Raw genomic sequence first — 72,089 nt, forward strand, 5'->3', positions numbered from 1 at the left:
ACAGTCAAACCTCCATGAGTCGATGTTCTATGACTCGATATCGACTCATGGAAGCAAATTATTCCATACTTAAAAATATTTTCTGGGTTACTGTGATGGTCCTTCCAAAGAGCTTTCCAAGGATTTTCTATTCTACATCTCAATGTTTCTATGAGTCGATGGTCCCTTTAATATCGACTCATGGAGGTTTGACTGTAGAACAACTCTGTCTCGATCTATACAAGTTTTATTCATTTCCAAATTCAACAATCTATTTTATCTCTAACAGAACTATTTAGATATTCATAATATTGTTTCATAGTAATTACTCCTTCTTTGAAAATTGCTCATTCTTCAACTTTGATTAATGAAATAAGTGTGTTATTTCTGCTTGAAGTTAAACGCATTTCTCAAATTCCTTTGGAATACACAAAACTTGTTATTAACTTGTTCTTGATCAACCTTTTATCACTTTCGACCTTTTGTCCTTTTCGACCTTTTGTCCCTTTCGACCTTCTGTCCTTTTCGACCTTCTATGCCTTTCGACCTTTTGTCCTTTCGACCTTTTGTCCCTTTCGACGTTTTGTCTTTTCGACCTTTTGTCCTTTCGACCTTTTGTCCTTTCGACCTTTTGTCTTTTCGACCTTTTGTCTTTCGACCTTTTGTCCTTTCGACCTTTTGTCTTTCGACCTTTTGTCATAGATTCGTTTAGACTAATTATAAGAGATGAACTTTGGAAAAAAATATTCTCAGAGAATTTTACAAACTTTTCAAAAATGTTACTAAATGCTTAAAAACTTTTAACAACATTTGTATTATGTCAGCCTTTTAAGGAACTCATGGAGGAGAAATTATTCTTACCAAGCGAGTTTTGAAAATCACATTGATCCAAGAACTTGATCCGACACAGTATAAGAAAACATTGAGATAACATACGCATATAGTTAAAGTTGCTTTTTATAACTCAAGACAAAATTTTCAAAACGCTTTTGTAAACAAAGATTAAAACGACGATTTGACGAGTCTGATAGCTCTCACACGCAAACCAACACCACCAACAGGTAGCGGAAACCATCACCTACCTATTGGTGGTGTTTGTTTGCGTGGGAGAGCTATCAGATTCATCAAATCGTCGTTTTAATCTTTGTTTACAAAAGCAGATAAGTCGTTTTGAAAATTTTGTCTTGAACTATAAAACCTTCGAAACCCGGGTAGACGATAATAGCTCATTAACAGTAAAACGTGGTATTAATAACATAATATGAACATGTTTGAAATAAGAGTAAAAATAACAAGCGAGAATAATAATTATATGTTTATGACATTTGGGTGTAATTTTTGGTTATTTTTGCTTACTCTTATTTCAAACAAGTTCTCATGTTTTGTTATAAATATCACGACTTCTACCCGGGAACCCCCTTCGGAATCCCCCTCTTATGGACGTCACTGCAAAAATGATCCGCCTGATACATCCGATATTGGATCGAAGCTGTCGGTACAGCAGAAATATGCCACTTCCATAATCATCAAAATAAACACGTGATGTCCGGCGGCGATTGGCCAATCTGGATGTGTTTTGCATGCAGGTTCGTTAAAGCAAATAGTTAGTAGGAAACGAAACCAACCAGATCCGATTGGTTCTCTCCGTCACCGACAACTAACTGGTGGCAGTTATCGCGATTTTTTTATCGCTGTGGTTTTTTTTTCACAAATCCAGACAGTAATCGGAACTACGGTGGAGCGAGTGTTTCAGTCTCTATCGAACTGGTGTAATTGCAATGGTACATTAAAATAAATAAAGTGCTTGTTGGTAACACGGAAGTAGCTTCCGAAAAGTGCAACTACATTGACCCAAATCTTGCTGGAACAGCAACGAAATAAGCATTCTGTTTTGAGATTTCGTCTCATTTGATACCTGACAATGGCATATTTATTGAATATCATGTCTAATAGCCTCTGCAGGGAAAAACTATCTTGCGACTTACATGAGTAGCAAACTTGTTATAGACGAGTTCCTGGGACGACTGAATCAAGTCTCATATAAATTGCAATCATTTTCACTTACAATATACAATATCCATAATCTGTAAATAAAATGCGTTTGTCAGAATCTGAGAAATTGTCAGAATAAATTGTTCATGAATGAAACCAAAACCTTAGTTGTTGAGTTGCTGTAGAAATACTTCCATATTGGATCACAAAGGATCGCCTCTTCAACAACTTCCTAATGATTCCGAACGAATCCCCGGAGGGATTCCGAACGAATCCCCGGATGGATTCCGAACGAATCCCCGGATGGATTCCGAACGAATCCCCGGAGGGATTCCGAACGAATCCCCGGAGGGATTTCGAACGAATCCCCGGAGGGATTTCTAACGAATCCCCGGAGGGATTTCGAACGAATCCCCGGAGGGATTCCGAACGAATCTCCGGAGGGATTCCGAACGAATCCCCGGAGGGATTCCGAACGAATCCCCGGAGGGATTCCGAACGAATCCCCGGAAGGGATTCCGAACGAATCCCCGAAGGGATTCCGAACGAATCCCCGGATCGGATTCCGAACGAATCCCGGGAGAGGATTCCGAACGAAGCCCCCGGTGGGATTCCGAACGAATCCCCGGAAGGGATTCCGAACGAATCCCCGGAAGGGATTCCGAACGAATCCCCGGAAGGGATTCCGAACGAATCCCCGGAAGGGATTCCGAACGAATCCCCGGAAGGGATTCCGAACGAATCCCCGGAAGGGATTCCGAACGAATCCCCGAAGGGATTCCGAACGAATCCCCGAAGGGATTCCGAACGAATCCCCGAAGGGATTCCGAACGAATCCCCGAAGGGATTCCGAACGAATCCCCGAAGGGATTCCGAACGAATCCCCGGAGGGATTCCGAACGAATCCCCGGAGGGATTCCAGACAGATCCCGGAGGATTCCGAACAAATCCCTGGGGGGATTCCGAACGAATCCCTGGGGGGATTCCGAACGAATCCCTGGGGGATTCCGAACGAATCCCCGGAGGGATTCCGAACGAATCCCCGGAGGGATTCCGAACGAATCCCCGGAGGGATTCCGAACGAATCCCCGGAGGGATTCCGAACGAATCCCCGGAGGGATTCCGAACGAATCCCCGGAGGGATTCCGAACGAATCCCCGGAGGGATTCCGAACGAATCCCCGGAGGGATTCCGAACGAATCCCCGGAGGGATTCCGAACGAATCCCCGGAGGGATTCCGAACGAATCCCCGGAGGGATTCCGAACGAACTTCGGAGGATTCCGAACGAATCCCGGAGGGATTCCGGAACGAACTCCCGGAGGATTCCGAACGAATCCCCGGAGGATTCCGAACGAATCCCCGGAGGATTCCGGAACGAATCCCCGAAGGATTCCGAACGAATCCCCGAAGGATTCCGAACGAATCCCCGAAGGGATTCCGAACGAATCTCCGAAGGGATTCCGAACGAATCCCCGAAGGATTCCGAACGAATCCCCGAAGGATTCCGAACGAATCCCCGAAGGTTCCGAACGAATCCCCGAAGGATTCCGAACGAATCCCCGAAGGGATTCAGACGAACCCCGAAGGATTCCGAACGAATCCCCGAAGGATTCCGAACGAATCCCCGGAAGGATTCCGAACGAATCCCGAAGGATTCCGAACGAATCCCCGAAGGATTCCGAACGAACTTCCCGAAGGATTCCGAACGAATCCCCGAAGGATTCCGAACGAATCCCGAAGGGATTCCGAACGAACTTCGAAGGGATTCCGAACAGATCCCCGAAGGGATTCCGAACGAATCCCCGAAGGGATTCCGAACAGATCCCAGAGGATTCCGAAACGAACTCGAAGGATTCCGAACGAATCCCCGAAGGATTCCGAACGAATCCCCGAAGGATTCCGAACGAACTCCCCTGAAGGGATTCCGAACGAATCCCCGAAGGATTCCGAACGAATCCCCTGAAGGGATTCCGAACGAACTCGAAGGATTCCGAAACGAATCCCCGAAGGATTCCGAACGAATCCCGAAGGATTCCGGAACGAATCCCCGAAGGATTCCGAACGAATCCCCGAAGGATTCCGAACGAACTCGAAGGATTCCGAACGAATCCCCGAAGGATTCCGAACGAATCCCCGAAGGATTCCGAACGAACTTCCCCGGAAGGATTCCGAACAGATCCCCGAAGGATTCGAACGAATCCCGAAGGGATTCCGGAACGAATCCCGAAGGATTCCGAACGAATCCCCGAAGGATTCCGAACAGAACTTCGAAGGATTCAGAACGAATCCCCGAAGGATTCCGAACGAATCCCCTGAAGGATTCGAACGAATCCCCGAAGGATTCCTGAACGAACCCCGAAGGGATTCCGAACGAAGCCCCGAAGGGATTCCGAACGAATCCCGAAGGATTCCGAACGAATCCCGAAGGATTCCGAACGAATCCCCGAAGGATTCCGAACGAACTCCCCGAAGGATTCCGAACGAATCCCCGAAGGATTCCGAACGAATCCCCGAAGGATTCCGAACGAATCCCCGAAGGATTCCAACGAATCCCCGAAGGATTCCGAACGAATCCCCGAAGGATTCCGGAACGAATCCCGAAGGATTCCGAACGAACTCTGAAGGGATTCCGAACGAACTCGAAGGATTCCGAACGAATCCCCGAAGGATTCCGAACGAATCCCCGAAGGATTCCGAACGAATCCCCGAAGGATTCCGAACGAATCCCCGAAGGGATTCCGAACGAATCCCCGAAGGATTCCGGAACGAATCCCGAAGGGATTCCGAACGAATCCCGAAGGATTCCGAACGAATCCCCGAAGGGATTCCGAACGAATCTCGAAGGGATTCCGAACGAATCCCCGAAGGATTCCGAACGAATCCCCGAAGGATTCCGAACGAACTCTGAAGGGATTCCGAACGAATCCCCGAAGGATTCCGAACGAATCCCGAAGGATTCCGAACGAATCCCGAAGGATTCCGAACGAATCCCCGAAGGATTCCGAACGAATCCCGAAGGATTCCGAACGAATCCCCGAAGGATTCCGAACGAATCTGAAGGATTCCGAACGAATCCCCGAAGGGATTCCGAACGAATCCCCGAAGGGTTCAGACAGATCCCGAAGGATTCCGAACGAATCCCCGAAGGGATTCCGAACGAACTTCGAAGGATTCCGAACGAATCCCTGAAGGGTTCCGAACGAATCCCCGAAGGGATTCCGAACGAATTCCCGAAGGGATTCCGAACGAATTCCCGACGGGATTCCGAACGAATTCCCTATGGGATTCCGAACGAATTCCCGACGGGATTCCGAACGAATTCCCGACGGGATTCCGAACGAATCCCCGACGGGATTCCGAACGAATTCCCGACGGGGTTCCGAACGAATCCCTGAAGGTTCGAACGAATCCCCGAAGGATTCCGAACAGATCCCCGAAGGATTCCGAACGAATCCCCGAAGGGTTCGAACGAATCCCGAAGGATTCCGGAACGAACTCCCCGAAGGGATTCCGAACGAATCCCCGAAGGGTTCCGACAGATCCCGAAGGATTCGAACGATCTCGAAGGTTCGAACGAATCCCCGAAGGATTCCGAACAGATCCCCGAAGGATTCCGAACGAACTCTGAAGGATTCCGAACGAATCCCCGAAGGATTCCGAACGAATCCCCGAAGGATTCCGAACGAATCCCCGAAGGGATTCCGAACGAATCCCGAAGGATTCCGAACGAACTTCGAAGGATTCCGAACGAATCCCCGAAGGGATTCCGAACGAATCCCCGAAGGGATTCCGAACGAACTTCGAAGGATTCCGAACGAATCCCTGAAGGATTCCGAACAGATCCCCGAAGGGATTCCGAACGAACTCCCAGAGGATTCCGAACGAATCCCCGAAGGGATTCCGAACGAATCCCCGAAGGATTCAGAACGAACTCCCAGAGGTTCCGAACAGATCCCGAAGGTTCCGAACGAATCCCGAAGGATTCCGAACGAACTCGAAGGATTCCGGAACGAACTCCCGAAGGATTCCGAACGAATCCCCGAAGGATTCCGAACGAACTTCGAAGGATTCGAACGAATCCCCGAAGGATTCCGAACGAATCCCCGAAGGATTCCGAACGAATCCCCGAAGGATTCCGAACAGATCCCCGAAGGGATTCCGAACGAACTCCCCGAAGGATTCAGAACGAACTTCGAAGGGATTCCGAACGAATCCCCGAAGGATTCCGAACGAACCCGAAGGGATTCCGAACGAACTCGAAGGATTCCGAACGAATCCCCGAAGGATTCCGAACAGATCCCGAAGGGTTCAGAACGAATCCCCGAAGGATTCCGAACGAATCCCCGAAGGATTCCGAACAGATCCCCGAAGGGATTCCGAACGAATCCCTGAAGGATTCCGAACAGATCCCCGAAGGATTCCGAACGAATCCCGAAGGGATTCCTGAACGAATCCCCGAAGGGATTCCGAACGAATCCCGAAGGATTCCGAACGAATCCCCGAAGGATTCCGAACGAATCCCGAAGGGATTCCGAACGAATCCCCGAAGGGATTCCGAACGAACTCTGAAGGATTCCGAACGAATCCCCGAAGGGATTCCGAACAGATCTGAAGGTTCGAACGAATCCCGAAGGATTCCGAACGAATCCCGAAGGATTCCGAACGAATCCCCGAAGGATTCCGAACGAATCCCAGAGGATTCCGAACGAATCCCCGAAGGATTCCGAACAGATCCCGAAGGATTCCGAACGAATCAGAAGGATTCCGAACGAATCCCCGTAGGGATTCCGCACGAATCCTCGAAGGGATTCCGAACGAATCCCCGAAGGGATTCCGAACGAATCCCGAAGGGATTCCGAACGAATCCCCGAAGGATTCGAACAGATCCCTCGAAGGGATTCCGAACGAATCCCCGAAGGGATTCCGAACGAATCCCCGAAGGGATTCCGAACGAATCCCCGAAGGGATTCCGAACGAATCCCCGAAGGGATTCCGAACGAATCCCCGAAGGGATTCCGAACGAATCCCCGAAGGGATTCCGAACGAATCCCCGAAGGGATTCCGAACGAATCCTCGAAGGGATTCCGAACGAATCCCCGAAGGGATTCCGAACGAATCCCCGAAGGGATTCCGAACGAATCCCCGAAGGGATTCCGAACGAATCCCCGAAGGGATTCCGAACGAATCCCGAAAATAGGGAGTGATGCGTAAAAGAATTACCTAACTAAAATGATGCTCTAAGTCAATTCTCTGACTCTTTTTAGGTCAACTTTCCGAACAAACCTATTTTTCAAGTCTCTAGCTATTTTCAATTCGAAAACAAAAACTGATGAGTGCTGCACGTGTGAATTGGCCTCATGTTGGTTTAAAATCAGATTTTTTTACATAGGTTCTTCGGGAAAGTTGACCTTTGAAAAACTAAAGAATCTATTGAGCGATTTTTTTTAACGAGAGAGATTAATTGCGTTTTTAGAGGTTTGGCCTGTGCTGCACATAAAAGTCTTCTCCATTCAGCTCGGTCCATGGCTGCACTTCGCCAACCACGTAGTCTGCGGAGGGTCCGCAAATCGTCCTCCACCTGATCGATCCACATTGCCCGCTGTGCACCTCGCCTTCTTGTTCCCGTCGGATCATTGTCGAGAACCATTTTCACCGGATTACTGTCCGACATTCTGGCTACGTGCCTGGCCCACCACAGTCTTGCGATTTTCGCGGTGTGAACGATGGATGGTTCTCGCAACAGCTGATGCAACTCGTGGTTCATTCGCCTCCTCCACGTACCGTCCGCCATCTGCACCCCACCATAGATGGTACGCAACACTTTCCTTTCAAAAACTCCCAGTGCGCGTTGGTCTTCCACGAGCATCGTCCAGGTCTCGTGTCCGTAGAGAACTACCGGTCTTATAAGCGTTTTGTAGATAGTCAGTTTGGTACGGCAGCGAACTCTATTCGATCGGAGCGTCTTACGGAGTCCAAAGTACGTACGATTTCCAGCCACTATGCGCCTCCGAATTTCTTTGCTGGTATCGTTATCGGCGGTCACCAGTGAGCCCAAGTACACAAATTCTTCAACCACCTCGATTTCGTCACCACCGATAGAAACTTACATTGACTTACATTGGCTTACATTGACCTCTCCTGAGCCTCTTCCTATCATGCACTTCGTCTTCGACTGTTGATGACTAGTCCAATCCGTTAAGCTTCGCTTTTCAGTCTGATGTAGGCTTTATCCATCCTCTCAAAGTTACGTGCCATGATATCAATGTCGTCGGCGAAACCAAATAACTGGATGGACTTCGTGAAAATCGTACCACTCGTGTCAATCCCTGCCCTTCGTATTACTCCCTCCAAAGCGATGTTGAATAGCAGACACGAAAGACCATCACCTTGCCGTAACCCTCTACGCGTTTCGAAGGGACTCGAGAATGCCCCTGAAACTCGAACTACGCACATCACCAGAACCATCGTCGCCTTGATCAACCGTATCAGTTTATCCGGAAATCCGTTTTCGTGCATTAGCTGCCATAGCTGGTCCCGATCGATTGTATCATATGCGGCTTTGAATTCGATAAATAGATGTTGTGTGGGCACGTTGTATTCGCGGCATTTCTGCAATACCTGACGTATGGCGAACACCTGGTCTGTGGTAGAGCGTTCACCCATAAATCCCGCCTGGTACTGCCCCACGAACTCTCTTGCAATTGGTGTTAGTCGACGGCATAAAATTTGGAAGAGTACCTTGTAGGCGGCGTTCAGCAATGTTATTTCGCGGTAGTTGCTACAATCCAGCTTATCGCCCTTTTTGTAGATGGGACACACGACACCTTCCATCCACTCCTGCGGCAGAACCTCATCCTCCCAAATCTTGGTAATGACCCAGTACAGCGCTCTAGCCAGTGCCTCACCACCGTGTTTAAATAGCTCTCCTGGTCGTTGGTCAACCCCAGGGCTTTGTTGTTCTTCAGCCGGCCAATCTCCTCCTGAATTTCCTGGAGATTCGGAGCCGGTAAGATTATGTCCTGCGCGCGTTCTCCCAGGTCCATCACCATACCGCCATCTTCGTCTGCCACATCGCCATTCAGGTGTTCTTCGTAGTGCTGCCGCCACCTTTGGATCACCTCACGCTCGTTCGTAAGAAGGTTCCCGTTTATGTCCTTACACATATATGTCCTTACACGTTTATGTCCTTACACATAGGCTGTGGCACGTGGCCCTTACGTGAACGGTTTAACTTCTCATAGAACTTTCGTGTGTTATTAGCGCGGTACAGTTGCTCCGTCTCTTCACGGTCTCGATCTTCCTGTTGGCGCTTTTTCCTCCGGAAAATTGAGTTTTGTCTGTTCCGCGCCCGTTTATATCGTGCCTCGTTCGCCCTCGTGCGGTATTGCAGCAATCTCGTCCAATTCTTCTCTTTCACTAACTGCTCACATTCGCCGTCATACCATCGTTTCTCTGATCCGGGGGCACCGTGCCTAGTGCAGCGGTTGCGGTCCTTCCAATGGCGGATCGAATATCTCTCCAGCCATCTTCAAGAGATGCTGCGCCTAGCTGCTCTTCCGTTGGGAATGCCACTTCCAGCTGCTGCGCGTATTCTTGGGCTAGTCTAGCGTCTTGTAGCCGCCCAATGTTAAGCCGCGGCGTCCGACTTCGACGCGTGTTGTACACCGTCGAGAGTTTTGAGCGCATGCATACTGCAACGAGGTAGTGGTCAGATTCAATATTCGCACTGCGGTAAGTGCGGACGTTCGTGATGTCGGAGAAGAATTTACCGTCGATTAGAACGTGGTCGATTTGGTTTTCCGATTCTTGGTTAGGTGATCTCCATGTGGCCTTGTGGATATTTTTGCGGGGAAAGAAGGTGCTTTGGACTACCATTCCGCGGGAGGCTGCGAAGTTTATGCATCGTTGGCCGTTGTCATTCGATACGGTGTGCAGACTATCCGGTCCGATGACCGGTCTATACATTTCCTCCCTTCCTACTTGTGCGTTCATGTCACCGATGACGATTTTGACGTCCCGCAGTGGGCATCCATCGTATGTTTGCTCCAGCTGTGCGTAGAACGCTTCTTTCTCGTCGTCGGGTCTCCATTCGTGTGGGCAGTGCACGTTGATGATGCTATAGTAGAAGAAACGGCCTTTAATCCTCAGCTTGCACATCCTTGCGTTGATTGGCTGCCACTCAATCACGCGTTGGCGCATCTTACCCAGCACTATGAAGCCGGTTCCCAGCTCGTTGGTGGTGCCACAGCTTTGGTAGAAGGTAGCCGCTCGATGCCCGCTTTTCCACACTTTCTGTCCTGTCCAGCAAATCTCCTGCAGCGCCACGACGTCGAAGTTGCGGGGATGTAATTCATCGTAGATCATCCTGTCGCAACCTGCGAAACCTAGCGACTTGCAGTTCCATGTTCCAAGCTTCCAATCGCGATCCTTTATTCGTCGCCTAGGTCTTTGCCGATTATATCGAGTCGCATTATCTCTTATATTGTTCGTAATGATTGGTTTTCTAGGCGGCTTATTGGGCCTGCGCAAACCTCCTGTCTCGTCGGAGGGCCGTCGTGTCAGGGCTGTTTAGCGTCCCACCTAACACCAGGACTTGGGCTTGTGCCCTTTGAGCGGCACACGGTCGCTTTGGTAGGGCCTACTTGCGGATACATGCAGCTTTTTATAGAGGTTTAACAGGGCCCACTGTCAAACCCCACCACATCCTAGGCAAGCCCCACAACTCGCAGATGGCCTGGGGAGGGGTCGTTAAGCCCTTGGACATAGTCCCTGTAGCACCATAAATGGCCATACTATTTCGAACAATTTTGTAGAACAACAGTTTTTTCTAAAAAAATACAGTTTTGTGTGTGTGTGTGTGTGTGTGTGTGTGTGTGTGTGTGTGTGTGTGTGTGTGTGTGTGTGTGTGTGTGTGTGTGTGTGTGTGTGTGTGTGTGTACAAACTAACCCCCACTGTCTGGCAGTGATGTTATGGGAGAAAGCTGTCTGTTAAAACAGTCAGATTTAATCCGGGAGTTAGAAAGTGCTAGCTCTACTGCAGCTCCAGTGACCCATTTCAGAGTGCCTGGTATTTCATGTCCACTCCGAGGTCACTATCACTAACAGTAAGCCCCGCATAAATACATTCAGATATTAAATGGATATATGCAATGTATTTATACTTCCGAGATCAAGATTTATATCCATGATACATCATGAATATACATCGTTGAACTCAGACCGTATTTAGTAAAATCAGTTTTTGTATATATATTTTTAAGTATGGAACGGACTCACCATATTTTAAAATGTCCAATCCATCGTTTGTGCCTGACCTTTTTGATCCAACCATAATCATTCTCTATAATCTTAAAGACTAAATCGTCTCAAATATATATTCGTTGGGTAATTGTCAGGAAATTTTGAATCATTTTCTGTGGAAATATATAGAGCAATATATAAGCATAAAATTAAAACTATATTTTGATTAACCCAAATTTCAATAAATTCACTTTGTGTTTACTTAAATAAGATTATTGAGGACTGTTGACAGTTTTTTTTATATATGAAGGTTTACTGGCGGGACTCTGAATAGAGTAGAAACCTCCGGCGCCAGGCCTTTGATGATCTCGTTGCATAATTCCTTTCAAAGCAGTTTGCCAGCCGTACACGGAACATGTCGTCCAAGAAGATGCTGTTGCAACTGAACCGGAGAGTATTACGTTCATGTTATATAGTGAATAAGTCTATTCGTAACAAACTTCTTAAGATTTCTTAAGTCAGGATCATGTTGTCCATATACACTGTTGAACTGGTTCAAAAGCTATTATATTTACGAGTTTGATTGATATATATTCTTTCCGATTTTCTCAGTCTTAAGTATGTAGATTTGTCTGCTTGATGTCATCATGTCATTTTATTTCAATAAATATAGGTGAATGAAGTTGTCTGTTTTAGTCAGTTAATGTTTTCTACGTAATTACATTCACGTATTTCATGAACCGTACAAGGATCATGTTGTCCACTGAGATACTGTTATATTGATTCAAAAGATGTTATGTTTAGTTTTCAATATCCCTTAGTCATAGTTATGCAGAATGTTTCGTACAATGTCACTTCGTCCTACCTATTTTATTTCCCTTATTATTTTGTTTTTTGTTCTTCCATTTATTTGTCCAATACTAAATTTCAAGTCGTCCAGTTGCACTAATATTTCACAAGCTAAATTTCAATTACCGATAACGAAGAATAGAAAGTCGTGATAGTATATTAAAGTTTCATCACGTCTGATCTGCCTATTCCATCATACACTGATCCCTATCAATTTGTGGAAAACTATCAATAATGAAACCGTTATATAATTATATTGTACGGTTGTTGAAAGTTTGGCGATACTTTCCAACTTTTAACTTTCCCAGGTGCCACTTTGCCCATATAAAACTTGTATTTGGTGGCTGCATGTCGTCCCGACATGTTGATGGGTTTAAATACATGGTTTGAAACATATGGTTTTGAAAAAAGGAAAACATTTCTTACCTTGACGATAGTAGTGTATTAGGTGCCTACTCACTTATACACAACCTGTGTTGTTTCTCAGGAATTACGATTCATTTTTGCCAGTTTTAGTCCAAGGCACATGGGAGTGGAAAATCCATTTAATTATTGTGGACCGCCTCTCAATTTTTTCGTGTTATTAAATATTTGATATATGAAAATAGAAAAGAGAAATCATGGATTAGTGGTATTCAAAGGTGATATTCTCACGACGGCCGTTCAGAATGGTTCGACGGGTGCAGATAAGATCATCAAAGTACGCGAGTAAGATTTATAATTTGTAAAATTTATAACAATTTCGTTTTAAACTACATATTATGCTGTTAATAAATTTCTTTTTACTATTTAAGATCACTAGTGCTTGAATATTGAAGATGAGTTTTAGTTCCAAGCAAACATCTGTTTTATTCTCTGTGTAAGAACACCTTCTCTGGCAACTGCGGGCGATCAATCAAGCTCAAGCTAAGTGGGCTTTGGGAGAATTCCAAACAGCAACCCTGCAAAGATGACGTTCGCGTGTATTCGAATACTGTTGACAACAATTGGACGGAAAATTTATATTCTTTCAGTTTAATATAACGATATCCACCTTTCTACGCAACTAACTAAATTCCTACAAAAATAACAACTTGCCCAAATGATTTAAGGTCTAGGAATTTCATTTTATACTTAACATCTCATTGATAAATTTTAAGAATAGTAAGGTTTGTCGATGATTAAAATTTATAATTCGATTGAGTAACGGCCATAGTATAGATATTTTGGAATTGACTTTTCCCAGGTTTGGTATTTCATGGAAGTGAGTAAAACATATTTTCGCTGTAAGAGATCTAAAATATAAATTTGAGGTAATCATATAGTTGAAGGGTTGAAGTCACAGTGCTCTTAGCATAAAAGAGTCGTAAACAGCAAGTCTCTGTATTTCATTGAACGAACAACGAGGTACACTTTTAACGCTCCATTATCTCATTCGTTACGCATTTTTATACAGTTGTTGCTTTTCGTCTCAGCACATGGTAACAAAAGGCATTTCAATCAATCTTTCCTATAGTAAGCGAGTTTTTTTTAATACTTTATCACGGGTAGTCAGCGAGTGCGAAGCTCAAGTTTCGCAGATGCAATCGACTTTTGGTGAGAAATCATACGATCACTAGTTTCTTTCGTTCCTATACCGGTGTTATTCCTTTCAGTGTTGTTCATAAATGCAGCCATTTTCATTGGACAATGCTCCTCTTTTTCCGATTATTGTGACAAGAGCCTGTGCGGCAACAAAAAACACATTGCTTGCAATGTTCCAAAAACTTTTGCACCGGCATGCGGTAAAAATCCGAAAAAGGTACCCATGGACAAAAACAGGAAAACCATGATTCTCGAGATGCACAACCAGTTCCGCAATTCCACCGCCGGTGGAATGAACGGATTCCCACAAGCTGCGCGTATGCCGACACTTTTGTGGGACGATGAGCTGGAAAATTTGTCCTGGTACAACGCTAAGAAATGCAAGATGGAACATGATGGCTGTCGAAACACCAAAGAGTTTAGATCTTCGGGTCAAAATCTGGCGACGGCCTCCTACATCGGAACCGATTTCGATCCCGATAGGTGGACGAAATTCTTCGTTAAGTACTGGATTGATGAATACAAACATTTCCCCAAGTCCATCGTTGACAAGTATCCTGATTCGTATCGAGGGTAAAACACCCCCTCCTCCTATTGACGTGGAATGCGACTAGTTCTGATTCTCGTTAATTTTTCGTAGACCGGTGATCGGACATTTGACGCAGATAATTAATGATCGTACATGGAAGATCGGATGCTCGATAGTTCGGTACAACCCCACCTCTGATACTGGAACGGTAGTGTACATCGTCTGCAACTACTCAATGACCAACATGATAGGGGAGCCAGTTTACACCAAGGGAAAATCGGCTTCCAAATGTAAGACGGGACGGAATCCGAGATATACGAATCTCTGTAGTGTGAAAGAGCGTGTCTGACAACTGAGTACGTATTGAGATGGGTATCAATTTGGTTTCTCTACACACTTCTCTAATGATTGATGCACTCTTACTTTCTTTGCTTCAGATAATCTCTTGTTAATTAAAATGAATAAAAACCTATGCACTATGTGTCAAATCTCGATTGTTTTTCATGAGAACGATGATTGATAAATACTAATGCCGATGATCGCTGGCAACAACCCCGAAGTTACTGATTTTCTTCTACTCTAACATCCACCACAGTATCACCGTCTCCACCGGTGATTGCCTCTGACCTTGAAAGTCGAACAATGAGTGATTAATACCGACCAGAAGATACGCCACCACTACAGCTTCCGACTACGGTCAAGCACAAAATGAGGAAGGCTAAATTGTTTGCCCTACTTTTATGCTTTTTTTGCAGATTCTGTCGGAAGCGGGTCAAAGACAACCTAAGATCGAATTAGAATTAGTATTTCATTAGTTACAAGCATACACACATACAGACAATACCTCAATGCTTTGAGCTGGCCTCTGACGCTGAGTCTACAAAAGATCGTTTCTTTTTGATAAAAAGATTAAAAACAAGAGCATGCGTCGTCGTCGGCCCAGAAACAAAAGCACAACTGATGCCACAGATTTGCCCTACTTGACGTCCAAACTCAAAAGTCACCCCAAAGTGAACAAACGGGAAAATAACTTTTAGTGCTTCCACCCTTCTTGACTGCGAGTCATCGTCCGTCCGGTGCATTGGGTGCACTTTTTCAAAGTGGGTAATATTTTATAACTCAAAGTTTCGCTGCTTCCAAGGATAAAAAAATATGGGACCGGTTTGATTCTTGCGGGAGCGAAGATTTGCCACGGTACGAACTCGCAAACAAGCGTATAAAAATAGCTGAAATGTTTGGCAAGGAGCTTAGAAGCGCCACTTTTGGGATAGTGCCACCGCCACCGCAGCACTGCTGAATCATAACCCGATTTGGAAAATTCTTCATTTGAGATGGTCGTGGTCGTTGCAATTTGCGATACGGTTACCTGTGATGGCCAATAACAAAAAAAGGGTTGGTTTGGTACGGTTCCATTAGTGAGACGTGTTTGGAAGCATTTAGGTTATTACGAAAAAGGAGATATGATTTCGTCGTCGTTCGTTTGTCGGTTGGTTAAGCTGATTATACTCCAGCGGTGATGCAGCATTGCTTCGTAAAATCCGAGGCAGTGAGGACATTATGGTCAGACGGGATAAAATGAACGCTTTTCCATTCTGTACCATACAAGTTCCACTACTTTAAAGTCATGGTACATCAAATGTGGCACGTTTGTTGTATTGTACGAAAAACTTTCGTAAACTCTTGAAAATAGTGATGCCGTCCTTAATGTTCACGAAACACCTTCTTCTCCAATTTTAGCATTTGTTCCATTTTCGAAATGCTATTTCTTGGTAAATTTTGTTGTTCGAGAATATATTTACGCTCAAGTACGAGTTAAAAATGTTTTCTTTTCGAGAAATAAGTATCAATGAGTTTTGTATTAAAGCAAACATTATTTACACTATAATTACGGTAAACATATTATGGAATTGCTCGTTTTCGTTGCTATCATTGAAGTCGCAATGGCTACGTTAACCAACCGACGTCTTCTTCTTGATCATCATCCAAACAAGCACTCAAACACAACTCAACAACTCCACAGCAGGAACTCGATTTGGAAACAAGGATTGTTGTAAAGCATATGATAGACTTGCCATTACAGATTTGGCATCACGCCTCCGACGACATTTTTGAATCAGCGTCGCATACATTGCTCAAGCTTTTTTTGACGTAGGACTTTCGTCTTTCTTCACTATACTGGGTGTCATTTAGATTTTTGGAAATCGAGAGCGTTACGCTGGAAGGGAAGATTTTGAACGTTACTAGCGCCTTTATCTTTCGATAGATTTTTAAGATCTATCTATCAATCGAGCCGGACACTCTCCACCATTTTGCCTATTTCATTGAAACTTACGATTATTAACAATAAGCTATTGAAAATTTTAATTCTTGCCAAAGCCAGTAAAAATTTCATATGTAACCAATCCCGTGCATTCCTAACACAGACATCAGAATGCGGTATGTCACGGGCCTTCGGGGGTACCGGAAGATTTTCTTTGTGTATAATAGAAGCAGTGCTTGCCGTGTGGGAGTCATTACAATTTGTGCCAGCAGCGCGTGCTTTTTGCTCGCTCATTTTTCGTTTCGTTCGTTCGGGGGGGGGGAAATGCTTATCTAATCTTCCGGTCAATGTCATCATATAGTGCATATACTCCTGTATATATACGATTGTGATGCATCACCAGTGCTACGATGTGCACGTATTACCTGGCAATCTAACTGCATTGATTGTCTGCCTTTTCAGAATTCCCAATAAAATTCCGTTGAAATATCACAAATGATGGTAATTGTTTGTGGAAAGGGAAAGAAAAGTGCACTGGGTACTGGCCAAGTTCCCCCTGGCGGTGCTAAAATGATAAGCAGAACAATGCCTAATTTCATTTAAATCTTTTAGTATCATTAGTGATTAGCACACGGTATTATTTTATGTGGGGGCAAGCATGGAACATATTTTTTCAACGCGGGTGTCAGGCGGCTGACCCATGCTCGACCAAAATAGTAAAATTTAGCTAGAATATTTTAATTTTGTTTGATTGTTTGCTATTGAATTTTATATCAGAAATCGCGAAAATACTTGAAATAAAACTTTGTAAAAAGTTTAGTATAATTATCTTTAAAAGGCATGGTTTGATTTTTGTATTCGATGAACCTAGAAGAATCGTTTTGCTCACTGAGCAGAAAGTACAAATTTGGTAAATTTAGATTTGTTCAACGGATATTTGTTGATAGATTGAGGTTAAGAAATCGTCTGTAAATTATTTAAAGAATAAACTGTAAATAAAATTGATATTAGCATACTCTTTCGACAGCCGGCTGGCAAGAGTTTAAATAAAAACAGGTAAACAACATAGTCTGTGGGTCGAATTGCCAGCTTGAGGCAAACCTCCATGACCTACCTTACCCTACCAAACCACCAACTCCGTAGAACTTATGAGGGCGTCGCCAAGTCGGGGGCCTCTCGTTAAGTAAGTTCTACATCAACATTTCCTTTCCTATCCCTAGTTACGGTAAAGATGGGCGTGGCCGGGAGTAGTAATCCTCATGCTTATGCCATTGTTATCTTAGATTGGAATCAAGGGTAACTCCCCACCTTAATTTCCGATAGCAATCTGGATAAGGATTCCATAAGAAACATGAGTATCACTAGTGTCCAATCTACGAAGTATACCGTAACAACGCTAACGCTAACGCTAACGCTCATTTTTCGTTTCGTTCGTTCGTTTACCTACACAGCGACAGCAAGCAGTCACCAGCGCACTAAGGAGTAACTAGACCAAAATCCTGGCTAAAATTATATTTTGACGATTTCTGGTAGGTTTTGCATCTATGATGCAAAAAACATAGTGATAATCGATTTTCGAAAATTTTAACAGGTGCAAATTCACCTACCAGTAATAAATTACCTTTCCTGATATGTTTAAAAATTAAACAGTATTATTATAAACTGATTCAGAAGCGACAGCTCCATGACAGTTAATTTGTTTATTCGGTTTGTCCTTAATTCGCGTGGGAAACGTGAAAAATTAAAAACTCGCGTAGCATTTGATAAGGGCCTTTTACAGAAAGGTAAATATTGTCGGTTCAAAACAAAACATTAGATTTTCAGTTCCTATTTCTCAAGTTTATGCTATTGATAGCAGCGAAAGCTCCCCAGAACGAAGAATCAACACTGATTACTCACGCATAACATCAGTTGCATCGAAAACTTCGAAATTGATTAAACAAAAATCATCTTATTTACATTACATGATCGATTATTTTTGGAGACTCGTGTCTAGGCTCGTGTGCTATGGAGTGTGGAATCGCTTCCCGCCCCGGTAAGGAGGGAACTTTTCGTGGTTGAAAAATTATTGGGTGTTATGTTCCAGTCAGTTGTATCATGCTAGGTGTTAAGTGTTCAATTTTTACGACTATTGGTCGAAGACGGTATTCCTGTGTTTTAAAAGAAATGTTTTTTTTTCTATGGATTTGGGCCGTTGGCAATCCGGAAAATTTCCTGTTTTAGTCCTACTTACAAGGTTGCCTCGGGCCAATCGCTTCCAGTCGCCCTGAACATTGAGCGCCCTCAGGTCCTCTTCAACTGCAAAAAGCCATCGTGTACGCGGCCTTCCACGAAGCCTGCGGCCTCTTCCGGGTTCTCTACTAAATATTATCTTCGCTTGTCGTTCTTCCGGCATACGAACAACGTGACCAGCCCACCGTAGTCTGCCGTGTTGTATAAGCTTAATAATATCCAGCCCTTTATACACCTGGTACAATTCGTGATTCATGCGACGCCGCCAGATACCGTTCTCCTGTTTACCGCCGAGTATTGTCCGCAGCACCTTACGCTCAAACACTCCGAGAGCTCTCCAATCAGCCTCCTTTAACGTCCATGTTTCATGGCCGTATAAAGCCACCGGAAGAATCAGAGTAGTATACAGCGCGAGTTTTGTTTTCGTTTGCAGACTACGGGACTTAAGCTGGTTACGAAGTCCGTAATAAGCCCTATTTGCAGCTGCAATACGCCTCTTCACCTCGCGGGTAACATCATTATCGCACGTCACTAATGTTCCAAGATACACAAATTCTTCTACCACTTCAAATTTTTCACCATCCAGCACTATTTCGCTACCACCACCACTAATGAACCCACGTTGATTGCCAGCGACCATGTACTTCGTTTTGCTGGTATTGATCGTGAGTCCAATCCTCGCTGACTCCCTCTTAAAAAGCGCAAAAGCCTCTTCCACGGCACGGCGATCAATTCCGATAATATCGATATCGTCCGCAAATCCCAGGAGCATATGCGATTTTGTGATAATGGTACCGCTTCTTTGCACACCAGCTCTCCTAATCGCTCCCTCGAGCGCTATATTGAACAGTAGGTTCGAGAGTGCATCACCCTGCTTTAATCCATCTAAGGTAACAAATGACGTCGATATTTCATCCGCAACCCTTACACTTGATTTCGATCCGTCCATCATTATACGAATCAGCCGTATCAGTTTTGCCGGAAAACCATGTTCAAGCATAATTTGCCATAATTCATTCCGTTTCACTGAATCGTACGCCGCCTTGAAATCAATAAACAGATTATGTGTCTGCAAGCTGTACTCCCGGAATTTATCAAGGATTTGTCTCAGGGTAAACATTTGATCCGTCGTTGATCGGCCCTCACGAAAACCTGCTTGGTATTCGCCGACGAAGGACTCTTCAAGCGGTCTCAATCTGTTGAACAGAATACGGGACATAATTTTGTACGCCGAATTAAGGATGGTTATTCCTCGGTAATTGGCGCACTCCAGTATGTGCCCTTTCTTAAAGAGTGGATCGACTCCCATAGATCGTTGATGTTGTCGCTAACGTTGATTGCACTTATCCGTTCGTCGAGCTTCTGGCGGTACTCAGCCGATACTCCTTCCGCCGACAATCGCTGGATATTGTAACGCATCGTTCACTGTGATCTTTCGTTCGATACAGTTGACAACCGTGATCGAATTTTACTGACAACGAGGTAGTGATCAGAGTCAATGTTCGGACCTCTGAATGTCCGCACATCGATAACATCCGAGAAATGGCGCCCATCCACCAGAACGTGGTCTATCTGGTTGCAAGTTCCACCATTTGTGTGTCTCCAGGTGTGCTTTCGGATGTTCTTTCGTGCAAAGTAGGTGCTACTGATGGCCATCCCTCTGGCAGCAGCAAAATTTACTAGCCCTAGGCCGTTGTCATTGGTAGCGGAGTGAAGGCTTTCCCTACCGAATATGGGACGGAAAAAGTCCTCTGTACCGACCTGAGCGTTAGCGTCTCCGATAACGATTTTCACGTCATGCTTTGGGCACTCTCCATAGGCTTTATCGAGACATTCATAAAACGTGTTTTTCACGTCGTCGGATTTATCGTTTGTCGGTGCGTAAACGTTGATTAGGCTGTAATTGAAGAGTTTGCCCCGTATCCTCAACACACAGATTCGTTCGCTAATAGGTTTCCACCGCATCACTCGCTTCATCTGCTTGCCCATCACTACGAAACCAACTCCATGCTCTGCTTTTTCACCGCCGCTGTGATAGATATTATACTTGAATGCAGTGTTGGTCATGGGGTCCACGGCTCGGAATTCACGTTCTCCGGATCTAGGCCATCGGACTTCTTGGATAGCAGCCACGTTCACTCCAACTTTCTGCAGTTCCAGAGCCAGAAGGCTCACTCGTCCAGGTTCATTTAGGGTCCGGACATTCCAGGTACCGAGTTTCCAATCATAGTCCTTATTTCGTTGCCGGGTCGGTTGCCAAAAACTACCTTCTCTTTTTCTTTTATCTCCATTTTTAGTGGTATTTGAGAGGCTTCAGTAAGCTACCTTACCGGGGTCGCGTTACCTACATCGCGATGATGGGGCTGCCACCTTAGGTATAACTGACGCGATACAGCATTTCGTTAATCAGCCGCTGGGTACCAGGCAGACGCTGTTTGAGCCGCACCTCCTGGTGAACAGACGCTCGAGGCGTACCTTCTCACTCTAGCTGATGTCAGAAGGACAACAGTGCCCAGGCTGCACTACCAGCTAAGTACACAACCCTTAGCTGGCGGCCATTTGTCATCGGACAACCCGTGGAAGCGTGAGATAGGGACTTGTGGGGACCAGAGCTCTGTTGGGCGCTCCTTCCTTGATGTCAACCCACCATTTTGCAGCCCGATGGTTGTTACGTCAACTATAAAGTCATGGGCAGCATTGTCTCCGTAAAGCCTGTCCACGCCAAATTTCGGACACCCATCTTTCAAATTCAAACGTTGACAGCTTTTATCACTAGTATTAAATTAGGCCGATACGAATATTAAAAATATTGAGGGGGTAAAAACAACATTTTTTTTGGGGTTTAATTTTTTTTTTATTTTGAACATTATGCATCACTGTTTGTATCTTGGTGCGAAATATATCATTTATAGTTCATAAATTTGTCGCCAAAAGTGTTTTAATAAAAATACGAGCATATATCTCTATTGGCATAAATATTCTATATCCTATCAGGTCACGAATATTAAGGGGACTCTTGCTTACAGTTTCCGTCTAAGCTCCTTTGCAATATGTGGCCGACCCATTTCCATCCACGTTCTTAAACATTTTTTTATTGGCATTTGATGGCTTTTATGTGTCCGATATCCAGCTGTAAGGTCGTTAGAATTATAAATTTAAGACATCATCTGCGTTATCTTTGCCTATCTACAATACGTTTCACGATAAAGTAGTACATTCGAATTTTAGTGGGTGGAGTGGTGGTGATGAAATGCATCCTTGCCTCACATTAGCGTCTATCCAAATGGGGTCTGACAAACTTCCGATCCTATCTAAAAATCCCTTGCATCCTTAGGCCAATTCCAACTTGTTTACCTGCTCCATAATGATTCGGAGCGGGGCAAAATATTGCATCATAGTTGCTACAACATTCGCACAGGCAGCATAGGGTCAGCCCTAAACACCTCCGCCGACAGCCGATCGACCTTGGGGGCCCCTTTAGATTTCATGCCTCGGATGGCTGCTTTTTGAAGAAAACTGTGACTTTAAGAAGCTGTTCAAACTGCTCGAACCAACTTTTCAGCTGTCCAAATCAGTGAGTAATTGAAGCAATAACATTCAGTTGCAGCAGTCATCCTTTCTTCATCGGAAGGGAAGTCGACCCATGCCCGCCTTTCCTGTCTGCAGCAGCGTCCAACTCCCACTTACAGAGATACAAATCGTTGTGGGATTCTTACTTTACTCCTCTGATTTTTCTCGTTCCTCAGCCTTTGCTTTTCTACGCTCCTCAATCTTCCGACGGGTAATCATAATAATTTCTGTAATCCATTCGCTGAGTGCGCAGTTCACCAAAGTTGTTCTCGTAGGTTTCGATAAAGCATTCTTCGCCGCCCCCTTCCAGAACATCCACTACCCGAGTTTCAAGTGCTTCAACGAACGATCTCTTCACAGCTGGATCATCTAGTTGGTCTATGTTGATTCGTTACCCGAGCATCTCCTCCCGCCGCTGAAATCGAGCAATGCGTTGCCGGATCTCGCGAATTAGACGATGATAGTCAAACTCAAAACGGTTCTAAAAAAGTAAGTTGCTGCAGACGGGAGAGGCGGTTGGACGCCCGGCCGACGATGCGATGGGAAGAAAGCCGAAACAACCGGCGATCATAGGGGGGTCCCGTAGCGTAGTTGGCTACACGTTCGCCTTATAAGCGAATGGTCATGGGTTCGATTCCCAGCCCCTCCACCAAACCCTCGTCAGTCGCCGGATGCGCAGCCTATGCGGTGGCGTATTGGGGAGCGCCTTTACCGTTACGACTGCCTGATGACGACTGACAACTTGTTCTTCTCGGAGGCATTCCTCCAACGTACCCGGATAAAATAGCAACCGAACAATGCAACGATCATTGGATGCACGACATGGACAAACAGACACAATGGACTGACGATGAGATGAACTGGCAACGACAACAATAATGGTAATGGAAATCTAAAAATAGATTCTGTGTGGATTCTGCACAGCAGAATACCACAATAGATCTCGGCACAGTAGCGGTTAAGTAACACAGAGTGTCTAAATAAATAAATAAAGGAATAAAAAAAAGAAAAACCGACGATCATCGCCTACTGTTCGATATTTCATGACGCCTGATTGGAACAAGGACAAATCCGTGGATGCCAGGGAAAGACGCGACATGCCAGTCACTTACCGATCTAACTGATCAGCTGAAACTGCAGGACGTCCCTAGAAGCAAGGGAGGTCTAGACAAAATCCAGACTCCTGCACAAAGGAATCGCTAGCGTAAGGCAAGGATGGATGTATTATATCTCTGTTGCTATTGCATATCGTAATCGAGGAAATCATTTTCAACTCTACCAGCCCACCACCATAGAACAATCGAATGACCTCGACCCAGATGATGATAATGCTCTACCAATGCAACATCGCTCTACCATGTAGAGTAAACTGAATGACCTGGTCGTACGCTCCCACTCATCAACGTCAACAAGACCAAATCATTGGATGTGAACAACTCCAACTCCACTGCGGATGGGCAAACAGTGGAAAGAAGGTGGAAAGAAAATGTTGCTAGGAGTCGAATGCTAGTGGCTCGTACCCGTTCTAACAGAGAGCGGTACAGTGTAGCAAGGACAGAAGAGAAACGAATCCACTGCAGAAAAAACAACACGAAGAGAGTGTGATAGCTGAAACGCAGGAGAACATGGATAGAAACGATATGCGGAGGTTTTACGCAACTGTCAATGGCGCGCGGCATAAGACTGCGCCAGTGCCCGCCATGTGCAATGACCAAGAGGGGAGCTTGCTGACAGACAAGACTATGGTGGCAGCCAGGTGGAAGGAGTACTTCGAAGAATTGTTGAACGGTGAAAATGAAGGTGTATTAAGGAGCAGGATGGAAATTGTCGGACGAGGTTAAGAAGGCTCCAAACGAGCTGAACAACAGTGAAACTGCTGGGAAGGACGAGATCCCAGTCGAGCTTCTCAAACACGGAAGCAAGCAGCTGCATCAATCACTCCACCACATTATTCAGAAAATATGGGAAGATAAAGAGCTGCCTGCCGGCTGGTTGGATGGCCTCATATGACCAATCTATAAGAAAAGGTAAAATCTATAAGAAAAGTCAGCGTTTTGTACTAAAACGTAATGCCGATAAACGTGACGCATTCACACCCGGATTCTCCAGAAATTTCTTCGGCAATGTCTTCAGGAATTCCACCATCAATTTTGCCGGGAATTGACCGAAAATTCCACCACTATTTACTCCAAGAAATCCCCCACGAATTCATTTATAAGTTCTGCATGGAATTATTCAGATATTTCTTTCGTGCTGTTTCTCATAAAAAAATCTGAAAAATTGCACCATGGAATTCCTAAGAATATTCTGTGGAAATTCCGCAGAATTGCCAATAAACATTCCTGAGATTTTCGCGAAAAATCTTCGAACTTCCTGTGTAAATTCCATATTTTTTTCCGTGAAAGTTTCGAATTATTTCTTGTGAAAATTTCAAAGAATTTCTCCAGGAATTCCACCGAAAATTTATACAGAAATTATACCGAAAATAAAATCAACAATGGAATTTTTGGAGGAGTTCCTAGATTAATTCCAAAATAAATCCAGAAAGAATTCCGGTGGAAACTTTAAGATTTCCACTGGACATCCTGCAGGAGTTTCTTCGAAAATTCCTCCGGGAATTCTTCCAGGAGTTCAACCGGCTGATCCTCCAAGAATTCCTCCAGGATTTCTTCCGAGAATTATTCAGGTAGTTCTATCGGCAGTTCCTACGGGGGCTCTCTGAAAATTCTTCCGGGAATTTCTCCAGAATTTCCTCCGGGAATTATACAGAAATTCCTCCATAAGCTCCTCCGAGAATTTCTCTGGGAGGTCCTCTGATGATGATGATGGTCCTGCTACATACCCCTACAAATGTTTCAGCTAGATGAGATTTGTCTATAAGATGAATTCTCCAAGATTTTTTTCCGAGAAGTCTTCTGATAGATTCACTGGCAGTTCCTCCGGAGGTTAATTTAAAAATTCTCCCGGGAGTTTCTTAAAAAATTCCTCTGGGTGTTCCATCAGTAGCTCTTCCAGGAGATCATTCAGGCTTTTTTCAGGAAATCATTTAGGCTTCAGAAAATTAGCTGGAAATTCCTCCCGAAGTTCTTCCGATAGTTTTTCTGGGAGTTCCTCCGGGAAGTCCTCTAGGAATTCTTCTAGGAGTTTCTCCTGAAATTCCTCCGGGAGTTCTTACGGAAGCTCCTCTGGCAGTTCCTACGTGAATTCCTCCGGGAGATCCACCAGCAGTTTTTATGAGCATTTCTCCGGGAGTTTCACCGGCAGTTCCTTTGAGAAGGAACTCCCGGAGTAATTTCCGGAGGAACTCCCAGAGGAATTTCTGTAGGAATTCCCGGAGAAAGTATCAGAGGAATTTTCGGAAGAACTGAAGATGAATTTATTAAAGAACTACAGGAAGAATTTCCGGAGGAAATCCTGGAGGAACTCTCGTAAGAACTTCTGGATGAATTCCAGGACAAACTCCTGGAAGAATTCTTAAAGGACCTCCCGGAGGAGCTCCCAGAGAAATTTTCCGAGGAACTTCTGAAGGAATTTGTAGATAAATTCCCAAAGAAAGCCTTAATGAACTCCTGAAAGAAAGTCTGAATGAATTTCCGGAGGAACTAGTAGTGGAACTCCCGGAGAAATTTTCAGAGGAACAGCCGATGGAATACCCGGAGTTGAATTTCTAGAGGAACTTCCGAAATCTGATTTCCCTTGAAATTCCTGCCAAATATCCTCAAAGAATCCCCTGTGAAGTTCCTGGAGAGATTACTAGAGGAACTTTTGGAAAAACTTCTGGGTGAGCTCCCGGAGGAACTCCCACAAGCACTTCCAGAGGAATTCTCACAAGGTAGTACTGAAATAATAATTGGAGGAGTTCATGAAGGAATTTCTGGAGAAATATCAGAAGGAATTCCCGAAAAAATACCAGGAGGAATTAATGCAGAAATTACCAGATGAAATCCAGAAAGAATTCCCAGATGAATTGCTGTTCTTTGTTTGTTCTGAAGAAATTCCTGGAAGAACTCTTGGAAGATATCCTGGAGGAACTGTAACATTAATTTCCGAATGAAATTCTGGAGTAAATTCCGAGTGAAGTCCGAAAAGAATTCTAGGACCATCTAGGACAAAATCTTGAAGGAAGAGGAGAATTTCCGGGGAAATACTTGGGAGAAATTCCTAAAGAAATTTCTAGAGGAATTCTTGAAGGATATTCTGAAATAATTGCGGAAAGAATTCCAAAATGTAATGCTAGAGAATTTCGCTATTGAATTTATAGAGGTATTCCCGGAAAAAGTCCTGGAAGTTATACCGGAGGAATTTAAGGAAAAGTTCCTGGAGGAATGCCCGGACCAGTTTCTTATAGATTAGCAGATAAAATTATGGAGCGAAATCGGAGGATTTCCGTCATAAATTACTGAAGAAACTTCTAGTGGAATTTTGGGAGGAAATTCCGTATGTATTCTTGAAGGAACTCTAGAATGAATTCCTGAAGGAAATGTCCCAGATTTTCCTGGAAGAATAGCCGAAGAAATGTCTAGAAGTAAAACTTGAAGGGAAGAAAAGAAATCTTCAAGAAACTTCCACATGAATTTCCTAAAAAAAAATAGTTGGGGGTTTCAAGATAAGGAGAAATTACAATTCCAGGAGAAGGATTTTCAAACGATTTTCAAAGGAATTTGTGGATAACTTTCCGGAGGAATTTAGAAGTTCCCAGGGGAGCTTCTAGAAGGATTTCTAGGAGAATTCTTGAGCCCGAAATATTTTGAGTTGTTTTGAAATTTCTCATAGTATGGATCCTGGATACCCTTATAAGTTTTTTGGGAATCTTTTGAATTTCAAAAACCTATTTCTGAATATGATTGGATCGTAAAGTGCATATGTTTAAGCGAATTCATTTCAGTACCCGTTCAACCTTTCCACCATTTAGAGGGGGGGCGACGCCCCCCCCTGCCCCCTCTGGCTACGCTTTTGGCTGTTAGTGATTCCATCCATTCGAACAAATTTATAGCATCATCCATTCCGTCGAGCGCTTGAGATTCTGCCTCCGAAGGGTAACTTTCTGCCGTCACCAAATGATTAAGTTTTGCACTTTTGCAAAAAGTTTATCTCGGATTGTATTCCACTTCTTGATTCATTTGACCTCCGAGCCGTTTGCTCAACGTTAATAAAGAGACACAAATTATTATGGCAAATGCCATCCATTTCTTAAAGCTACGTAGTCCTGCGTCACCTTTGCGTACAACCCGAGGCTGCACCTTTGAGGTTTTTGCCGAGATTTCTCTGTCAAAGTTGCTGAAAATCAGCAAATAATTTGCCGAAAATCAGCTAGCAAATGCCATTTTTACTGGAATACCAGATTTTTGCCAAGCTGCAGAAATAAAAACTGAATGTGTAAGCTTGGTTGTTATGTTGCTTATCGCCAAGCTAGGTTTTTTTTTTATTTCAAATAATTTTCAGTTAAAAAATGTCAGAATTGGATCTGCAACAGGCAAAGTGGAAATTTTCACTCTATTCTTCAGCAGCCAACGCGTGCTCTGGAACTTGCACTACGCCAAGATAAGGAAACAAGAATGGAACTTTTCACTGCAACAACTTCTTATGTCACCGACACCACACTGCAGCACTTCATGCGATAAGTTCTACGCAATTTAATTATTAACTTGTTCGTAGTGCATTTTGGAGCTTATGGCTTTTAACATGTGACTCCGGTGCTCGTTTGCCGCAAAACTGTTCCGAAGATCGAGATTAGTGGAAAACGAGGGCATGTAAATTAATTCCTTTAACATATTCATGGCATCAGGAACAGCTTCGTCGTGATTCGATGTAAAGATAGAGCCTCGTTTGAAAATTAGTTTGATGTGATTATGGTTTAACGGTTGGATGAATATTTCCTCCATTGAATCATATGCCTTGATTTTATCGTCGTGCCGGCAATTGTTTCTATCACGAGCTCAGCATAAACGCTCTAATTGCAACCGAGCTTAATTGTATTCCATCGTCATCAACATGCTTCGGGAAACTGTGCGAACAGGAATTTCCTTCTCCTTTATGTCCGGTAATAAAACTAGTTTTCAATTATAGCAATTAGATACTTTTCTGGTTTCCACCCTTCAATCAAGTTCTCGCCTAAACTCGATACAATTACCATTATAGGCAAATAGCCATTATTGTAGACAAATTGCTCCCGTTCGAAGCCCGGTGACGGATATCGAGAAGAGGTGGCCCGAGCGAGCAGCACTGATCCAACTTGTACATGCCGAGATTGGAATTTCCCGTCCCTGCTTCCGTTCATCACCGGACGGTTTCCCATCCATCTGGTACGGAGAAGACCAAGGAGTGAGTCCAGTTCCGGCTGCTACGACGCTTCGTACCTACTGTGAAAGGCTCATTGCCTGACAATCGGAAGGAAAAATTCTCCTCCAAGAGCACTCACTTTCTGTCTTCATCGCCTCTGCATTCAATGTGATTAAAATGTACCTTTCGCACAAGAGTAGTTTAGAATGTAGGTTTACCGAGCTGCCACCTCAGTAAGCCTCCCATTCCATCGGTCCAGTAAACAACAATGGCTTCGATGTTGCAATATGGGCGTGGGAGGCTCAAATTTCGTTCAAACTAGATTATGTGGAGTGGAAGCAGCAAAACTTTAGAAATAGTTGCCAGCCATGATCCTTTTAGCATGTTCTCCCTCATAAAGGATTTTTCAGTTGTTTTTCAAGAAACATTCAAAAAAGGATAACAAAACAACGAACAGCACAGCCACTAAACAAACTAACGCAACAATTTTGGATTTGGGCTACTTTTGAAGTGGAAAAGGTGCGGCGCATTCAAATTTCGAATGCTTCACCCTGCAGGCGGCTCCGCCTATCATTGCGTGCCTATTGAAATAAGGGCAGCATCGCATCGGCAGCAGTACGATGTTTATCTAGGCTTAGAAATTCCGACACACAATGGGATTTCCCTGGGTCCGAGCCCGGTATGTTTGAACAACATCAAACCCGACTGCAAGAGAGTATACAAATAGTGTTTTGGTAGTTATTTGGAGCGGAATTTTAACTAAAACATGCAGTCCATTATGTAGTGAGCCATTTGCATCGTCGTATCTGTTGGTGTGGAAGTGTTTGGTGAGGCGATTATCGGGAAAGAAGGGTGAAGCGAATGACGTCGTCGTGGAGAATGTTTTCTCTCCATCCCTATTGCAGGCTCTCGACGGTGGTCAGTCATCCGAGTACCAATAACGTTGATATGCAGCAATATAAAATTGTATCAACGAAGAACATGTTATGGAAATTCGATTGCCCTTAAAAGTGAAAACATGGCATTTAATCGAAAAACGTTGAACAGATTGTCTTTCGATAAAATGTAATTTAGCCAAAAAAAAACTTATTGTAGAATTACGTTCCATGGTGTTTGACAAACCGACAACTCAGTTTGTGATCCAAAATTATCGAAAAAGAATTTGCACGCCAAATGACAATTTTTGTTTGAATTAAATGCTTGCCATTATTCGACCAAATAGCATTCGACCCAAAGTCTCGAATCCGTTCGTGTTCGTTGTGGTGAAAACGACGATGCTGGCTCGTTTGTTGGTTGAATGCTAAAACAAATTGTGGGTAAAAATGCCTCATTTTCCAGTGGCTGCTACCGCAGCTGATGCTGCCGGGGCTTTAGAATACATATGAGTGTGACGGAGGCAATTTTCAAAATTGAAAAAAGAAAAATCTCCGCAACATCGAACCCAAGCCACGTTTTCGATGTAGATTTGAAACCCATGTCGAACCGCCCAACCCCCAGCGGGTTTCGAATTTGACAATCACGTTTATTGGCATCTCATCATGTGGCATGTGGGTGGTGTACGGTTTCATCTGATATGGTGCAGGATTAGTTTTCGGTTTGGTTTCACACAGTGGTTGGTTAGCGTTGCGATGCACGAAAAATGATATTTTGTGTATAGGATTTGGACAATGGCTGAGTGCTGAAAGGATGTGGGTTTAGTTGTGGATCATTGGGTACAATATCAATATGTAGGATTTCGTTGCACATTTGATGAAATGTAAATTAAAAATCCGAATTGATCCATCCAGGAGGAGATACTTCCAATCTGATACCTTCTGCTGATCCCAATCCGTCGCATTGATTTCGGCTCTCAATGTATTAGTTACTGCCTATTTTTCTCTTCACCGCCTCACTTGAGTCTCGTGTAGAAGAGACCAGGAGCGATTTGACAGCAAAACGCGATTTGACTATCCAGAAATTATCGAACAGCAACCCTATGAAGACGGTATTCGCTTATAATTCGCTTGTTGCCAAAAAGATGTCAACCACGATTAATAAAAACATTCTTTTGATGTTTTTACTTTTTGCCTTTCTCGTATACTAAGTATACGGTAAAGGCTATATGATCGCTCCAAAAACAAACTTTTTATAGAAGGCCCGGAGACCCATAGTGTTATATACCAATCGACTCAGTTCGACGAATCGAGGTGATGTCTGTGTGTGTGTGTGTGTGTGTGTGTCTGTGTGTGTGTGTGTGTGTGTGTGTGTGTGTGTGTGTGTGTGTGTGTGTGTGTGTGTGTGTGTGTGTGTGTGTGTGCGCAAAACTACTCAACAAAATGTCACTCATTTTTCGGGCACTTATCCTCAACCGATTTGCTCGCAACAAGTTGCATTCGACGCATAATCCTGTCCCATTGTTTCCTATTTGAAATTGGCCAGATCGAACTATGGGATCGAGAGTTATGGCCAAAATACAAATTCATTTGTAAAAATCGCGTAAAAAATGTCACTCATTTTTCGGACACTTATCCTCAACCGATTTGCTCGCAACAAGTTGCACTCGACGCAGAATCCTGTCCCATTGATTCCTATTTGAAATTGGCCAGATCGGACTATGGGATCGAAAGTTATGGCCAAAATACAAAATCATACGAAAAAATCGCGTAAAAAATGTCACTCATTTTTCGGGCACTTATCCTCAACCAATTTGCTCGCAACAAGTTGCATTCGACGCAGAATCCTGTCTCATTGTTTCCTATTTGAAATTGGCCAGATCGGACTATGGTGTCGAAAGTTATGGTCAAAATACAAAATCCTACGAAAAAATCGCGTAAAAAATGTCACTCATTTTTCGGGCACTTATCCTCAACCGATTTGCTCGCAACAAGTTGCATTCGACGCAAAATCCTGTCCCATTGTTTCCTATTTGAAATTGTCCAGATCGGACTATGGGATCAAAAGTTATGGCCAAAACACAAAATAATACGAAAAAATCGTTTTAAAAATGTCACTCATTTTTCGGGCACTTATCCTCAACCGATTTGCTCGCAACAAGTTGCATTCGACGCAGAATCCTGTCCCATTGTTTCCTATTTGAAATTGGCCAGATCGGACTATGGGATCGAAAGTTATGGTCAAAATACAAATTCATACAAAAAATCGCGTAAAAACGTCACTCATTTTCGGACACTTATCCTCAACCGATTTGCTCGCAACAAGTTGCATTCGACGCAGAATCCTGTCCCATTATTTCCTGTTCGAAATTGGCCAGATCGGACTATGGGATCGAGAGTTATGGCCAAAATACAAATTCATACGAAAATATTGCGTATGAAATGTCACTCATTTTTCAGGCACTTATTCTCAACCGATTTGCTCGCAACAAATTGCATTCGACGCAAAATCCTTTCCTATTATTTCTTATTGAAAATTGGACAGGTCGGACTATGGGATCGGAAGTTATGACCAAAATACCTTTTTTCACAAAAATCGCAAAAAATGTCACCTATTTTTCGGACACCTAACCTTAATCGATTCACACGCAACAAGTTGCATTCGACGCAGGATCCTGTCCCATTACTTCCTATTGAAAATTGGCTCGATCGGACTATGGGATCGGATGTTATGGCCGAAACACCATTTTTGCCTTTTTATACGAAAAGGCTGTATGTTCGCTCCAAAACCAAACTTTTACAGAAGGCCTGGAGACCCATAGTGTTATATACCAATCGATTCAGCTCGACGAACTGAGATGATGTCTCTGTCTCTCCCACTTCATACGGGAGTTTGGCGGAAAGACGGTCATGAGATTTATATCATAACAAATATTGCCCTCCGCTCGCGTGATGGGAATGACATTTTCGTTTTCTTTTTGTGTAGTCGGAGCTTCAGTTCAACTAACATCCAAAAGTGATATCCTTAAAATATATGACTGGGTGAAATAAAACAGGGTTATGTACGTCAAGATTGGAAAAGGAAACAAAAATGTCGAAATTTTTATTAGCATATTGTAGATCAAGCTGAAAACCGAACCGAGGTCCCGCGAAATCGCATTTCCGGATGTTGCAACTGCATCGCGAGTAGTGCGCAACTGTGCCATAGTCGGGCACCACTCGCGATGCAGTTGCGACATCCGGAAATGGGACAAAATATGATTTTCGGTTTCCAACTGGATCTACAATATCTTTGCCATAAATAATCTGATTTTCATAGAACGGACAAAGAAATTTGTCTTTTTTACTCCTAGCCACTAGCTCATCTTTTTTCAAGCACACACATTTTACGAAGGTCGAGAAAGGCACCATCACCGCTAGGTGGATTAATCTGGGTTTTCGTTTTGCGATTGCTCGTGTTCTCGAGCGGACGCAGAACGATCGCGCGTTCAACGAAAATAAATAAGGGGGAAATACCTATTGTTGGCAGTCTAAGACATTCACCAAATTGAAAGATAAAAATAATTAATAATTACACTAAAACACTGGTACAGCTCAACTGGTATACATTTGTATGCTCTTCCATTGATGATTGAACAGTGTAGTATAGCAACTCTAGCATGATTTTTGAAAACGTCGTATGTCCATTTGAGAGACTCTCTTTCATTACACTCTCTTACACTAATATCGAAGCTAGTTTTGAATTTATTGCAATATTTTCACCTCAGCACGCTAGACAAAGTTATTTTCTTCAGATCTCTGTGAAAAAATCTGTCCAACAAATCTCTGGAGAAAGGTCTTAGGTTTTACACGCGTAACCAAATCAGCAAATCAAATAGTTTCAAAAGTGGTGCATGCTCTTTGTGTTCCTTGTAATAGAATATGATTGCATCATATGTTCTGCGCTATCCAACAAATCTCTTGAGTGAGATCTTAAGGTATATACGCGTTATCAAAGGTCTATATGGTAGACGTCTCACTTCTCACTTGTGACTCATCATTTCTCACTTCTTATTTCTCTCCTCTCACTACTCACTCCTAATTTTTAGCAGTGAGTGAGGGCAAAAAGAGAAATGAGAAGAATGAAAAAACTCAAAGGTGCAGCCGAATCGGGAAGTACGCAAAGATGACGTAGGACTACGTAGCTATTCTAAATTGATACTATTTGCCATAATAATTTGTGTCGTTTTATTAACATTGAGCAAACTGCTCGGAGGCCAACTGAATCAAGAAGTCGAATAGTTGTTCCCAGTTGGATGGACTTTGAGTCTCTAACCGTGGAATTAACATGACTCGTTTGCCGCTGAAGCCACTCGACTGGCTTTCAGTCGGGGACATCACAATCCTTACTTTGCCACGAACGCTTACATCGCGGGCGAAAACCAAACGTTGCATATGAATATATTTGCGTTTGGTTTCACGCCACTTCTGATTCTGCTTATTTATTCTTTATTTCGGCCATTTTTTGAGGATGATGTCCTCCAAAAAGGTCTTTATGCATACAAAAAAAAAGTTGATCCGACAATCCGATATGAACTTTCTTTAAAGTGCACAAATCAATCGTAACTGCAAATTTGATAGCGCGGCGGAGGGAGATGATGCAATTAATTTAAACGGGTGGAATCACTAACAGCAACCAGGCTACCACGCTAAACCCGATGCCGCCGAAACAATCCATTTTCGCAATTAACTCTTTCTTTCCATAAAATGCTGGTCCTGAGAAAAACCAATTTTCTTTTCCCAATGCTTTTTCCAATAACTAACTGCATCCAAACGCTTGACAGCACCTTGCGTTGAAATTGTCCGACCGCCGACCGCCTTCGTGCTGCTGTGTCCGCTCCGCTGCATCGAATGTCGAACCGCTCTTTGTGGAATCCCGATCAAAATTGCTCGCGAGCGCCGAATAGCTTTGTTGTATTTAATAAATTAAGCCCGTTAGCCCCACCCCTTTGTGATCTAATATGGGTGTAAATAAAATGTGCACTCATAACGATTAATGAAGGGGCGGGGCTAATGGAATTACTTCATTAGATATAAGAAAGCTTCTTTTCGGCGCGCGCGAGCCATTTTGATTGGGATTCCGCAGCAGACAACGGACCTTTCGGAGAATGACAAATTCTAAGAATCTCATGAAATTTTCTCGCAAGATTCTGAATGTGATTATGAGATGTTGGTTATCTAAGATGCGTATTGTTGCGAAGAGTAACAACAGAAATTTGACTCAAGATGAAGTTTCTTCATATTACCAAACATTATCTCTTGGTACCTGTCTGTCCGAGTGACGTTCACCGATGGGTGGTTGCTGTAGATAGTTTCCACTGGGGTGGCGTCTTCATTGATTTTATACAAAAGAAGGTTGATCCGACTATCCGAAATAAACTTTCTTCAAAGTGCAAAACTCAATCGCAAATAGCAAATTTGAAAGCGCGTCGGAGGGAGATGATGCAGTAATTTTTAATGGATGGAATCACTAACAGCAACCAAACTACCACGCCAAACTCGATGCCACCGAAACAGTCCATTCTCGCAATTAACTCTTTCTTTTCGTAAAATGTTGGTCCTGAGAAGTACCAATTTTCTTTTCCCAATGTTCCTTTCCAACTAACTGACACCATAATTTGTAATAAATTTTCAGCATCGGCACTGGCGGTGCGGGATCGCCACAGTGCTATTCTTATGGTCAACCTTTTCTTCATATGAAATTCTGGTTCGCTGAGGTTGAACGATCAGCAACACATCGAGCACCACCACCAATGCGATCGATTTTCTTTGAAAATGTTATTAGCGCCTCCGTGATGCTGTGTCCGCTCCGCTGCGATCGCTTTGATTCGATGCGCTCTGCGAAAAATCTTGTTCAAACTGAGGATTAGATCCAAACCCGCAAGTGATTGGTTTTTGATGTCTGTGCTAGTTATGCATGTACGTGATTGGTTGGTTGACCTATTTCTAAACTTTTTATCAATTTTTGATAATAAATAGTTAAAAATTAGTATTTTCATATAAATACAAAGAAGCGTTGATACATCCTTGATCGAATGGTCCAAAAAAAATTAAAATCCATCAAGAAACGGCTTAGATATTAAAGATTGAAGTCTGTCATATTTTCGTGACGGTCCTCAATTCTCGCAATCGTGAAGTGTACCCCAGTATAGAAAACACAGACGTAGTCCTACGTCAAAAGTGATTCGTTGGAAGTGAGACGTTTCTCTTTTCACTATGCTTAGCTTGATGGACTGTACACTCCATAGTTACTGCTGAGAAACGTCGAATATCCACAACTCACTAATTTAATAGCCTTCTTGGGATTAGAAAACTGTTCTCACTGTATATGCTAAAGAGTTTCTTTGATTCAAGAGCAATAACGATACCGACTACGTTCTAAAAGTAAATTCAGCATATGGAGAGGAAAATAAATTCGACACTCATTGCTACAAGAGACCGAGGAATTTGCAACTTCGTGAGCACGGGAAGGAATAGTTGAAAAATGACTTATTCGACCAAATGACTTATTCGGCCAAACGACTTATTCGGCCAAATGACTTATTCGGCCATACGACTTATTCGACCAAACGACTGATTCGTGAATAGGCCGAATGACTTAATCGGCCAAACGAATTATTCGACCAAACGACTGATTCGTAAATAGGCCGAATGACTTAATCGGCCAAACTACTTATTCGGCCAAACGACTTATTCGGCCAAACAACTTATTCGCCAAAAAGTCATTTGTCAAAATAAGTCAATTGTCGAATAAGTCTATTCGGCCAAATGACTTATTCGACCAAATGACTTATTCGACCAAACGACTGATTCGTAAATAGGCCGAATGACTTAATCGGCCAAACTACTTATTCGGCCAGATGACTTATTCGACCAAATGACATATTCGGCCAAAAGACTTATTCGACCAAATGACTTATTCGGCCAAACGACTTATTCGGCAAAACGACTGATTCGTGAAAAGGCCGAATGAATCGGCCAAACGAATTATTCGACCAAACGACTGATTCGTTAATAGGCCGAATGACTTAATTGGCCAAACGACTGATTCGGCCAAACGACTTATTCGGCCAAATGACTTATTCGGCCAACACTTTATTCGGCCAACGACTTATTCGGCCAATCGACTTATTCGGCCAAACGACTTATTCGGCCAAATGGCTTATTCGGCCAAACGGCTTATTCGGCCAAACGACTTATTCGACCGAACGACTTATTCGGCCAAACGACATATTCGGCCAAACGACTGATTCGTGAGTAGCTGAACGACTTAATCGGCCAAATGATTTATTCGGTTAATGGATTTATTCGGCCAAACGACTTATTCGACCAACCGAATTATTCGACAAAACGACTGATTTGTTAATAGGCCGAATGACTTAATTGGCCAAACGACTGATTCGGCCAAACGACTTATTCGGCCAACACTTTATTCGGCCAAATGACTTATTCGGCCAAATGACTTATTCGGCCAAATGACTTATTCGGCCAAATGACTTATTCGGCCAAATGACTTATTCGGCCAAATGACTTATTCGGCCAAATGACTTATTCGGCCAAATGACTTATTCGGCCAAATGACTTATTCGGCCAAATGACTTATTCGGCCAAATGACTTATTCGGCCAAATGACTTATTCGGCCAAATGACTTATTCGGCCAAATGACTTATTCGGCCAAATGACTTATTCGGCCAAATTACTTATTCGGCCAAATTACTTATTCGGCCAAATTACTTATTCGGCCAAATGACTTATTCGGCCAAATGACTTATTCGGCCAAATGACTTTGTCGGTGAAATAACCTGTTCAGTCAAACCACTATGGCGCAGCTTCATACAAGTAGGCGAACAAAACTATTTTCTTTTTTTAAAGCCTATAAGATATTTTTGAAGTTTTTACAACCGGTGGGGCAAATAATCGACAGCGCCTGTTGAGTGCGATTCTTTTGTTTTGTATTTTTCCCTGTTCCTCCCTGCCCATGATGATGCCTTTTAGTCAGAAAGACAAAGCAGGAATAGGTTAGCCAACTCGGTTTGCCAACGCGGACTGAAGATAATAATCATTCGGCCCAAATTTCCTGCCCTTTTCTTTCAAGTGATAGTATTCGCCACGTATTTATATGCGCCCTCACTTTCCGGCACTAGCGAGTGAACTTAATGGACTATCGCTGTGCAGTGCGTGTGTGTGGTAAGAAAAGAGGTCTTTTGTTTAATTTACTCTTAATTGTTGTTGCAAACCATTTACAAATTTAATTGCTACACACTTAACTCGTTTCACCGTATTCGGTAAATTTTACCGAAATCTCAACAGCAGAACTATTCGGTAATTTATTTTACAGATTTATTGTAATTTTTTCCATTGCTCAACTGTCAAAATCACCGAAAATCAGTTAAATTATTTACCGAACAGTTCTGCTGTTGAGAATTCGGTAAAATTTTACCGAATTCGGCGATTTATTCTAAGTGTGTAGGAAGTGAGTGTTTGCTTGGTATCAATATTCTAAAAAATCTCACTCACTGTGACTGAGAAGAAGGTTGTAGGACAAAAGGTCGAAGGTCAAAAGGTTGAAGGACAAAAGGCCGATGGTCAAAAGGTCGAAAGGACAAAAGGTCGAAGGGAAAAAAGTCGAAACAAAAAACTTCGTTAAAAAATCGAAGGACAAAAGGTCGAAACGACGAAAGGTCTTTATTCTTCCTTATTTCTTATTTCTTCTTCCTTTTTTCTTATTTCTTCTTCCTTTTTCTTCTATTCTCTTCATTCTTCTTTTTTTCCATCTAACTTCAAATGTTTCTTTCCTTCAATTCTTTTTCCTCCTTTCGTCTTTCTTGCTTCTTTCTTCCTTCCATATTTCATCTTCTTTATTTCTAACTTCTTTTTTTCCTTTTTTCTTCCTTCCTTCCTTCATCTTTCTTCCTTCTTTCCACTTTTTCTCTTCCTCTTTTTTTCATCTTTCTTACCATTTGCTTTCTTCTTTCTTTCTTCTTTTCTTCTTCTTTTTTCCTCCTTTCTTGCTTTTTTCTTCCTTCTTTCTTCTATATTTCCTTTCTCGTATACTAAGTATACGTAAAGGCTATATGATCGCTCCAAAAACAAACTTTTTATAGAAGGCCCGGAGACCCATAGTGTTTTATACCGATCGACTCAGCTCGACGAATTGAGGTGATGTCTGTGTGTTGAGGAGCAGCATCACCCTAGAGCTACAACCATGGCATATTTTATTAACTGCGAGCCATCCAATCGAACAATAAGCTGTCCATCCGTCCAGCAAGGCACCCGACTAGATATAAACAACTCTCGTCTATCCTGAATTCTGGTAGCTGATTGATTTGGCAAGAGACCATCTGTTACCTGTGAGAACTATGGAGAGATGCCCATCTAAATTTGCAGTGGTGGATATGATGGCGAGATAACGAGATGCTGATAAGAGCGTGTCCACATTCTCACTATTCCCTACTCGTGTCCATTTCGACAGTTGCAATAATCGGTCTGATAATTTCTATATCGTTACTCTAGCCAGTTAACTACTATACAGCAACACGAACGCAGGCACGCCGGTACTAGCCACCGTTCGGCTAAATTTGTTAATATGTTTATGATGTGTAGTCTATAAGAAATAAGATGTTAGCGTTAAGATGAATAAAATGTATAGCTCCGGAATATTTCGTTTAAGTTAAATAAAGTAGTGTTGTTATTTTGTAACCGCGAGTGTGAAGTGTGTAATTCGATCTGGAAAGGAAGAATTGTGCCCATGGGAGAAATAGTTGGACCGCGAAGCACCCCTTTCCGAATGAGTGTTAAGGAACCACCCCACTGGACATCTTAGGAGGTATTAGCCTGGTTCCAAGACATTTTGGTCCCTCGAACCGGATGAATAAAGGACCTCGGAAACAAAGGCAGGAACGATAATCACCACACCGCACTTGGATTCGCGCCATCACTGCAAGAACGCACAAAGGAGGAAATCGCCATTCCCAGGACGAACAAATACCACCCCGCCATCACACTCGCAAACAATTGGGTTGGAAGCAACACAACTGGAGGTTTTGAAGTTTGCACTTTATACAACTAATTACATCGCTTGGTCTGGACATCCACCGGTTGGATTGTTTATGTGGGTGAGTTGGAACCATCTATATGTCCTGCCGAAGCGAGGACGAAATACCAATTACTAACCGGCATTTATCGAAACCCTGCATGTAACCTGTCTGAGAGCTGACTACTGGATCGCATTTCAACGATCACAACAGATTCAATCCATTCGTATTACATTGGCCTAAGGATACGTCGGGGTCTTGCGTCAAGCTTCATCGCCTATGTGATTGCCAACTACTGAACCAGTGCGATGGTTTATCTGCCAGGTAAATTACTCATGTTCAGTATATGTTCGGCCGAAGCATACATTTCTCGATTCTAACGCCATTTCGACGTGTTTTGTTCGTTTTTTCACATCGGAGCAACCACTTACTATTGGAAAGGCTATCCAGTGGTTCTCAACGAAGAAGCAGTTATTGGAACTGTTTCAGCCCATCCGTTTTGTTGGATCGGACTTGATAGGATCTACCATTAGCGATACAACCCAGATTCAGCAACGAGAGAAGACGGGTGATCCGAAGAGGTTGAGCCATCAGTTACCTGTCCAGGTGAGTCACTGAACGTATATGTCACCGAAGCAGGACGACAGTGACTGCACATTTTTTAATAAATAATTCCTCTTCGACGAAACATTGTAACGAATCCCAAAATGCACTTGGTGCCATTCTGTGATAATTGGATTGATATTTGAGATTTGCTCTGCTCAGGGCTCAGCTCCGCTGTTAGTTTCTCAGGTGAGTCAACACAGTATATGCCCTGCCGAAGCATAAAATTTGGATATTACACCTTATTTTTTCCTCTTGGTTTCCTGCCTATTGACATTGACGTTGAGCTTTAAAAATAACCACCGTTGCCATCGCCACATAGTTTGAAGGAGATTGATTAACGTTTGGTACAGCAATTTGTTTTCAAAGGTAATATACATTAGTATATGGCCTGCCGTGGCCAGGCTTGTTGGATACTACATAAGTTCCTTATACCACCCCCCCCCCTCGGTTAACCTGCTTATGAGCTGTGCTGTTAGACGTCTAGCGTTATCGATCATCAATTGGAGTCCCAGTGTTCCTGCTTTGTTTATGTGGATTGGTGACGCATTTCACTGTACCAGGTAAATACACAGAGTATATGCCTGCCGAAGCTTGGAATCACGTGGATCACTACACCATTCGTCTCTCTTTCCGTTACGTGTGCGAGTAACTCCAATCATCATGGCACCCCGTAAGCTGACATCGTTGAAGCCCTTGGTCGTGAAGCTGGGGGAAATTCAAGCCGACCTGGACGATATTGGGAAGTTCGTTCAACGCTACGATGAAGCCACCACCGCGACTGATGTCAACATGCGCTTAGAGAGGATTGGCGAACTTTGGGAGAAGTACGGTGAAACATTGGTGGAAATCAAGTGCCACGATGACTACGACGAGGACGACGAGACCTTCAACAAGGATCGTCTTATCTACAGCGATCAATACTATCGATCGAAGTCATCCCTCACGGACAAGGCAAAGGAGCTACAGGGTCTACCGGAGCAGGATCAGTCAACGCGGGCTAACGACTCGATGGTGCATGGTGTCCTCGACCATGTGCGACTGCCGCAGATCAAGCTGCAGTCATTCAACGGCGACATCGACGAGTGGATTAGTTTCCGTGACTTGTTCACTTCCCTGATCCACTGGCGGACTGATCTACCGGAGGTGGAAAAATTTCATTATTTAAAGGGGTGTCTTCAGGGGGAACCAAAAGCTCTAATCGATCCATTAAAGATAACGCAGGCTAATTATAAGATCGCGTGGGATGCGCTTACTAAGCGCTATAACAATAGTAAGCAGCTTAAGAAAAGGCAGGTTCAGTCGCTCTTTACTCTTCCTTCGCTTTCTAAGGAGTCGGTTTCGGAGTTGCACGTTCTAGTTGAGGGGTTCGAAAGAATTGTGCACACTCTAGACCAGGTTGTCGAGCCAGCGGAGTATAAGGATCTCCTGCTAGTCAATCTTCTCACCAATCGTTTGGACCCGGTGACCCGCCGAGGTTGGGAGGAGTTTTCATCCACGAAGGAGCAGGATACTTTGGAGGATCTGACGGAGTTTCTGCAGCGAAGGATACGTGTTCTCGAGTCGCTTCCAACGAAGGCGGCTGAGTCTAGGGGTGGTCAACCGTGGCAGCAACAACCCCAGAGGCAGAAGCAATCCACAGGGAAGGCCAGTTACAGCACGGTGCAGTCATCGTCAGGAGCACGATGTGTGGCATGTAAGGAGAGCCACTACCTCCATCAATGTGGCGTGTTCCAAAGGATGTCGGTGGCTGACAGAGATGCCCTGCTGAAAACCCACTTCCTCTGCAGGAATTGTTTCCGAGTGGGTCATTTGTCCAAGGAGTGCCAGTCAAAATTCAATTGCAAGAATTGTAAGGGTCGTCACCACACTTTGGTGTGTTTCAGGTCGGAGAAGGATAGTTCTGCAAAGGTCGCAGCGGTTGCTAGGGGCAACCATCCTTCAATCCCAAAGGAGTCCTCCGGAGTCAACGAAGCTTCTGGTTCGGGTTCCTCTCAGGTGGTCAATATGGTGGCCACCGACATTTCGGTTTCTGGTGCGGCTCACCAATATTCTTCGCAAGTTTTACTGGCAACTGCGGTCGTCGTCGTGGAAGATGATAACGGAGGAAGGTTTCCTGCTCGCGCTCTCTTGGATTCGGGCTCAGAGAGCAACTTCATCACGGAGCGACTGAGTCAACGGATGAAGACCCAACGAGAAAGGGTGGATATTTCGGTACGTGGAATTGGTCAAGCAGGAACCAAAGTCAAACACAAAATACAAGCGGTAGTGCGATCGCGAGTTTCTCCTTTCTTGCAAGCAATGAACTTCCTCGTTCTTCCCAACGTAACGGTGAATCTACCAACTGCTACGATGCGCACGGACGGTTGGTCGATACCCCCAGGAATCAAACTGGCAGATCCCGCTTTCTTTGAGTCCAGCAGGGTGGACTTGGTGCTCGGTATCGAATGTTTTTTCGATTTCTTCGAAACCGGTCAAAGGATCAACCTAGGCAACCAATTACCGACGCTGAATGAATCGGTTTTCGGATGGGTAGTGTGTGGAGGGTTATCAAATTCTCATCAGGATCTGCACATTACATGCAACGCTTCCGCAACAGAGAAACTGGAATCTCTAGTTGCCCGGTTCTGGTCTAGCGAAGAAGTTGATTCGGTGAAGGTACTCACACAGGAGGAAAAGCGATGTGAGGACCTGTTCCAAAATACAGTCCAACGAAATCCCAACGGCCGGTATACGGTTACACTCCCGAAGGAAGAAGGCGCTATTCAACGGTTGGGCGAATCCAAGGACATTGCGATCCGCCGTCTTCAAGGTACGGAGCGACGGCTGGCAAGGAATGCCAACCTGCACAAAAGCTACCACGACTTCATGGAGGAATACGAGTCGATGGGACACATGGAGAAGGTCGAAAGGGCGGCCTTAACAACGAAACGGCGGTGCTTCTTACCACATCATCCCGTTTTCAAGGAGGAGAGCACTACTACCAAAACCAGGGTGGTGTTCGATGCCTCCTGCGCAACATCGTCCGGCGTATCGCTGAACGACGTTTTGCTGACTGGACCGATAATACAGGATGATCTCAGATCAATCATCATGCGAAGCCGAACCAAGCAAATAATGCTCGTTTCTGACGTCGAGAAGATGTTTCGGCAAATTTGGGTTCACCCGGAGGATAGGCCTCTGCAGTGTATTCTGTGGCGTTCAAATCCTCAGGACGACATCAGCGTCTATGAGCTCAAGACCGTTACGTACGGTACCAAACCGGCGCCGTATTTGGCTACAAGGGCCCTCAAACAGCTAGCGGTGGATGAAGCAACAGCATATCCCCTTGAATCACGTGCGCTGAGCGAAGACACGTATATGGATGATGTCATCACAGGATCAAACACGGTTGAAGATGCTTGCGAGTTGCAAAAACAGTTAAGTGAAATAACGGGAAAAGGTGGTTTCAGGCTCCGGAAGTGGGCATCCAACAGTCCCAAGGTCTTGGAGGGACTTTCTCAAGAAAATTTAGCGATTCAAGCGGGGGACGGAATCAACTTGGACCCGGATCCGTCAATTAAAACGCTTGGGCTCATCTGGATGCCGAAAAGTGATCAGCTTAACTTCCACTTTAACATTCCTTTGAAACGACCGAATCAACAGATCTGCAAAAGGGAGGTACTCTCGGTTATAACTACGCTATTTGACTCCTTAGGACTACTCGGAGCAGCTATTACAGCGGAAAAGATTCTGATGCAATCGCTGTGGAAGTATCGAGACGAAGGCAATCGTGCGCTGGACTGGGACCAGCCCATACCTTGAGGGTGAGGTTTGGAGGAAGTTACTTGGGCAGCTTCCCCTGTTGAACGAAATCAGGATTGACCGTTGTGTCATCGTTCCTTCTGCAGTTTCTACGCAGATTCACTGCTTCTCGGACGCCTCCGAGAAGGCGTATGGATGTTGCATTTATGCCAGAAGTGTAGACGCAGCAGGGAGGACAAGGGTGTGCCTCCTATCGTCAAAATCACGGGTGGCGCCCTTGAATTGCCAAACAATCCCGCGTTTGGAACTGTCCGGCGCTGTTTTAGCGGCGGAACTCTTTAAAAAGGTTCTGGATTCTTTGAAATTACCCGCACAGGGGTACTTTTGGACGGATTCTACCTGTGTCTTGCGGTGGATCAAGGCCTTGCCGACCACTTGGACTACGTATGTGGCCAACCGAGTATCGAAAATCCAGACTCTCACAATTGCTGAACAGTGGAGACACGTTCCAGGCATAGAAAATCCGGCCGATCTTATTTCGAGAGGTATCATGCCAGAGGACATTATCTATAACCGTTTCTGGTGGCGTGGGCCACGATGGCTGGAGGAGGAACCTGACAATTGGCCAGAACCGCCAGAGCCATTGAATGCAAATGAAGCAGATAAGGAGAAGAGAAGTACGATCGTAGCATGTACTAGCGGCCCAGGCGAGGACTTCAATGAATGGTATTTAGGACGTTTCTCGTCGTACTCCGAACTTGTAAGACGAACGGCGTATTGGTTACGGTACCTAAGCTTGCTGCGTACACCACTAGAACAGCGGAATCCATCAAGGTTTCTCACAACAGTGGAGCTGAGAGAAGCAGAAATCAATCTAGTGCGGAGAGTTCAGCAGGAGTGTTTCGAAGAGGAATGGAAGGCACTTTCAAAGGGAGACTCGGTTTCGAGAAAATCACCACTGCGTTGGTACACACCATATATTTCTGAAGAACACGTCATTCGAGTAGGCGGTCGATTAGTACATTCGAACGAAACAGAGGACGCTAAACACCCAATGGTGCTGCCAGCTCGACATCAGCTCACCAAGTTGATTCTACGATACTTTTCATGAAAAACTGTTGCACGCTGGGCCTCAGTTATTACTAGCAACGGTTCGAATGCGCTTCTGGCCATTAGGAGGAAGAAGCGTTGCTCGGAACATAGTCCATCGCTGCGTGAAATGCTTCCGATCCAAACCTTCATCAATCGAACAGTTTATGGGAGAACTGCCAGCCCCACGAGTAACAATGTCTCGACCTTTCTCCAAGACTGGCGTAGATTACTGTGGACCGTTCTACGTTCGACCCGTACCAAGGCGTCCAACGATAAAAATGTATGTAGCTGTGTTTATTTGTATGTGTACCAAGGCGGTACACCTGGAACTGGTTTCGGATTTGACCACCGACAGGTTCATTCAAGCCCTGCGACGTTTTTCGGCGAGAAGAGGAAAATGCAGCGATTTGTATAGCGACAATGGTACAAATTTTGTTGGAGCACGGAAGAAACTGCGTCAACTGTACGAGTTAATTAGAAGTAAAGAGCATAAAGAGCGTTTCGCAAGATATTGTACAGAAGAAGGGACCAAGTGGCATTTCAATCCACCGAGTGCTCCCCACTTCGGAGGCCTGTGGGAGGCTGCGGTACGGTCCGCGAAAACTCATTTATTGAAGGTAGCAGGCGAGACTTCATTATCCCCAGAGGACTTCAATACACTCTTAATCCAAGTGGAGGGTTGCCTAAACTCACGGCCGTTGACTCCTATGTCGGATGATCCGAACGATCTGGAGCCGTTAACGCCATCCCACTTTCTTATTGGCTCAAGTCTCCAGAGTTTGCCTGATCCAGAGCTGGAGAGTGTTCCGATGAACCGTCTCGATCGTTTTCAATTGCTGCAGAAACTTCTACAAGACTTTTGGCAGAGATGGAGGCGTGAATACTTGTGCCAACTACAAGGTAGAACTAAGCGATGGAAGCCACGGATAGGAATTGAGATTGGCAAATTAGTCATCATCCGGGAAGATAACCAGCACCCGATGGCTTGGAAAATGGGTCGTATTATTGCTGTTCATCCAGGAGCCGATGGTGTAGTGAGGGTGGTCACTTTGAAAACTGAATCCGGAATACTGAAGCGGCCTGTAGAGAAACTTTGTTTGCTCCCAATTTCGGATTCGTCGTGAGGTTAACAAAATAAGGGCTGCCCACAACCCATCCCGTTCCATGTCCCGTCGAAGAAGATTTTTAGTTTTTCATTTCAGAAATTGGTGCAATTCCTGGGTGGGTGATGATGTTGAGGAGCAGCATCACCCTAGAGCTACAACCATGGCATATTTTATTAACTGCGAGCCATCCAATCGAACAATAAGCTGTCCATCCGTCCAGCAAGGCACCCGACTAGATATAAACAACTCTCGTCTATCCTGAATTCTGGTAGCTGATTGATTTGGCAAGAGACCATCTGTTACCTGTGAGAACTATGGAGAGATGCCCATCTAAATTTGCAGTGGTGGATATGATGGCGAGATAACGAGATGCTGATAAGAGCGTGTTCACATTCTCACTATTCCCTACTCGTGTCCATTTCGACAGTTGCAATAATCGGTCTGATAATTTCTATATCGTTACTCTAGCCAGTTAATTACTATACAGCAACGCGAACGCAGGCACGCCGGTACTAGCCACCGTTCGGCTAAATTTGTTAATATGTTTATGATGTGTAGTCTATAAGAAATAAGATGTTAGCGTTAAGATGAATAAAATGTATAGTTCCGGAATATTTCGTTTAAGTTAAATAAAGTAGTGTTGTTATTTTGTAACCGCGAGTGTGAAGTGTGTAAATCGATCTGGAAAGGAAGAATTGTGCCCATGGGAGAAATAGTTGGACCGCGAAGCACCCCTTTCCGAATGAGTGTTAGGGACCACCCCACTGGACATCTTAGGAGGTATTAGCCTGGTTCCAAGACACTGTGTGTATGTGTGTGTGTGTGTGTGTGTGTGTGTGTGTGTGTGTCTGTACGCACCCACCCAAAAAAAAATGTCACTCATTTTTCAGGTACTTATCCTTAACCGAATTACTCGCAACAAGTTGTACTTTACCATTGTTTCCTATTGAAAATTGATCAGATCGGACTACGGGCTCGGAAGTTATGGCCAAAATACCACTTTTATATACAAAAATTGAGTAAAAAAATGTCACTCGTTTTTCAGGTACTTATCCTTACCCGATTTACTCACAAAAAGTTGTATTCGACGCAGAATACTCTCCCATTGTTTCCTGTTGAAAATTGGCCAGATCGGACTATGGGCGCAAGAGTAATGGTCAAAATACTAGTTTTATAACGCACGAGAAAGGCACCATCACCGCTAGGTGGATTAATCAGGGCTTTTTCCCTTTTGTTTCCTGTTTCACTTCTTTTTTTTCTTTTTACTTTTTTCCTTTTTTTCTTCTTTACTCTTTCTTTTTGCTTCTCACTTCTTTTCTTTCTTTTTTCTTCCTTCCTTCTTTCTTCCTTCGTTTTTTTTCTTCCTTTCTTCCGTTTTTCTTCTTGCTTTTTTCCTACCCGAGCAGCACAAGTCAGACAAAAATAGTTGCAGCGACTTTATTGTGACTGAATCTGGTCACTTATGAGTTGCAGTAACCTATGCGAAACATGTGTGCTGCTAGGGTATGTTATTCCTTCCTTCCACCTTCTTCTTCCTCCTATACTACTTCTTACTTCCTTCTTCCTTTTTTCATCCTTCTTTCTTTCTTCTTTCTTCCTTATTCCTCTCTTCTTTGTTCCTTATTTCTTCCATCTTCCTTCTTTTTTCATTCTTTCTTTCTTCTTTCTTCCTTCTGTCTTCCTTCTTTCTTTCTTCTTTTCTCTTATTTCTTCCCTCTTTCTTCCTTATTTCTTTCTTCCTTATTTCTTCCATCTTCCTTCTCTTTTCTTGTTAATTTTTTCCTCCTTCTTTCTTTTGTTTTGCTTCATCGTATTTTCTCTTCTTCTTCCTTCCTTCTTTTTTTCTTCATCTATTTTTCTTTTATCTTCCTTCTTTCTTTCTTCCTTCTTCCTGTTTTTTTCTTCTTCCATCTTCCTTCTTCTTTCTTTGTTTGTTCTTATTTCCTCTTCTGTTCCTTTTCTTTCTTCCTTTCTCTTTCTTACTGTATATGTTTCCTCCTTTCTTCTTTCTTCCTTTTCACTTCTTAATTACATCTCACTTCTTACTCTCCGTTCCTCACTTCTAACATCACATTTCTCACTTGTCACTTTTTACTTATTTCTTCCTTTCCACTTCTCACTTCTCACTTTTCACTTCTCACTTCTCATTTATCTATGCTCGGTCACTACTTCCATCTTGCATATCATTTGCCACTACTCACAACTCCCATCTCATTTCTTTTTTTTGTTTTTTTGACATTTTGTCCTTCGACCTTTTGACCTTCGACGTTAAGACACATATTCGACCGTTTGACCCTTTTGACCTTTTTTTTTTCCATTCGACCTTCTGTCCTTTCCACCTTTTGTCCTTCGACCTTTTTGCGTTTTGACCTTTTGTCCTTCGACCTTTTGATCTTCGACCTTTTGACACAGATTCGAGAAGAGAAAGGTCAATTTGGCCGAATACATTTCTGCCGAATTCCATTTGGCCAAAGGCCACTAGGCCGATAGTTGTTTGGCCGAACAGGCCATTAGACCGTAAAACATTTGGCCGAAAGGATAATTTGAAAAAATAGGTCATTAGGCCGAATAGGTCTTTTCCCCGACAAAGTCATTTGGCCGGAAAAGTAATTAGGTCGAAAAGGTTATTTGACCGAATAACTCATTTGGCCGAATAGGTCGGGGAAGGGCCGTGTGGCTGAATACATTTCGGCCGTATGCCATTTGGCCAAAGACCACTAGGCCGAAAGTTGTTTGGCAGAACAGACCATTTGTCCGAACAGACCTTCAGGCCTTAAGTCATTTAGCCGAATAGGTCTTTTGGCCAAAAAGGTCATTTAGCCAAATAGGTCATTTGGGCGAACTGGTCAAATGTCATATTCGGCCAAATGACCAATTTAGCCAAATGACGTTTTTGGCCGGATGTGTTTCGGCCTAGTGGCATTCGGCCAAATGAGGCTTCCCCGTCGCTGTGCAGTGCTGCTGAGTGTAAAGAGGAACGCCCAAAACAGAGCAGCGTGCATTGGTTTTTTCGTTTTCTGTTTTGTTTATTGTTTCATCCTGCGCGCCAACACTACTGATCGTAATGCGATCAATTGGCGCGCAGATAGCCTAATTAGATTTAAATTTGAATGTTTTTGCGCACGTCACCGAATTATTTGTATTGTATCTGTACCGTCGTTCGGGGTGACATTGGGCCTAGGGGGTAAGATTAGGCCAAAAACGAAAAATGTTTCAACTCCTAATATCTCAGAAACTGTTACGAATTTTGATCAAAACTTCAAACAGTTAGAAATTATAGTAAAATTCACGTCTAGGAAATCACAAAACAAATTCCAAAAACTTATTGTGCTCGTACCATAATGCTTGGAATTTGAATGTAAAACTATTGATCGAATGAACCTGTATTAAAATAGTGTCAGTAATGTCCCACAAATCTATTACATAACTAGTTTTCAGATCGATGGATACCTGGTTATCATGTTACGATAATCTGTTATTGTTTTATCGAATTTTATGAATATTTATATGGCGGTTCTGGTTTTTCTTAGCAACGAGCAATGCACGAGATTGGGCCAAGCCTTTGGTTGATTTGCCATACATAGTTGGTAAGAACCATAAGGTAGGCAATTATTTTTAATGAACGATTGAATCGTTTCATCGTTACCGCTGAACTGTATTGTACTTGGCCCAATGTCACCCCCTGTGAGAATGGGCCAATTTTAAACAACATATAACATATAACAAATGTCCCTCATTTATTATTTTTTTCTCCACACAGTGGTAAATTCATTGTTCAAGCTTGTATCAAACTAATTAAAACTTGATTCCAATGTTAACTACTAGAGCTTTGCAACATTTATTTGGAGCATACCCAAGGAATGTAATTGTCGCTGAAAAATGCAAAAAACAAGCGACAAAAGAGAATAGCGATAACTCTTTGTCCTCATCTGCAGAGGATAAAGACATTGTTGCGCTCTATTGTATTAGCAACAAACATGGAGAGGTAATTGTTGTGAACTTTTCAAACTGCGATAACATGTATATTTCAGAAGTAAAACACAAACCATGTCAACAGATGGTTAAGTTTATGTCTAAACTATGATAACTGATACTTATATCACCAAAAACATTATCGGAAACCGACTACTTCTCAAAATGCGCGGCAGGCGATCATTGTCCTATTCTGTTGCAGTTTGGGACAAACGCTTATTGCGAGTTGAGTTTGTCCCAACATTTACAAGAGAGGATAATGTTGTTGTCATTGGCAATGTTGTTATTTTACATTCCTTGAGCATACCACATTTTGGCCCAATGACACCCCCCGTTGGCGGTACTAAGAGTCGCCTATAAAAGACGACTCTGAAATCATGTTCTGTACAGTGTCGCAATAATAACCTCCAAGCAGGTACGCTGCCTCTCAGAGGCAACAAATTAAGTCTAGTTCGATCAAGCAGTAGTTTTCTTCATCGCCGTCCGGAGAATCACCATAAAAAAACAACACAACGTAGGGTCGTCCCACCCTGAACGAAACAACAACTTTTGTCCTATTTGCCTTCGGCCTGATCGCCTTCTTCCCTTGTAGGCCACGTAGAGCAATGGCCATTGCACTGGTTTTCCTGAATACTTTGGGAGATTGCATGTCTACTAGGTCTTTATCAGTCCTGTCTGTTATTGCTCCAGCATATCTTGACACTCTTTCACGATCCTCATCCAGATATTCCGCAAATCGCGTTCTTTGGTGGCTCTCTTTTTGAGACTAGAAGCTCGATGACAGCAATTCTTCTTTCTGATCGACGTCCTGCTCTTTGGTGTCCTGAAGGCAAGAACAATGATTTGGCTAGCCTTTTGACGTTTTTCTGGATCAGCTTTGATGGATACTGCTGAGATATCCCGCTCGTGAATCGTCAAGTTCTTTTCTCAACAACTTGGGCACCTTAGACGTCGAATGCTGCCCAATCTCCTCATCCATGGCCACCATCCGCTTCTTGAATGTCTACTGGCTTGCCTTAATTCGCTTCATCTGCTACTTCTTCATTTGAGGTATCTGGGCTTTCCAGATCTTCTTCGTCCCGCATTTGCAGCTTCTTTTCCAGTTTCTTCCGCTCCAGAATGCACTGCATGTCCTTCTATCGCAAAAGCATTTCAACATCCAGCTCTTACATCTGCTGCTTCAGCGCACATACCTTCTCACACTAGATACGGACAAATGGACATTCTTGCGCGGTCACGACAACTTAACGTCAACTTGAATCAGTCTTGTAGATAACAGGAATAACCATATAGAATCTATATATTAATTATTGGTGATGCAAAGGTGGATTCACCAGGTGGAAAAGCACACCTTATTAGGAACACAATTGTTTTCCTCTTGTGTCGTTGACTTATGTTTATGAACTTAGAGCCCACTTTTCTATTTATAGTAAATCCAATTTCCTGTTTAACATTGTCGTCGCAATGCGAAACAACAATTCTCCAGCAGCTGGCAGAGAAAAAAAATCGTGGAAAAAGTTCCCAGACACATTTATCATATCCTGCGTTTCCCAGCACCCCGGTTGCATCCCCACCAGCAGCGAAGAATTGTTGTCTGCATTAATATGATTGTTTTCGCCAGATGTACAATTCCTATAGCCGGCACCGGCTTAATGCGGAGGTCATGCGTTAGTAAAATGTGCCACCTCAGTAAACAGCGTCAAAACATTTCCGCTTCAAAATTGCGACTTATACGTAGGCGTCCTACAGAAGGAACGTTGGGAGATTTTTATTCTATTTCCAACAACCTTAGGGCTGGCTTAAGGGGATAAAAATGATCGACTTTCAAAACATTTAAGACATGGCACCACTGCACAACCTTGAGCCGGAACGCGCTCTGAACACGCCGAGCCCATATCGACTTCAATTAAAAACTTCTGCGTCCGCCACTAAATTCCAAGTGTGGCGCGAACACCACCCGGACGACAGTCGCGACGACAATTCCAAGCAATAATGCATTTCGCCGGTTTCTTTTCCATTGCTAAGACGGTACAGCCTTGGGTAGAGCTTTCTTCGGATCGGAGAAGGAGGTGCACGGTTCTGTTCATTTATGCTTTTAAAATTGGATTTACATCGTGTTTTGTTCCCTTGCTTCACGCCTTCGGGCGCAGGCTAATTAGTGCACTTGAGCGCTAATTTATTGCATTTTAAAACTGTACGCCCAATGCAACTCGCAAGCACCTCTTATTTGTTACAAATTGTGCATTGATTTTTTCTCTGTTTTCTTTCTGCTTTCGTTTCAGGTTAGTGGCAGTCCGAGATTGCAACACAACACTGTAAGCCGCAATTACATGCATTGAGTGCAATGGAGCGTAAACAGGTGCTCAACGTTTCGCTGTAAGACAGAGCAGTATGCAGGATACTTATTCCTGGAAACCAGAATAAGCATTGATAACAGAACAACGCCCAACTTAGACAAACAACAGATTAAACCCCCACTGCAATTTATTTTCCTTCGGAACATAATTTTAATCTTTTAGAACAGCCTTCAAAGTCAGGCAAATACGTTCTAAATGGCATAATAAATTTTGGAATATTACAAGAAAATTGATAAGGTAATTTAATTCTTGCAAAACAGGTGCTCGCTCTAATGGATGTAATTTTTAAGCGTTTGAGGATATAAATTTTTCACCATTTTGATATTATGTTCGCTATTATTCGATATGGTTTTACTTATCCTGATGGCAGCAAATTTCGACGCCAATTTCAATCTGCTTATCCCGAAAAGCTAATAGTCTCTGTTTTTATCCGCTGCACGGGACAGCAGTCGGTGGTGGTGGGCTGGGCTGTTGGTGATTAATTGCATAATTAATTAGCGGCTCAAATGATCTCTCGAGATGCAAGCGTGGCATGTGGATTCTGACAAAGATGTACTGCCGACCGACACGGTGGAGTGAATCCGAAGTGTTTTTCGTGTGCGTAGGGGCGAAGACTTGCGTCGATTTAATAACCAAATGATTGATAACTTCATTATGCTCAATTAATGTTATTGAAAGCGACGATGGGGAAACTCAATCGATACTCGTGAAAGGCGTGGTAGCCATTAATTTGCGTATTGGATTGTACAACATGTGGCAGGAGATGACAAGGTGTAATAATGGCTTAATTTATGTACAAACCATCGCATCAGGCCAAAGGGTCGGATAGCCCTTTTTTGTCAGGATTCTGCAACAGTTGTTTGGTTTTGGGATTAGTATGCTGTAAGCTCAAGGATTTGACAATTCAGGCTGCCATTCAAGGTTAAGCTCCTGAAAAGAAAACATTTAATTTTTAGTCTCTGGATGGGAAACGTTGTATGGATACGATACGACGCTTTTTTGTACGGGCAGGAGATTTCAATACAACCGCAGATTTTGGAATCTACGCGTAACTTATCGTAAAAACTCGCATAAAAACCGAATTCAGAGTACTGATACTATTTAATAGTATCAGTATTTCAATGCTATTTTCTAATGTTTCTCACAGAGAGGGAGGAAGCACTAATACATCTTATGCACACTGAGCTGGACAGGTTTGCGCAAATCTTTGTCAGTCGAATTTGTGATCCCAATGTGTGGTTCGCGATAACTTCACTCCATGAGACAATATATAATTTAGTTGAAAATTCTGGTTGACAGAGCTCTTTATAAAATATGTTGCCAAGTGGTTTGTGAAAATCGTTAAAATAAGAAGTGTTTACCTCGAGTACAGAGTACAGAGTTGAGGAGTATTGGAACTAGTTTTTTACTCAGATAACGGCTGTGCGTGAGCCTGTCATTCGAAAACAAAGAATTGGTGAGAAAATGAGCCATGGATAACAACAATACACGACACAAATTGAACCTAAATAGCTTTTTTACTTACTTATGGATCCTGTACACCTCCGGGCGGTGGTGCAAAGGGCCGACTTGAAAGATCTCCATCCTGAGCGTTGCCCGGCTATCGCTTTAACGTGTTGCCAGGTTAGATTTCGGTCGACTTCTTTTATTTCTTTATTGAAGCTTCGCCGCCATGAGCCTCTGGGTCTGCCTCTGCTGCGATGTCCCGCTGGGTTCCAGTCTAATGCTTGTTTACAGATTTCGTTTCCGCCCCTACGTAGAGTGTGGCCGACCCAGCCCCACTTCCGATCCCGAATTTCTGTTGCTATCGGCCTCTGGTGACAACGACGATGGAGCTCGTTGTTTGAGATCCAGTCGTGAGGCCACCAGACCCGAATTATGAATGAACATCTGCAGCCGTTGAGTGTTCTTCACTGATACAAACCATGTTTCGCTAGCGTATAACAGCACAGATTTCACGTTAGAGTTGAAAATTCATATTTTGGTCACTTATCTGATTGTTTTTCCAGATAATTCTTAAACTCGCAAAGGCAGCCCTTGCTTTCTTGATCCGTGCGCCTATGTCGATCTTGGTACCGCCGTCTGACGCCATTTGGCTACCAAGATATTGGAAGCTTTCAACTTTCTCCACTGGTTGCCCGGCTACTGTGAAACTGGAAGGAGTCACAGTGTTTACATCCAACGATTTAGTTTTGTTGACGTTGATGACTAAGCCTGCCGAGGAGGAGCGTTGAGCTTACTCTGCATATCTGACGTCCGTTGCGCGAGGAGTGCAACGTCATCCGCCAATTCGAAGTCGTTTAGGTGCTCCATGGTTCTAGGCTGCCATAACAGCCCGCGGTTTGGTTCACGGTCAATCGCATCTACCAGAATCTCATCGATTACGATGAGGAACAGTAACGATGATAGAATATATCCTTGCCTCACACCAGCTACGACCCGGATAGGGTCGGACAGGACCCAATTGTGCAGCACTCTACACGAAAAGGCCTTGTACTGTGCTTCGATGATGCCGATGATTTTCTCAGGAACCCCCTTGCGTCTCAGGGCGCCCCGCAAATTCTCGTGATTGAGACGGTCGAAAGCTTTTTCGTAGTCAATGAATACCAAGTAAACGGACTCTTGGAATTCGTTGACCTGCTCCAGAATGATGCGGAGCGTGACAATATGGTCCACACAGGATCTTCCGGCACGGAATCCGGCTTGCTGCCGCTGGAGAGTCGCATCGATCTTCTCCTGAATCCGGGCTAGGATAATTTTGCACAGAACTTTGAGAACGGTACACAGCAACATAATGCCTCGCCAGTCATCGCATACAGTCAGGTCACCCTTTTTGGGCACCTTCACTAAGATACCTTGCATCCAGTCGACCGGGAAAGTTGCGGTGTCCCACATATTACGAAATAAACGATGCAGTAGTTGAGCGGATGTCATGGGGTCAGCTTTGAGCATCTCGGCTGATATGCGGTCGACCCCTGGGGCTTTATTCGATTTCATGCTTTGGATGGCTGTTTGAATCTCTAGCAGTGATGGAGCTTCGGTATTGACGCGTGTTATACGTCGGATCCTAGGCAGATCATGCCGAGGTGGTGATGGCCTGGCTGGCACTTGAAAAAGTTGTTCGAAGTGCTCGAACCAGCGTTTCAGCTGGTCAGTTGGGTCGGTCAATAACTGGTCATTCGCGTCTTTCACAGGCATCGTTGCATTCATCTTCGCCCCGCTTAAGCGTCGTGAGATATCGTAGAGGAGGCGAATATCCCCGGTTGCTGCGGCTCTCTCTCCTTCGTCGGCCAGAGAGTCTGCCCACGCTCGCTTGTCCCGTCGACATGAGCGTTTTACTTCCTTCTCAAGAGCCGCATATCGTTGACGGGCTAAGACTTTGGCTCCTCTGGTTTTCGATCGCTCTATCGCTCTATCTATCGTTTATTCCGTACATCAAGAAGGCTCCGTTTACATTTTCGGCTGATGCAGATGTGATCGATTTGATTTTCTGTAAAGCCGTCACGAGAGACCCACGTGACCTTGTGAACCGGTCGATGAGGGAAGAGCGATCCCCCGATGACCATGTCGTTATTACCACAAAATTCTGCGAACAGCTCTCCGTTTTCGCTCATTTCTCCGAGACCATGGCGTCCCATAATGCGCTCATGGTTCGAGTTGTCGGATCCGATCTTCGCATTGGAGTCACCCAAACAGATCTTGATATCACCCTTCGGAATTCTATCTACGACGGCATTGAGTTGACTGTAGAAGTTCTCTTTGTCTTGTAGATCGGCAGCATCGGTTGGCGCATAACATTGGATTATAGTAAGGTTTCGGACTCGTGTTCTAAATCTGGAAACGATTATCCTTTCACTTATAGGTTCCCACTTCATAAGCGCAGAGTGTGCCTGAGCGCTTAGTAGGAAGCCAACTCCGCGATGCCGGGGAGAACTTGTCCCGACGGCGTTCTGTGTTCTCCAAAGTTTGGCCAATGGACTTCACTCAGTCCCAGGATCTCAAGCTTCATGCAACGTGCCTCATTGGCAAGTTGTGCCAATTTACCCTGCTGTGCTAGGGTTGAAACGTTCCATGTTCCTATTCGTGTCCGTTGTTTCGCGCTAAGAGTCGTCGCCGTAAAATCAGTCCGTATTCTTTCATTATCGGATTCTCGAACAAATTGATGTTTCGGGAACAGTAGGTTGTTGGCCCAAGGTTCCCTATCCACCGGGATGGGGCTGCCATCTTAGGTATAGCTTCCGGGGAATAGCATTTCATACTTAGCCGCTGGATGCCAGAACAGACGCTGTTGGAGCCGCACCTCCTTGGTGAACAGACGCTCGGTCAGTCGGGTTAAATTTGTTTAAAGTCCCACGATTTGATAGGGGCTGCTTGGGGACACATGCAGCTTTTTATAGAAGTTCAACAGAGCCCACTGTCGAACCCCACCACATCCTAGGCAGACCCCACAGGACGCACCCTTTCACTCTAGCTGATGTCAGAAGGGCAACAGTGCCCAGGCTGCACTACCAGCTAAGTACGCAACCCTTAGCTGGCGGTCAATTGTCATCGGAAGACCCGTGGAAGCGTGAGTATTGGAACTTGTGAGGACCAGAGCTATGTTAGGCGCCCCTTCCTGGATGTCAACTCACCATTTCGCAGCCCAATATCCTGTTTTGCGAATGTTATTGATATAGGAGCATGTTATTATCAATGGAACTAATGGAATAATGCATAAAAAATAAAAATGCTACTAAAATTTGGAAACCATGTTTAGTCACTATTTCTATTAGATACTAGCTGACCCTCCGAACTTCATCTCGCTCAGAATCAATTAATCTGCACAAACATCTTTTTTATACGAGATGAACCGCTAAGGGCCGAATATCTCGTTAATAATAATTATATGTAATGATGAAATATTTTTTGTATTCACAATTTAAGTTTTGGGGGGTCCCGTAGCGTAGTTAGCTACACGTTCGCCTTACAAACGAATGGTCTTGATGCTGGGTCATTAGGCCGAACGGTCATTAGGCCGAATGGCCATTAGGCCGAATGAGAACTGGGGAGTGGGAAGTGAGTAGTGCGAAGTGAGGAATAAGGAGAACGGAAGAAGAAAAAAGGAAAAAGGAAGAAGAAGTAAGAAGGAAGAAGGAAAAACGAAGAAGGAAGAAGGAAGAAGGAAGAAGGAAGAAAGAAGAAAGAAGAAAGAAGAAGGAAGAAGAAAGAAAGAAGAAGAATGAAGGAAGACGGGAGAAAGAAGGAAGAAAATGGAAGAAAGAAGAAAGAAGTAGGAAGAAGAAATAAGGAAGAAAGAAGGAAGAAGAAAGAAGAAAAAAGGAAGAAGAAAGAAGGAAGAGGGAAATATAGAAGGAAGAAGGAAGAAATAAGGAGGAAGAAGGAAGAAAAAAGAATGAAAATAGAAAGAAGAGGGAAGCAGAAAGAAGGAAGAACGAAGAAGGAAGAAAGAAGAAGGAAGAAAGAAAAGGAAGAAGGAAACAGGAAGCAGGAAGAAGGAAGGAGGATGGAGGAAGAAGAAAAAGGAAGAAGGAATAAAGAAGAATGAAGAAGGAATATGGTTGAAGGAAGAAAGAAGAAAGAAGAAGAAAGAAAGAAGAAGGAAGAGAGAAGAAGGAAGAAAGAAGAAGGAAGAAGGAACAGGGAAGAACGAATGAGAACTGGGGAGTGGGAAGTGAGTAGTGCGAAGTGAGGAATAAGGAGAACGGAAGAAGTAAAAAGGAAAAAGGAAGAAGAAGTAAGAAGGAAGAAGGAAAAAGGAAGAAGGAAGAAAGAAGAAGAAAGAAGGAAGAAAGAAGAAAGAAGAAGAAAGAAAGAAGAAGGAAGAAAGAAGAAGAAAGAAAGAAGAAGGAAGAAGGAACAGGGAAGGACGAATGAGAACTGGGGATTGGGAAGTGAGTAGTGCAAAGTGAGGAATAAGGAGAACGGAAGAAGTAAAAGGGAAAACGGAAGAAGATGGAAGAAGGAATAAAGAAGAAGAAAGAAGAAACAAAGAAGAAGAATGAAGGAAGACGGGAGAAAGAAGGAAGAAAACTGAAGAAAGAAGAAAGAAGAAGGAAGAAGAAATAAGGTAGAAGAAAGAAGGAAGAAAGAAGAAGGAAGAAGGAAGAAGAAAGAAGGAAAAAGGATAAAGGAAGAAGGAAGTATAAATGGAAGAAAGAAGAAAGAAGGAGGGAGAAAGAATAAGAAAGAAAGAATACGGGAGACAGATGGAAGAAAACGGAAGAAAGAAGAAAGAAGGAAGAAATAAGAAGGAGGAAGGAAGAAGGAAGAAGGAAGAAAAAAAGAAGTAAGAAAGAATACGGGAGAAAGAAGGAAGAAAGAAAAAAGAAGAAGGAAGTAGGAAGAAGGAAGAAAGAAGAAAGAAGAAATAAGAAGAAAAAAGGAAGAAGGAAGAAGGAAGAAGGAAGAAGAAAGAAGAAAGAAGAAAGAAGAAAGAAGAAAGAAGGAAGAAGGAAGAAGGAGAAAGGAAGAAAGAAGGAAGAAAAAAGCAGAAAGAATGAGGAAACAATAAGGAAGAAGAAATCAGGAAGAATGAGGAAGGAAGAAGACAGATAGAAGAAGGAAGATGCAAGAAGGAAGAAGGAAGAAGAAAGCAGGGGTATGGTGAAGAAATAACTTCCCATTTTTCAACTTTTGCTTCTTTTAGCTAATTCGGCCTAACGGCCATTCGGCCTAACGACCGTTCGGCCTAATGACCATTCGGCCTAAAGACCTTTGGCCAAATGGCCTTCGGCCTAATGGCCTGACACCATTGGGGAGCGCCCTTACCGTTACCACTGCCTGATGATGACTGACAAATTGTTCTTCTCGGAGACATTGCTCCAACGTACCAGGATAAATGGCAATCGAACAATGCGCAACGATCATTGGATTCACGACACGGACAGCTGGACACAATGGACTTACGGTGAGATGGACCAGCAACGGCAAAAACAATGAATAATGGAAATCTAAAAATAGATTCTGTGTGGATTCTGGCAGTAGAATACCACAATAGATCTCGGTACAGTAGCGGTTAAGGCCACTTATTACTGAGTCCAATAATGGGAGTGGGTATGGCTTCCTTACTCATACACTCAAAGATTACACTTGGTACACTTGATTTATTGAATTTAGCTACTAACCTGCTATTTACAATTCCCATGCTCCTCAATTCCACATAAAAATAAGCATAGTGTACTTATTATATAATTCTTTGAGCATTTTAAGTCCAAAATCGCCTGATTTGTGCTGTTTTCTTCTAGTCACAACCAAGATGAATACACCACTAGGTGTTCCAATCTGCCAAATTCACGATTCAGCCATCTTGGATTTTAGTATGGGAGAGCCAGCCGGTTTGTTTATGTTTTGCACCGAAAATGAATTTTTCACCCCCGCCTTCTTCTCTTCCATCAACTGGGCAGGTTGAAACACCTAGCTGTGTATTCATCTTGGTCACAACCAACAACCTAGCAGGTTGTTTACGTTTTTAGGCAAGACACTTCTTCTATTTTTTTTTTTCACTATTTGCACTACGAATTATAACTATTCATATATCAACTAACATTCGTAAACTAATAATGAACGCGTACTAGTACTTATTAAGTGGGAAGTATTTGAATCTTGGCAGATTTGTGCCAAAAACAAAGAACCAAACGCGAAATTCAATTTTTTGCTTTTTTCTAATCGCATGTCAAATGATTGATGTGTGAGGTGTGCAACGAGCCAATGGGGTGATGATGCATATTCCACCTCTTCTACAGAGAGAGACACGCATGCTAATATATTTTTATCAAATGTTGTGGATTTGGCAACAATTCACCTTAAGTAGCACAGAGTGCCTACTAAATAAAGAAAAGAATAAAAAAATAAGTTTTAACGTTTTCTCTGCGATTCGATTTCATTTGGCAAAGCTAACTTTAAAACTTTTTTTTCCAACACGCCAAATTGGGTTCCATTTTCTTGATTAGTTCTCAAGTTATGCAGAAATGTGTGTTTAATTTGTATGGGAGCCTCCTTCTGGAGCGGGAAGGGGTTTCTAACCATCTTAAGAACCTTCCCCGGGCCCAAAAACCCCATTCATACAAAATTTTACGCCGATTGGTTCAGTAGTTTCCGAGTCTATAAGGGTCAGACAGATAAAAGTGTTCGATGTTCTTTGACTAAATATCGACTCATGCAAGCAAACTATGCCACAATAAAATAAAAATCTGGATTACTGTGATGGTCCCTTCAAACAGCTTCCCAAGGTTTTCTATCCACATCTCGATATTTCCATGAGTCGATGGTCTCTTCAATATCGACTCATGGATGTTGGACTGTATATAGATTTTAGTCACTAAAGGAAGTGGCGAATCGTAGCAAGCGGCGCGATTGGATATGTTTTGTGACATTCTCCATTTACATTTCCCGTTCATTTTTACTAATTTTTTTAAGCTAAATAACATTCTCAAATAGAAGTGTTTGGTGTTGGCCTGAGTGAAAAGTTCCGTGTGATACAATTGGAAAAAAATATTAAAAAGTACAAAAATTCGAATAATGGCCTCTGAATCGTCAAAGTATGCATCACACGATGGAGTATTTTTCTCATATTTTAGGTTTGTAAGGTTTTATGCGGGTAAAAAAAATCTTTCATGTAATACGAGATTAATTGCATTTTATACTGGTAGGTATGAACTTTTCTATAAGGATCGATTTTTTTCATATTTCTATTAAAGATATTTTCGGCCATTGACAAGGAACGAATTCAATTATTAAATTAAATTCGTCACACGGTAAAATGCGAATGCAAGCCTTGGATGTCTGATGGTGTTCTACATGATAGATATTTTTTTCTTGATTTTTTAAAGAGAGCCGATATGGAGGACAAAGTCGTTCAAACGAGCAACTTATCTTAACTTAAAATTGATTTATTTTCTGTTTTTTGTTGTTGTATTTACAAAGGGTTACTCGAGTGTTTACTGCTCCTGGACTTAATCTCATAGCTCCAATATTCATCCCACGAAAACAAATCTATGAAAAATATTTGATTTGTTTCTTATTTTTGTATTTTTTCAGCAGTGAGCACGCATGTTAGCGAAAATAAGCGACGTAACTGGTGCCGTATTTCTTTGTTTCGCGAGCATGTCCCCCTCACTTGGTCTTCAATTATGGTTTTGTTTTGTGTTTGCATGATAATTGTAATGTAATTTTAAAAGTTCACCTTATTTAACATAATAGTCTTAAGGAGAAATCAATTAACTTTGAAAATTTGATAACCTAACTACTGTGTACTTTAAGTATTTACGTTTTGGTTGCTAATCGATTGATTTTCGGCGAGAAATAAAACAAATGTTTGCCAGATTGTCCGGACGTTTCGGTCGATTCACTAGCCTTCGACCATCTTCGGCCGTCTTAGAGTAAGGAAGCGGAAGGAAGATTAGTCCGCAGAAGATGGTCGAAGGCCAGTGAATCGACCGAAACGTCCGGACAATCTGGCAAACATTTGTTTTATTTCTCGCCGAAAATCAATCGATTAGCAACCAAAACATAAAATCGCGGCGATCGATCCATTGTCTTCATTTAAGTATTTACAATAAATATTTTATAACCTTGATTGGAACGACCGCCCGAATCGCTGCTTGGTCCGAGGATAAGTAACGGGCCCTGAATCAAGCTTTAAAATAGAGTGATTCAAATTTTGAATTTGTTTGCTCTCCGGTGCCTAAACGATTGCATTTGCCATTTTAATAATACTTTTAAATTTTTATCAAATGTGGATGTAATTTGATTTTGCACACGTCGTTAAAAGTTTGTATGGAAAATACTATGAAAATCGACCCTTATGTTGAAGACCGTTACGTGAGGTGATTCGTGAACTATTTAAATATAATCAACACGTTGACTACATAGAATACTTCCTAAGTCGTTTGGAAGCAAAGTTATGCCCGGGTAGACAAAAATGGCTCATTAACCGTAAAACGTGATATTATTGATTACAAAACATGGTATTAACTTGTTTGAAATAAGAATAAAAATAACAAGCGAAAATAACAAAAAATTGCACCGAAATATCATAAAAATATCAGGTTTTGCCGTTAACAAGAACTTATTTATTTATTTATTTGTTACCACCGTCTCGAAAGTATTAAAAACTATTCTACAGACTGCACCTTAACCTAGAGCCTTAATCCTATTTTTGAACACATTTTTTGACATATTAAAATCAAAAACATCACTAACACTGTTGAACAAACGAAGACATTGATCAAATGGGTTGTTGTAACCATACACGGTTCTGCGGCGTCTAACGAATAATAGCTCTCGCTCTCGCAGTTGTCGAGAAGGAGCATAAATAGCTACGTTATCCAATAATTGAATGCAGCCGCTCAACAAGTCGTAGATGAAAACTCGTTGCATGTTGGTTCGCCTTGCAGATAGCGTCTCCAATGCAATGAGTTTGCAGCGGGCCGTGTAGTCGGGCAAATTATCTGGGTTCGACCATGGTAGTTTACGAAGGGCGTATCGGATAAAGCTACGTTGCACTCTCTTAATCCGAATAATCTGCGAATAAATAATCAATATCTTGAGCTATTAGTTTGTTCTTCTTAATAGCAAAACCCGATATTTTTATGATATTTCGATGCAATTTTTTGTTATTTTCGCTAGTTATTTTTATTCTTATTTCAAACAAGTTAATATCATATTTTGTTATCAATATCACGGTTTCTACTCGGGTGAAGAAAACAAAAATGCTCATTATTGATATTGATGTTATTCTTTTACGCGTTAAATGGATTTTCCCACGATTTATTATTTCCCTAATAACTTTTCTTGCAAGCATCAAATTGTTTCGCAACAAAGACGACCGGTTTCCTTGTCAAATTTGCTATATGGCCGGTGAACTTATATGTTTTTAAAACTTAATGGGAAGCGTTGGAGAACGGTTTCCATAACAGTAACTGTTTTCATAGTAATTTTCATACAAACTTCAAACCTCACGTGCTATAAGTCAATTACATCCAAATTAATTAAAAATTGAAGAGTGTTATTAGGAGGAGTGTTGAGCATCATCCGCAGAAACCAGGGATTGAATCCTAAAGAGAAAGAACAAGTCTCTCATTTATCATCTCTGTATACATATACGATATGTAGCATACCGCGAGAGACTTTTTTCGCAAGCTGTCATGATAGAGAACTGATTCGGGAGGCTATACCCCATGATAAATTTCTTTTAGAAAGCTCCAAATGCGGGGAGCACTGGCTCTGATGATGCATTTCAACTTGTTTTACACAGCTGTGCAGTAACCAACACGAAAGGAGCGAAAACAAAGCGAGAATCACCATTTTTCTGTGGGGGCTGCCTATCCGATTCTGTTTTTTCGCACTTGTATACAAGTTTGATAAATTTGTTATCATGGCTTGTTACGATTCGGAACAGTTTTTGCCTCTCTTTTATCGTTGTTCGTTATCTATTGAGAGCTATTTCTGCAAACCCTGTAAGAAACTTATTTAGAACTCGTTGGAGTTTCAGATGATGAGTTTCTGGGCAGCTCCCCCAGAGCGACATGCCGTATTCGATCATGGGGAGAATGATTTGCTTTTATTTTTCAGCGACAATGGCAACCGGTGGTTGATCAAAGGGTAGGGGAAGGGGGGGCAATATGCCCTAGCTAAGCAAGCACTGCTCTATTGTCTTATTTGTAACGCTATTCATGGGTATTTTTACATTATGCATCAGTTGAACAAGATAGCTAGTTGATGCCATTCAAAAATTGTCAAAAATCTCAATCATATTGATAATATTCACATTTCAAAAAAGTGGTGATATTCTGTTGCCGGAAAACTCATGAGGCAAAACGCCTTTTAGCTGGCAGCTCCTAGGGAACAAAGTACCACGCGTCGGCGAAACAGCATTCTAGTATGGATAGCCCGTGGAGACGCAAGTACTTTGTAGGTTATTGCCACTAGGGCGTTTTGCCTCGCCAAAATGTTAGATATTTCTTCAAAATGTGGAAGTTTTCGGTTTTTCCGACCTTCCCATGCACTATTTTGAAACTTTCTTCGCCTATCCTACATTATTTTATATCTAGTTTTGTTACGGGCATCTTAATGACGGTAAATATGAGGGAAACCACAAAAGGCGTTTTGCATCGGGGGGGCGTTTTGGGGCCTCTTCCCATATAGAAGTTTCAACAAAACATTACACTTTGTCACCGTCTTGTCAATATGTTGCCGAAAAATAAGCTTTCTGTCGAGGGTCAAGCGAAGGTTATCGGCCTCATGAAGATGATTTTACAGTCCAGGCCAGGCGGGACATGTTTAGGGGATTTAGACTGAGGGAAAATGATAACCCGGGTTTTCGCCGCGTTGATTCAAATCTTTTAGCTGATGAGGTACTCTGTCAGGGCATCCAGGCCTCGTTGGAGTCTGGCATGTTGAAGGTGAACAGGTTAAACAGCAGGGGCCCGAGGATACTGCCCTGGGAAACGCCTGCGACGATGTTGTGCGCAATGGAACTCGCTCCGCTGATTGAGACCCGGAATGTTATTGCCGACAGGTAATTGTTGATGATTTTCATCAGATAGCTAGGAAGATTGTAGCGTTGTAGTTTGTACACTTCTTGACATCGAGTAGGGCCATGGCGGATGTTTTAGAGACAGACTTGTTCCGTCTGAGGACGTTGGTAGCTCGGTCAGTTGGTGTTCGGGTGATCGACCGCGTCGGAGACCAAACTGTTCTTCGAGCAAGATGTTGTGGTGTTCGGCAGACTCAAGTAACCGGCTGTGAATCGCCTTTTCAAACAGCTTGGATAACCCTGAGAGAAGTTTGATGGGGCGATAGCTTTTCGGAGAGGAAGGATCCTTCCCAGGCTTCCAGATGGGGATGACTTTGGCTGACTTCCAGGACGATGGGAAGCAGCTGAGATGGAGACACTGATCAAAGATCAGCGAATGGTGCTCGAAGAACAGAGCACTCATATTCAGGGTGCTGTCGAAGCCTGGGGCGTGTTTTTCGATGATTTGATATAGGCCGTCAATTCGCCAGCTATGATCTCCAACTCCTCCGAGAAGTCGTTGGGAATAAGATGGATGTTGTTGGCATGCACTGTAACGGCTGCTTCGTGTGGACTAACGATTTCTGTCCAAGATTGTGTGAGCTAAAGAATTGACGACCTATTTCAGTAACATTCTCTACAGGATTTATCAAGCGATCCTTAGAGCTATTGCTGTATAATGGGATCAAAGGGGAAATGGGTCGTGGCTTAGATTTTAGAATTTTGGTTAACCTCCAGAACGGTTCAGCAGAGTCTGGGGTAGGGCTGTCAGGGCTCAGGATAGTGCAGTAGCCCACTAGCTCGTCGTTGCACCAGATGACTCCATTCCAGTTTGAGACGGTGTTTCCCCATGATTGGTGCTTTGCGTTCAGGTCTCCGGTGATAATGAACTGTTTCTTCCGCCGAGTGAGCTTGACTATGTCCCTTCGTAGTTCGGCCGACGTGCCGTCGTCGACTTTTACTTGTGTGGGACAGTAAGCCACGATGAACGTGATGACTCCGACGGAGGTGGTGACTTCCACTCCAACGGCTTCGATGATTTGGAGCTTGAAGTCCGGCAGCAGGCGGCAGGTGATGTTGCTTTTGTTTGTTTAAAAAAGGACGCATTTAAATAAAGAGTATGCTTCTCGGGGAGCACCAGTTTTACAGGTAACCTGTCAGGTTTCAAATTCTGATAGTTCACCTGCAATGAGCGATCTGATAAATAACTTGAAATCAGTTTAAGGGCAAGCCTCCCGTAATCCAAATTTAAATCTACTCGCGTTTTCGAGGGCACACCACTCAATATGGAAGTTGCCCACAACTATCATCCTTTTTAATCAGCTTTGCTGCGTCGCAGCATGGGTGAAATATTAAAAATGACAGTAGTGTGTTGCTTCCGTATTTAGTGGTGTGCCCTTAAAATCGCGAGTGAATTTAGTTTTGGATTCTGGAAGGCTTGTCCCTAATGATGTACAGAGGAAAATGAAAATTTATCAATTTTATAATCAAACCTTCGTGACAAACACTGTTAAGTGCTTTTTCTATACATAGAATTGAAAATCGCAGTCGAATATTCTTTACGTTTGTTTAGTCGAATTAGATTCGTATATCTATTCGCTACTGATGAGTAGGCAAAACTAATCTGCTTGACAGTGAATACAAAACGCCACCAGTGAGTTTGTAATTCCAACTAATTCGTTACTTGTGATCCACGACCTCGTACCCATAGCTACAAACGATGTCACTGCAGACGGTGATTTGTTTGCAGCAAACATGCTCCGGAGCAATCGCAAAAAAAGCTTTCGCTAATGAGGTGTTTACAATTACACAATTAAGGAAAAAAAAACATATTTCAGAGAGGTCGCTGTTCACCGACCGCGGGAGCCGGAGGAAGCAAAACAAGTGTAGGAATCGCAACTGCTTTTTATTCGTCAAATTGGGAAAAGCTGTACAAGATGCTTACCATAAATATAGCTAACCAATTAGATCTAACATTGTTGCACCAGTTGATTGTCGTCAATAAAGCGAGAACAATTTGTGATTTGGATACCGATGAAGTGCTTCATAAGTCGAATATGTATTACTTATTGGTATAAGGAATTTCTTTATTACATTCTCTATGCATGTATTAATTAACAATGCTATGAAACACTTGTCACTAATCACTAAAACCCAAAAGCATTTGATGAATCTGATTTGAGTTTCTAAGCATGTCATTGAATATGATTTTTATTCCGAGCGATTGCCTTCAACCGATTTACTCACAACAGGCTGCATTTGACTGAGAATCCTGTCCCATTACTTCCTATTGAATATGTCCCAGATTGAACTATGGGCTCAAATGCTATGGCCTCCGCCTCGCAGCTTAGTGTTCATTAAGCACTTCAACACTTATTAACTGCGAGGTTTCTAAGCCCGGCTACCATTTTCGCATTCGTATATCATGAGGCTAGCACGATGATACTTTTATGCCCAGGGAAGTCGAGGCAATTTCCAATCCGAAAATTGCCTAGACCGGCACCGGGAATCGAACCCAGCCATCCTCAGCATGTTCTTGCTTTGTAGCCGCACGTCTTACCGCACGGCTAAGGAGGACCCCTTACTATTTTTATAATGCACGAGAAAGGCAACATAACCGCTTGTTGGATTATTCAGGATTTTCTAATCTTGTCATATAATTTTTGAAGCGAGATCGCGAGTTTTTTGATATTGTCTTTTAAATCAGTAGAAAAAATCAGTAGCTGAAAAAAATTAACTTGAGAAATTCAACTTGAATTTTCAATCATGTAGCCATTTTTTGTTTTTTTTGAACACATGATTCCCCATTGTGCACCAGTCTGTACATTTCCTCCCATCCTATCGAAACCTTCATGTCGCCAATGACAATTTTTACGTCGCGCAGAAGGAAAAATGTGTCCAAACTACACTGCCAGCTAAGGACGCAACCTTTAAATGACGGTCGATTGTCATCAGCAGACCCGTGAGTGCGTGAGATTGAAACTTGTGAGGACCAGAGCCTATGTTGGTCGCCTCCTAATAAATGTAGGTTACATATTTCGCTGCCCAGTGGCCGACTGAAAATACGCTTGTGCATAGTTACAGTCGAATGCTAGCAATTTTCAACTGCGGACTTTTTTTTTAACAACTCATGATTTTTTGTTGTCTAACTTTTTACTGGCTGTTAGGCCGACACAAATCACGTAGTAGCAACTACGATATGTACGGTCAGCATGCTCATGCTAATTATTAGGCTTATACACATATTTTAATTAAAGTATGTTTATTTTCCCCATATCTATTTATTTATTTTCAACACAATTGGTTGACAACGGTTAGTTTTTCAATTGATTTGTTTTAATTATTTTCACAACCACGAAGAGCACTACAAATTAAAAAAATGTTACAATCAAGCAATCAATTTCGAACTCACGCTGCTAGAAAAATAGTAGTTGGACTTTTCCAACGCATTCATTTTTTGTGATGAAAGAATTTCGTTGTCCGAAAGTTCTGTCACTCGTTATTTAAATAATTGTTGGAAAACGTCTATCACATTTTTCCGCCAGCAATCCATAAATTAAAGTCAACTTCAAAATATGATTCGACACGCCTTCAAAACATGATTCGACTGCCACAGCTATAACCCCGCGTGAACGACGATTTTCCCAGCGATTGGGTGCTCCAAGCATGGCTTCCAAAGCCCACTTCTCGGAAAACGATCGTAACGATTTTCTCGTGCAATCGAGTTTGCGCTAGTTTTCCACATTTGTTATTCGCACTTGATTTTCCATTCGCCCCGCTCCGTTCACTTCTCACATACCGAAACAAAAATCCGAAAATGCAATCCAACATCGACCGGAGTCCAGCTGCTGCTGCTGCTGCCTGAATAGCGATGAAATGAAAATCCAAACATTTCAAATCATTCATCGCGTCAACGGCTCGCACTCGTTCGTCACTTTTGGAGCGGAGCGTTTTCGGCAAATCGTTTCAGACGTTCTTTTTTTTTTATTATTTTGCCAGAGCGTTTGGAGTGCCAAACTCAATTTTCCACGATGAAAGCATCAAGAAGTGCCCTTGTTGTTTTCAACGCACCAACATCGGCGGCCATCAATCGGAAGGGGCAAAAAAGCCATTTCCTTTCGCGTGGGTTGCGCGCGCGAGGATGATGATAATGATATCTCTTAGTTTTCCATTAGGGAAGGCTTTATTGAAGGGATTACTATTTGATTGCCATTCGGTTGATACAGTTGGAAGCGCTTCATCATCGTGCCGTTTCGTTTGGGGGTATTATGCGAAAAATGGAATTTAATGCGCCGGATTAGGAAATACGAAGTACAATTCACCATTCATCTCCATTTGAAAACTGGAGTGAAAACTGAATTGGAGACATGTTGACTAAAATCGAATAGTCAATGTCACGATAATAATTCAAACAAGTCGAGTAAATCGTTTAAATTTTGATTCACATTTTATTGCAAGATGGCACAAACGAACATTGGACATCACCAGATGGCACCGTCATTGCAAAATTCGATTCGCACTCCAATAGACCTATCCGTTCGAATTCGTAGGCGAAGAAGCCGATAGCTAGGGCAGTGGAAAAAAGCATTTTTCACACAACCTGAACACCATAAGCGGGAAAACATCGGAATCAGAGTCTGGATAAAACAGAAGTAACGAAACAAAACTGGGACCAAAAGCAAAACGAATGATTTAATTTCGTGCTGTCAGTTTGATTGATCGCGGTTCCGTAGGACGATGTTGAAGTTTTTCCCAAACGGCTACGGAGAGATGCTATGCTGGACACAGAAGCAATGAGAAGCAGAGATGATGATGGAGAAGCGATTTCATAGACAGCAGAATGAGACTGGTGAATTGAACTCAGAGTTATTCGAAAACTTAATTCTTTAATCAGCCACTTTCGAGCAGAGTTTGGAGTAACAGTGCTCTTTGTTGTAATGTGGTGTGTGATTGTTGTGAACTTTACGCATTTTTTCGTTTGACTGATCAGGACTTCAATGGAATAAAACGAAACTTCAGAACAATACGAAATTGTTTACGAAGTTAATGTTCCATTTGATTCAAATTTTACGAAACGAAAATATTTTTTTACGGTGAATTTTTATCGAATCGTATTTTGGCATTTTTCCAGCTTTATACGCAGGTTTATGCAATAATGTTTGAACCACCCCCTTTTACATTTCCACTGTATTGAGTACTTTACACTTTATTAGACTCCTGAGCTAAAATTATATTTTCGATCCAGATAAAAACTAGGAAATCAGCTTCGGTCAACATTTTACTCACATTCTTCCGAAGTTGATAGTTAATTAATATGTGGTTGTGTAAATTATAAGCCTTGTTATAAGCATTGAAAAAATATTGAATACGACTTGAAATATCTTTTCAATAATTTTACACTAACTCAAATTATTTTTGCTATAATAAAATATATTTAGATGGTAAGATAAATACATTTTACTATTGTTTACTATTGTTTTTTTTTTCTCACACACGCCTTGCTGAACAACGACTACCAATGCTCACAGCCGATGTGCTTTACTACAGGTGTGGGCCAAACCCTAAAGTAGGATTTGTTCAAAGAAGATTGCCGAAGATGGCCGAAGGCGACCGAATGTGACGTCACGTCTGGTTTACTCAGTACAATTTTTATAATGCAACGTACACACCAGTCAAGCAGTTCGACGAACATTGACTCCGCCCCCAAGAAAACGCTTCGGTTGCTGCTTTGATTGAACGTGTGTGAAGTTGTTCGAAAAACCATTTGACAGTTGGCGGCTCGGTTGGAAAAAATTAAAACGGTTTGATTTTGGTTTGAGTTGTCGGGGGTGGAGTCAAGGTTCGCCGAACATGTTTGAGCATTTGTAGTGAAGTTGCACAAACTCCCATATATTTTTCGATGGTTGGTGCTCAAGTTGGCCGCTGTTCTCAACCTGGGGTACATGTACCCCTGGGGGCATCTTCGCTGGCCCTAGGGGGTACCTCGAACAAAAATGTGTAATGGCGGATGTATTACAATTCCAATCAATTTTGATTGATAAACATTTTCTTGTACATAATATGCATGACGATCAGTAAATCAAAGCCTATTGAATCCTGCCCTCCACAACTCGCTCGCCTCCTTTCAAGAGGCCCGGAAGCCTCCTTTCAAGAGGCCCGGAAGCCTCCTTTCAAGAGGCCCGGAAGCCTCCTTTCAAGAGGCCCGGAAGCCTCCTTTCAAGAGGCCCGGAAGCCTCCTTTCAAGAGGCCCGGAAGCCTCCTTTCAAGAGGCCCGGAAGCCTCCTTTCAAGAGGCCCGGAAGCCTCCTTTCAAGAGGCCCGGAGGCTCCTTTCAAGAGGCTCGGAAGCCTCCTTCAAGAGGCCCGAAGCCTCCTTTCAAGAGGCCCGAAGCCTCCTTTCAAGAGGCCCGGAAGCCTCCTTTCAAGAGGCCTGAAGCCTCCTTTCAAGAGGCCCGGAAGCCTCCTTTCAAGAGGCCCGGAAGCCTCCTTTCAAGAGGCCCGGAAGCCTCCTTTCAAGAGGCCCGGAAGCCTCCTTTCAAGAGGCCCGGAAGCCTCCTTCTAGAGGCCCGGAAGCCTCCTTCAAGAGGCCCGAAGCCTCCTTTCAAGAGGCCCGGAAGCCTCCTTTCAAGAGGCCCGAAGCCTCCTTTCAAGAGGCCCGGAAGCCTCCTTTCAAGAGGCCCGGAAGCCTCCTTTCAAGAGGCCCGGAAGCCTCCTTTCAAGAGGCCCGGAAGCCTCCTTTCAAGAGGCCCGAAGCCTCCTTTCAAGAGGCCCGGAAGCCTCCTTTCAAGAGGCCCGAAGCCTCCTTTCAAGAGGCCTGGAAGCCTCCTTTCAAGAGGCCCGAAGCCTCCTTTCAAGAGGCCCGGAAGCCTCCTTTCAAGAGGCCCGAGATCCTCCTTTCAAGAGGCCCGGAAGCCTCCTTTCAAGAGGCCCGAAGCCTCCTTTCAAGAGGCCCGGAAGACTCCTTTCAAGAGGCCCGGAAGCCTCCTTCAAGAGGCCCGGAAGCCTCCTTTCAAGAGGCCCGGAAGCCTCCTTTCAAGAGGCCCGGAAGCCTCCTTTCAAGAGGCCCGGAAGCCTCCTTTCAAGAGGCCCAGAAGCCTCCTTTCAAGAGGCCCGGAAGCCTCCTTTCAAAAGGCCTGGAAGCCTCCTTTCAAGAGGCCCAGAAGCCTCCTTTAAAGAAGCCCAGAAGCCTCCTTTCAAGAGGCCCGGGAGCCTCCTTTCAAGAGGCCCGGAAGCCTCCTTTCAAGAGGCCCGGAAGCCTCCTTT

General features: G+C 43.3%; 3 protein-coding genes across 3 annotated transcripts; all 3 read left to right on the top strand.

Moving 5' to 3' along the window:
- Positions 1-13,481: 13,481 nt before the first annotated feature.
- On the top strand, positions 13,482-14,632 carry LOC134209651 (antigen 5 like allergen Cul n 1-like). The gene is made up of 3 exons (XM_062685646.1): positions 13,482-13,636; positions 13,696-14,197; positions 14,265-14,632. The coding sequence occupies exons 1-3, from the start codon at positions 13,519-13,521 to the stop codon at positions 14,500-14,502; spliced, it is 858 nt and encodes a 285-aa protein (XP_062541630.1). The 5' UTR covers positions 13,482-13,518; the 3' UTR covers positions 14,503-14,632.
- Positions 14,633-40,706: 26,074 nt separating this feature from the next.
- On the top strand, positions 40,707-43,847 carry LOC134206888 (uncharacterized). Its single transcript, XM_062682630.1, has one exon. The coding sequence runs from the start codon at positions 40,707-40,709 to the stop codon at positions 43,845-43,847; it is 3,141 nt and encodes a 1,046-aa protein (XP_062538614.1).
- A 1,226-nt stretch (positions 43,848-45,073) lies between these two features.
- Positions 45,074-46,003, top strand: LOC134206889 (uncharacterized). Its single transcript, XM_062682631.1, has one exon. It carries the CDS (start codon positions 45,074-45,076, stop codon positions 46,001-46,003), a length of 930 nt encoding a protein of 309 aa, XP_062538615.1.
- Positions 46,004-72,089: the final 26,086 nt, after the last annotated feature.

The sequence above is a fragment of the Armigeres subalbatus genome, chromosome 1 (genome assembly GCF_024139115.2).
Source record: "Armigeres subalbatus isolate Guangzhou_Male chromosome 1, GZ_Asu_2, whole genome shotgun sequence".
Taxonomy (NCBI): Eukaryota; Metazoa; Arthropoda; class Insecta; order Diptera; family Culicidae; genus Armigeres; species Armigeres subalbatus.

Bases quoted from the DNA above. Each gene is read 5' to 3' on its own strand.
- LOC134209651 (XM_062685646.1), top strand. From the start codon at position 13,519: ATGGTAACAAAAGGCATTTCAATCAATCTTTCCTATAGTAAGCGAGTT. The intron at 13,637-13,695 runs GTGAGAAATCAT...TATTCCTTTCAG, and splicing joins GCAGATGCAATCGACTTTTG to TGTTGTTCATAAATGCAGCC. The intron at 14,198-14,264 runs GTAAAACACCCC...AATTTTTCGTAG, and splicing joins TATCCTGATTCGTATCGAGG to ACCGGTGATCGGACATTTGA.
- LOC134206888 (XM_062682630.1), top strand. From the start codon at position 40,707: ATGGCACCCCGTAAGCTGACATCGTTGAAGCCCTTGGTCGTGAAGCTG.
- LOC134206889 (XM_062682631.1), top strand. From the start codon at position 45,074: ATGTCTCGACCTTTCTCCAAGACTGGCGTAGATTACTGTGGACCGTTC.